Raw genomic sequence first — 72,089 nt, 5'->3', positions numbered from 1 at the left:
ATTTTAGACTTGAGATTTTTAAATTTTAACTAACAGTAATTAATGGGAGTTTTAGATGATGCCACAAATAAAATAGATTGGGGAGGTTTTAAAAAACCTCCATAAAAAAATCCCATAAATAAATAGGAATCTTGTAGTGGACCCTCACTCACCTGAAGTATTACTTGAACGATCCAATACACTTGTCGGTCTATCTATGCAAATATTGCGAAGTCAATAGATCTAGGGTTTCATATCTCATATAAACATTGATTTGAATTTTGGACAATTTTGGACTTGAAATTTTTAAATTTTAACTAACAGTAATTAATGGGAGTTTTAGATGATGCCACAAATAAAATACATTGGGGAGGTTTTAAAAAACCTCCATAAAAAAAATTCCATAAATAAATAAGAATCTTGTAATGAACCGTCACTCACCTAAAATATTACTTGAACGATCCAATACACTTGTCGATCTATCTATGCGAATATTGCGAAATCAATTTCGTACGCCAATAGTTAAATTCAAACAAATATTATCATACAATTGGTAACTGGAGGACTGTTTCATTACTGCCGCATAAGTCCAAAATTTTCATTTTCTCCCTAACATTTTTTGATGATTTTAGTTCTACTTTCTTTAGTTGAATTATTAGCGGTTAGTCTTATCTATACATTAACAATGTGGTCGCCGCCACCAAGGGTTTTAGAAATCACTTTTTGATAAATATTTTGCAAGTATAATTAGAAAAAAGACATATTTATCTAATTATACGCTAAATTGATTTTTTATTTAAAAAAAATTACTTGTGAATATTTTGAAATTGTTTATAAAAAATGAAAAAAAAATTCAAGAGATCAAGTTTTGTTTTAACATTTTGTATGTATATTCTAAAGAGTTATATAAATATTTTTACAAAAATTCAAAACAAATAAATAATAAATCGTATGTCAAATATATAATAAGGGTGAAAATATGTTAAATCAGGTAAAACTTTATTCTTAACGAATTAGATTTGTAATATAGTTAATATGTAACAATTTTGTTACATAATTAACAAAGATTTTATTAACTTCTGCTAACTCTTACTTATAATTCTGTTTAATAGAAGTGTCTTTGTGGATGTGTTTAATAAAAGTATAGAGTATCAATATATTATCTGTCAACTTATTGCTAACAATAATAAATAATAAAGACACCTCCACTAAAAGATATATGTATAAAGAGACATATCTAAAAGACACATTCATAAAGACACTTCTATTAAATACAATTATAAACAAAAATTAACAGAAATTGATAGAATTTTTGTTAGTTACGTAGCAGGATTGACATTTAATAGGTTGGAGTCTACATTGCAACTTACTATAAGTTATTTTTCAAGTATTAAGATTGATTTATTATTGAGTGTGTACTTATTTAAAACCTGTTAAAAGGTCTTTGACACTTTTTTTAATATATATATATATATATATATATATTTTAAAAAAATACTATTTATATATTTATTAATATTTTAACACTAGGCAGTCTCAACGGATTATTAATCAAACAAATTTGTGAGTTTAACTTGACCCATTAATTTAATTAGGAGTTTAAAACAATTGGCCGCCGAGATTTATTTTGTGCCAAACCAGCCTACAAATATAAATAAAAAATTCTTTGTCAAGTTATAAAAAACATTTTTCTTATTTCATCACATTTTTATCGTTTTAATCCTTGAGAGGTATTTTCATCTCTATCTAACTCTCCTCGAAATATTTTGATAGTTTACTCGATACACACTCGTAATAATTCAGTAGTACATACTCATTAATATATATGCTTATTCCTTTTCTGGATGATCACAATAACCTCATCAAACTATCAAAATCTAACATTCAGGCAGAGTTTTTTTTTTTGGGGGGGGGGGGGGGGGATTCTAACATTCGATGTATCTGAGCCTTGAACGTCGAAAGTGTCAGAGTTATTAAGAATTTCGCACATCCAGTGGCAGGCATCATATGAGAAGATGAGCATGATGGTCCATGCTTCTTTCACAGCTAACCGAAATATTCAAATTAAAATATTATTTGTGAAGAAAAATAATGTTTATCTTCTAGTATAGTTTTTGAAAACCTTAAAAAAAAAAAAGAAAACAATTAAATGGTTCATTCAAGTCTGAGATATTGGTGCGCTCTAAAAGTAAAGAAATCATTTCCCTTAAAAATTTAAAAAAATAAAAAGAGATACATAAATTGTATGTTATATTTTTAATACATAAATTTTTTTTTTGAATTTACATAATTTTTTTTTATGGATTTTTTAATTTTATGTGTTTGATGTTATTTTCTCCTCTTTTAGTAAATAACAACTCAAGAATTTAAATCTAAAAATTTCAGTTATAAAAATTATGATATCATATCATGAATTTCTTTTAAAAATTTAAATTATAAAGGGCGGAAACGTAAAAAATTATGTCTTTAACTCTCATATTGATTAGTATGGCATTGAGATGTTGACCAAGCTGTGCTTCATGCCTCCATAGGTTAAAGGTCAACTAAGTAAACCAACTCTTTAATTTTGGTTCTTTCATAGGAAATAAACCATGCAAGTTACGTTCCCACCAGCGACAAATGGAAATGGGAAACTTAGTGTAATTAATTTCTTGGCATTAAGGTGGAAGTTTCTGGTGTTATGGGAATAATAAGTTCTTAACGTAACCAACATGCATTGTACTGTTGGATATGACTTTCACGCGGAATTCCTTCGTACCAACAAGTCTTGTGTTTACAAAAAAATTGGTTGTTGCGTATTGCTGGGGCACTTGTGTCATTGTGTGTGTTAGTGAACACATATATCAAAATAAAAAGAATAAAAAAAATAATAATTAGAAAATGAAGAATGTGTCATATCAAATTAAATATAAAGCTGACAGAATTGAGATATATGTGGAACACAAAATGTACTCTGGAAAATCACCTTTATCGTATATATTAAGAAGCACACATATACGTATGTAAATAGATTAGATGTAAAGTTAATCTAATAACGGAAATATATTTAATTTATTTTACGTATTGAAATATGATGGAATTGATTACAAAAAAAAGGCTTTAAAGACCTCTAGCCAATTTTTTTTTTAAAAAAATAGTTTAGAAATCAAGAAAATGCTAAGACATATTAACATTACAACAAATATTATATTTAGTGCCAATAATATAATGATTATTATATATTTTATTTAATTTATATTTTTGTAATAATTTTATATTTGTCATTATTATTATATATTATAATGACAATTATATATTTTTTGTGGTCATTAAAAATTTTTTTACTAACAATTGCATAATTGCTGCTAAAATAGTTTAACAATAAAGTATAAGACGACTAAGTCTAATTGCCGATAAATATATTAACAGTTATTTTTGTTATTATTAAAAATAAAATAAATAAATAAAATTAATTTTTAACAAGTATGATCAATTTAATTGGAATTCAAACTAAATCGATTGCAGGTGTGTTTTATCACTTTTTTAACATTTAATACTCACTACAAGATTTATATATATTTGTGAAAATTTTTTAAGAGGAATTTTTAAAAACCTCCTCAATATATTTTATATGTGACATTTTGATAAACTCCCACAGACTAATAATAAAACTCCACTGTTACAATTACCACATAATTAAAATTTCTACAAAATTCAATAAAACACTCGAAGAGAGAGAACCGAAGAGTGAGAGCTCACCGAAACCTTAAGCTCGCGATAGACATCTCCACTGCCATCTCCATCGCCGCCATTGCCGCCATCACCGCTGCTAGAGTTCATCTCCTTTTTGCTTCTGCCATAATGCTACTGAGATCGAGCCAAGACGTCTCCTTCATCAACGCATCTCCAGATCTAATTGCAACGCACAATCCTTTGAGATCGAGAGAAAGTGCCTCTTCGGTCAACTCTCCTCCGCCAATGATGCTCGTGTTTTCCATCGGCATTCTATCCCTTCTGTACGCTCTTCTTTCCACTCATTCTCAGTTTCTGGTTCTTCTTCTCTCTTTTCTTTTTATTCATTTTTTTATTCGCAGATCCTGAATGCTTTGCTATGTGATATAACATTAGATGAGTTTTATTATCTCTTAATGGATAATATTGTCTCAAATTCTCAAGCACTCAAAGTGTTTGATGAATTATTTATTTTCTTAATCGAAATCCTGAGAAATTGCTTTGCTAATTTTTGAATTTTGATTCCGTGACTCTCTTTTATTTGATACTAATGTATATATTTGAAATCTTTTTCTTCTTCTAAATAATTTTGCTATGTTACTTACGTTGCTTACTCAATTTTTTTTCATATAGATTCCTTAGGGCAAGAAAATTTGATATCGAGAAGACAAAAACTACAACATTTTGGGTCTATGGCCACGATTTTTTTGGTCACGATAAAAAATCGTGACCATAGACCCTCTACGGTCACGGTTTTTAGGGTGACAAAAAAAAGCTATGATCACGGTTTTTTAGAAGGGTGACCATAAAGTACCTATGGTCACGATTTTTTAAAAAAGGGTGGCCTAAAAGAGTCTATGGTCACGGTTTTAAGAGGTGACCTAAAGGGGTCTATGGTCACAATTTTTCAAAAAAGGGTGACCTAAAAGGGTCTATGGTCACAGTTTTGGGGGTGGCCTAAAAGGATCTATGGTCACGGTTTTGGGAGTGACCTAAAGGGGTCTATGGTCACGGTTTTTTACAGTGACAAAAAAGGGGATATGGTCACGGTTTTTCAAAAAAGGGTGACCTAAAGGGGTCTATGGTCACAATTTTGGTTTGGTGACAGAAAGGGGTCTATGGTCACGGTTTTAGGGGTGGCCTAAAAGGGTCTATGGTCACGATTTCGGTTTTGGGGGTGGCCTAAAAGAGTCTATGGTCACGGTTTCAGGGGTGACCTAAAAGGATCTATGGTCTTACAGTGACCAAAAAGGGGCTATGGTCACGATTTTTCAAAAAAAGGTGAGCTAAAAGGGTCTATAGTCACGGTTTTGGGGTGTGACCTAAAGGGGTCTTTGGTCACGGTTTTGGGGGTGGCCTAAAAGGGTCTATGGTCACAGTTTTGGGGGTGACCTAAAGGTGTCTATGATCACGTTTTTTTACAATGACCAAAAAGGGTCTATGGTCACGATTTTTCGGAAGGGTGACCTAAAAGGGTCTATGGTCACGGTTTTGAGGGTGACCTAAAGGGGTCTATGGTCACGGTTTTTCAAAAGGATGACCTAAAAGGGTCTATGGTCACGGTTTTGAAGGGACCTAAAGGGGTCTTTGGTCACAGTTTAATCATTTGAGTTTAAATTAATTAAGATTTTTATGTATTTTTTATAATTTTAAATATTTTATCTTTTAAAAATTTTGATAATTAAAAACTAATAATAATTTTATATGATTTATTTTAAATATCAAAATTTTAAATTTAATTTTATAAATAAAAAATTAAGTTGAATACTATTAATTTTAAATTAAAAAAAGATTTAAAACTTAATAACATAAAAAATAATTTAATAACTTAATAATGAAAGTGTTATATAATTAAATTTAAAAAATTTCTATTATGAATAAATTATGATTTATTTATTAAATTGAGTTCTTAGAGTTAGAGATTAATTTATTAGGAATGATTAAATGAATTTTTGTAAATACTTTAGATTTAAGTTAATTAATATTTATGTACAACTTTTATTTTAATTAGTTATTTTATATAAATTAAAATTAAAGTTATGATGAAAAAATAATGAAAGATCATATAATTTAATTTAGGTAATTGATATTTTGAATTTAACCGTATTTTATAAAATGTAATTAGTATGTTTACTTTATAATTTAAATTAGAAATAATTATTTGAACTCAAAAATATCTTGATAAATAAAATTTTATCTGTTCTAAAAATAATCCTTACAATATTATATTTAAATTCTAGATTGTTATTCTATCACAAATATTTTATAAAATTATTATATTACTCATATATATTTAACTCTAACTCTAAAATTCCTAAATAAAACCCTAATTCCCCAATCCCTAACTCAAAACACAATGCACACACACATTCAGAAAGGGAAGGAAACGAGAAACAGGGGGAAGAAGAAGGGAAGGAGAGGGAGAAGAGCATGCCGGCGTCGCGCCCAGCTCGTCGCCGTGGAGCTGTCGCCGCTCTCATCACGGGCCGTCGCTCATTGTCACTGCTGGGTTCTTCGTCAGCGCTACTGCAGACAAGAAGAAAAAGAGAGAAAGCCAGCGCGAGAGAAGAGGAGGAGGGGCGCTGTCTCACGCCGTCACTGTCACGCCTTGTTGTCGCAGCTATGGAGACCGCCACCGTTGTTGGAATCGCGAACTGAGGAGAAAGGGAGAGCGACGCTGAGAGAGATTGACGGAAGCCAAGGAGAGAAGAGGAGCCGATTTCCGTCACCACCACCGCACCCAGTCGCCACCGGTGGAGCTCGCCGTCCCTGGAGGTGAATCGGTGTCGCGTCCTTGCTGCCAGGGCCACCAGCGCTAATGCTTCTCCTCAAATTTCGCCTCTTTTCCTTTGGGGGTTTCTGCCGCAAATTCCATGCCCAACATCACCATACTTCTTGTATTCGTTGGGGAACTTCTTACTTCTTAGTTTCCTGATTTTTCAGGTATTCGTTTTTTACTTTCCTTTTAAAATATATAAATAACAATAATAAAAAAGAATCTCTTACACACCTGATCAACTAGATGCTGTGCAAGGTGAAAAAGAATAGAATCAATGAATGTGTGTATGTTAATAATGAGTAACGTATTTGATTTGTTCAGGGTTTAGAGAGGATTTCATAAAGGCGTTGAGTGGGGGTGCAGAACTCTCCATCAAAAGGAATGTTCATAGATTAAAAGTAAGCATTAATGTAATATACGAGTTTAATTGTTAGCATGTTGTGTTAAGTTGTTAGCTGCAACTTTTTTTTTGCTTCTTTTCTTCTTCTTGATTAAGTTGGTAATTACAATCAATAAATGGATGCAATTCAGAGGAAAAAAGTCCATGTTTAATTTGCCTAAGTTTGCATGGATCATTTTCTAATTTTTATAGTTTTAATCAGTTGTACACACATGTAGAAGTTTAATTTGCATGTATCCACATGTTGCATTTAGGTAGGAGAAAGCTTGGAGGAAGCTGTGAGAAGAGAAACTCGGGAGGAGACTGGTATTGAAGTGGGAGAAGCTCTCAGTCATGGCCTAGTAAAATATATTTCACATACCTTATATCATTTTGTTCATCTGTTATACTTTGTCCTAATTATAATAGCATATGGTTTTGTTCTAGTTGTCAATTTATCTCCTGAGCAATCACAATTGGTGTTGAGGTCATTGATGTTGCTGCTGTTATGCTATAGCTAGTTGCAAGAGTTTTACTGCTGCGGGATTACGTTAAAATTGTCGCTGCTGCTGTGAATTCAAAAAAAGCGGGCTTATCGTGGTTAATTCGTGCGAGTTCAGCTAATCGAGGTAGGGGGTTTAATTTAAACGGTTTTAATTTAAGAATGCCCACAAAGTTTATTGGATAACTACAAATAGGTATAATAGTTGTGAGTAATTGATTGATTATGTGAATGTTGAATTATGGCTGAAGTTGTGATTGGAATGGTTGAGATTGTGATTTGGAATTGTTGATTTAGAGCTATTGAATGATTATGTGGATTGTGAATTGTTTGACAAATAATTGTTGTGAATGCTGAGTTTGATGGATTATTGGTGCACGAAATTGTGATCTCCAGGCTCGAACAAATCCTGGTAATGGCTCCAAAGCTTGGTGCTCTGATCTTAATTCATGATTGTCACAACTTCGATACAACTAACCAGCAAGTGCACTGGGTCGTCCAAGTAATACCTTACGTGAGTAAGGGTCGAATCCCACGGAGATTGTTGGTATGAAGCAAGCTATGGTCACCTTGTAAATCTCAGTCAGGCAGATATAAAGTGATAATGGTGTTTTCGAATATTATATAGTAAAATAGGGATAGAGATACTTATGTAATTCATTGGTAGGAATTTCAGATAAGCGAATGGAGATGCTTTTCGTTCCTCTGAACCTCTGCTTTCCTGCTATCTTCATCCAATCAGTCTTACTCCTTTCCATGGCTGGCTTTATGTGATACATCACCACTGTCAATGGCTACTTTCGGTCATCTCTCGGGAAAATGATCCAATGCCCTGTCACGGCACGGCTAATCGTCTGGAGGCATCACCCTTGTCAATGGCTTCATCTTATCCTCTCAGTGAATAATATGCTCACGCACCCTGTCACGGCACGGCTATTCATCTGTCGGTTCTCGATCATGCTGGAATAGGATTTACTATCCTTTTGCGTCTGTCACTAACACCCTGCAATCGCGAGTTAGGAGCTCGTCACAGTCATTCAATCATTGAATCCTACTCGGAATACCACAGACAAGGTTTAGACTTTCCGGATTCTCTTGAATGCCGCCATCATTCTAGCTTACGCCACGAAGATTCTGGTTAGGAGATCTAAGAGATACTCATTCTAGCTTATTTCATGTAGAACAGAAGTGTTTGTCAGGCACGCGTTCATAAGGGAGAAGGATGATGAGCGTCACACATAATCATCACCTTAATCACATTCTTGGGTGCGAATGGATATCTTAGAAGCGAAATAAGAAGAATTGAATAGAAAACAGTAGTACTTTGCATTAATCTTTGAGGAACAGCAGAGCTCCACACCTTAATCTATGGAGTGTAGAAACTCTACCATGAAAATACATAAGTGAAAGTCCAGGCATGGCCGAGATGGCCAGCCCCCTAAACGAGATCAATAGTCTCCTAAGATGAACAATGGAATAAAACTGAGACCAAAGATGCCTAATACAATAGTAAAAGGTCCTATTTATAATAAACTAGTCACTAGGGTTTACATGAGTAAGTAATTGATGCATAAATCCACTTTCGGGGCCCACTTGGTGTGTGTTTGGGCTGAGCTTAAGTGTAGCACGTGCAGAGGCCATTTGTGGAGTTGAACGCCACTTTCTGTGCCAGTTTGGGCGTTCAACTCTGGTTTTGGATCCTTTTCTGGCGCTGGACGCCAGATTTGGGCAGAAGGCTGGCGTTGAACGCCAGTTTACGTCGTCTATTCTTGGCCAAAGTATGGACTATTATATATTGTTGGAAAGCCCTAGATGTCTACTTTTCAACGCAATTGGAAGAGCGCCATTTCGAGTTCTGTAGCTCCAGAAAATCCATTTTGAGTTCAGGGAGGTCAGAATCCAACAGCATCAGCAGTCCTTCTTCAACCTCTGAATCTGATTTCTGCTCAAGTCCCTCAATTTCAGCCAGAAAATACCTGAAATCACGAAAAACACACAAACTCATAGTATAGTCCAGAAATGTGAATTTAACATAAAATCTATTAAAAACATCCCTAAAAGTAACTAGATTCTACTAAAAATATACTAAAAACAATGCCAAAAAGCGTATAAATTATCCGCTCATCACAAAACCAAACTTAAATTGTTGCTTGTCCCCAAGCAACTGAAAATCAAAATAGGATAAAAAGAATAGAATATACTATAAATTCCAAACTATCATAGCTCCAATCAAATGAGCGGGACTTATAGCTTTTTGCCTCTTGAATAGTTTTGGCATCTCACTTTATCCATTGAGGTTCAGAATGATTGGCATCTATAGGAACTCAGAGTTCAGATAGTGTTATTGATTCTCCTAGTTCAGTATGATGATTCTTGAACACAGCTATTTCATGAGTCTTGGCCGTGGCCCTAAGCACTTTGTTTTCCAGTATTACCACCGGATACATAAATGCCACAGACACATAATTGGGTGAACCTTTTCAGATTGTGACTCAGCTTTGCTAAAGTCCCCAATTAGAGGTGTCCAGGGTTCTTAAGCACACTCTTTTTTTTTCTTTGGACCTTGACTTTAACCGCTCAGTCTCAAGTTTTCACTTGACACCTACACGCCACAAGCACATGGTTAGGGACAGGTTGGTTTAGCCGCTTAGACCAGGATTTTATTCCTTTAGGCCCTTCTATCCACTGATGCTCAAAGCCTTGGGATCCTTTTTATTGCCCTTGCCTTTTGGTTTTAAGGGTTATTGGCTTTTTGCTCTTGCCTCTTGGTTTTAAGAGCTTTGGCTTTTTCTGCTTGCTTTTTCTTTCTATATTTTTTTTTTCGCCTAATTTTTTTTTCTGCAAGCTTTGTTCTTTGCTGCTTTTTCTTGATTCAAGAATCATTTTTATGATTTTTCAGATTATCAAATAACATGTCTCCTAGCATCATTCTTTCAAGAGCCAACATATTTAACATTCTTAAACAACAACTTCAAAAGACATATGCACTGTTCAAGCATACATTCAGAAAACAAGAAGCATTGTCACCACATCAATATAATTAAACTAAGTTCAAGGATAAATTCGAAACTCATGTACTTCTTGTTCTTTTGAATTAAAACATTTTTCATTTAAGAGAGGTGATGGATTCATAGGACATTCATAACTTTAAGACAGAGTTACTAACTACTAATGATCATGTAATGAAGACACAAACACAGATAAGCACATAACATAGAAAATGAAAAACAGAGAAAGTAAGAACAAGGAATGAGTCCACCTTAATGATGTCCTTGAGCTCTTCTATGTCTCTTCCTTGTCTTTGCTGCTCCTCCTTCATTGCTTTTAGATCTTCTCTGATTTCATGAAGGATGATGGAGTGCTCTTGATGTTCCACCCTTAGTTGCTTCCAATAATTGTGTGGAAGAAAATGTATCCCCTGAGGTATCTCAGGGATCTCTTGATTTGCAGTCAAATGTTCTACCACTGAGCTATAGACCCTTGATGGAAGCTTTTGTCTTCCCTTTCCTCTTTCTAGAGGTTTCTCTGGCCTTAGGTGCCATCAATGGTTATGGAAAAAAAACAAAAAAGCTATGCTTTTACCACACCAAACTTAGAATGTTGCTCGCCCTCGAGCAAAAGAAGAAAGAATAGAAGAATAAGAAGAAGATATGGAGGAGTTGGATGGGAGTGTGTATTCGGCCATATAGGTGGGATTGGGTGGGAGAGAGATGTTGTATTTTGAAGGTAGTGGGTGTATGGATGTGAGTGGTAAAGGGTTAATAGGGAAGAGTGTTTGTTGGGAATAGAGGATGATTGAGAAGAGAGAAGAGAGTGAGTGGAGGTAGGTGGGGATCCTGTGGGGTCCACAGATCCTGAGATGATCCTGTGAGGTCCACAGATCTTGAGGTGTCAAGGCATTTACATCCCTGCACCAATTTAGGCATGTAAAATGCCCTTGCACACAACTCTGGGCGCTCAGCGCCAGGTTGGTGCCCATTTTGGGCGTTCAACGCCCCTTTGCTACCATTTCTGGCGTTGAACGCCAGAATCATGCTTGTTCTGGGCGTTCAGCGCCAGGATGCTGCCCATTCTGGGCGTTCAGCGCCAGAACCATGCTCTGTTCTGGCGTTTGAACGCCAGACAGATGCTCCTCCAGGGTGTGATTTTTCTTCTGCTGTTTTTGATTCCGTTTTCAATTTTTATATTTATTTTGTGACTCCACATGATCATGAACCTACAAAGACATATAACAAAGAAAAATATAGTTAGATAAATAAGAATTGGGTTGCCTCCCAACAAGCGCTTCTTTAATGTCAATAGCTTGACAGTGGGCTCTCATGGAGCCTCACAGATGTTCAGAGCATTGTTGAGACTCTCTAACACCAAACTTAGAGTTTGGATATGGGAGTTCAACACCAAACTTAGAGTTTGGTTGTGGCCTCCCAATACCAAACTTAGAGTTTGACTGTGGGGGCTCTGGTTGAGTCTGCTTTGAGAGAAGCTTTTTCTGCTTCCTCTCCATGGTTGTAGAGGGAGATCCTTGAGTTTTAAACATAAGGGAGTCCTCATTCCATTGGAGGACTATTTCACCTCTGTCAACATCAATCACAGCTCTTGCTGTGGCCAGGAAAGGTCTTCCTAGGATGATGGATTCATCCTCTTCCTTTCCAGTATCCAGGACTATGAAATCAGCAGGGATGTAAAGGCCTTCAACCTTTACTAACACGTCCTCTACTTGTCCATAAGCCTGTTTTCTTGAGCTGTCTGTCATCTCTAATGAGATTTTAGCAGCTTGCACCCCATAGATTCCCAGTTTCTCTATTACAGAGAGGGGCATGAGGTTTATTCCTGAACCAAGGTCACACAGAGCCTTAAAGATCATGGTGCCTATGGTACAGGGTATTATGAACTTTCCAGGATCCTGTCTCTTCTGAGGCAATGTCAGTTGATCCAGATCACTTAGTTCATTGATGAACAAGGGAGGTTCAACTTCCCAAGTGTCAATGCCAAATAGTTTGGCATTCAACTTCATGATTGCACTAAGAAACTTGGCAGTTTGCTCTTCAGTAACATCCTCATTCTCTTCAGAAGAGGAATACTCATCAGAGCTCATGAAGGGCATAAGGAGGTTCAATGGAATCTCTATGGTCTCCAGATGAGCCTCAGAGTCCTTTGGTTCCTCAGAGGGAAGCTCCTTATTGATCACTGGACGTCCCAGGAGGCCTTCCTCCTTGGGATTCACGTCCTCCACTCCTTCTTTGGGTTCGGCCATGGTGCTTATGTCAATGGCCTTGCACTCTCCTTTTGGATTCTCTTCTGTATTGCTTGGGAGAGTACTAGGAGGGATTTCAGTGATCCTTTTACTCAGCTGGCCCACTTGTGCTTCCAGATTTCTAATGGAATACCTTGTTTCATTCATGAAACTTACAGTGGCCTTAGATAGATCAGAGACTAGATTTGCTAAATTAGAAGCATTTTGTTCAGAGTTCTCTGTCTGTTGCTGAGTTGATGATGGAAAAGGCTTGCTATTGCTAAACCTGTTTCTTCCACCATTATTAAAGCCTTGCTGGGGCTTTTGATCCTTCCATGAGAAATTTGGATGATTTCTCCATGTTGAGTTATAGGTGTTTCCATAAGGTTCACCTAAGTAATTTACCTCTGCTATTGCAGGGTTCTCAGGATCATAAGCTTCTTCTTCATGAGAAGCCTCTTGAGTACTGTTGGATGCAGCTTGCATTCCATGCAGACTCTGAGAAATCATATTGACTTGCTGAGTCAATATTTTATTCTGAGCCAATATGGCATTCAGAGTATAAACTTCAAGAACTCCCTTCTTCATAGGCGTCCCATTACTCACAGGATTTCTTTCAGAAGTGTACATGAACTGGTTATTAGCAACCATGTCAATGAGTTCTTGAGCTTCTGCAGGCATTTTCTTTAGGTGAATGGATCCACCTGCAGAGGTATCCAATGACATCTTTGATAACTCAGATAAACCATCATAGAATATATCCAGGATGGTCCATTCTGAAAGCATGTCAGAAGGACACTTTTTGGTCAACTGTTTGTATCTTTCCCAAGCTTCATAGAGGGATTCACCTTCTTTCTGTCTGAAGGTTTGAACATCAGCTCTAAGCTTGCTCAGCTTTTGAGGAGGAAAGTACTTGGCTAAGAAAGCCGTGACCAGCTTATCCCAAGAGTTCAGGCTGTCTTTAGGTTGAGAATCCAACCATAATCTAGCTCTGTCTCTTACAGCAAAAGGGAAAAGCATGAGCCTGTAGACTTCAGGATCTACTCCATTAGTCTTAACAGTATCACATATCTGCAAGAATTCAGTTAAGAACTGAAAAGGATCTTCAGATGGAAGTCCATGAAACTTGCAGTTCTGCTGCATCAGAGAAACTAATTGAGGTTTCAACTCAAAGTTGTTTGCTCCAATGGCAGGAATGGAGATGCTTCTTCCATGTAAATTGGAATTAGGTGCAGTAAAGTCACCAAGCATTCTCCTTGCATTGTTGTTGGGTTCGGCTGCCATTTCCTTTACTTGTTCAAAATTTTCAATCAAGTTGTCTCTGGATTGTTGTAATTTAGCTTCTCTTAGTTTCCTTTTCAGAGTCCTTTCAGGTTGTGGATCAGCTTCAACAAGAATGCCTTTTTCTCTGTCCCTGCTCATAAGAAAGAGAAGAGAACAAGAAAAGAAGAGGGATCCTCTATATCACAGTAAAGAGGTTCCTTATTGTTAGTAGAAGAAAAGAAGAAGAAATTCGAACACAGATAGAAGAGGGGGTTCGAATTTGGTGATGATGTGAGGAAGAGATGTTAGTTAATGAATGAATAAATAGAATAAGATAAGAGAGAAGGAGGGAATTTTCGAAAATAATTTTTGAAAAAGATTTAGTGATTTTCGAAAATAGTTTTTGAAAAAGGTTAGTATTTTTTTCGAAATTTTTTTTTTAAAATCAAAAATAAAAATAATTAGTTAATAAAAAAGAAATTTTTGAAAAGGAGGGAAGATATTTTCGAAAATTAGAGAGAGAGAAAGTTAGTTAGGTGGTTTTGAAAAAGTTAAGAAACAAACAAAAAGTTAGTTAGTTAGTTGAAACAACTTTTGAAAAGATAGGAAGTTAGGAAGTTAGAGAAGATATTTTGAAATCAAATTTAAAAAAAAAAAGATAAGATAAGAAGATATTTTTGAAAAGATATGATAGGAATTAGTTTTGAAAAAGATTTGATTTTTAAAATCACAATTAATGACTTGATTCACAAGAAATCACAAGATATGATTCTAGAACTTAAAGTTTGAATCTTTCTTAACAAGTAAGTAACAAACTTGAAATTTTTGAATCAAAACATTAATTGTTTATGTTATTTTCGAAAATTTAATACAAAAATAAGAAAAATATTTTTGGAGTTTTCGAAAATAACTAAGAATTTTGAAAAATATTTGATTTTTGAAAAAGATTTTGAAAAAGATAAGATTTTCAAATTGAAATTTTGATTTGACTCATGAGAAACAATTTGATTTTTAAAATTTTTTGAAAAAGTCAACTCAATTTTCGAATTTGATGAGAGGAAAAGGGAAAGATATTTTTTTGATTTTTGAATTTTTATGATGAGAGACAAAAACACTAAAAAGATGCAATGCATGAAATTTTTAGATCAAAACATGTGATGCATGCAAGAATGCTATGAATGTCAAGATGAACACCAAGAACACTATGAATGTCAAGATGAACATCATAGACACAATTTTGAAAAATTTTTAATGCAAAGAAAACATGCAAGACACCAAACTTAGAATTCTTTAATGCTTAGACACTAAGAATTCAAAAATGCATATGATAAACATGAAAAGACACAAAACAAAAAATCATCAAGATCAAACAAGAAGACTTACCAAGAACAACTTGAAGATCATGAAGAACTCTATGAATGCATGAATTTTCGAAAAATGCAAGATGCATATGCAATTGACACCAAACTTATAATGTGACTCAAGACTCAAACAAGAAACAGAAAATTTTTTTATTTTTTGATTTTTATGATTTTCTAATTTTTTTGGATTTTTTTTGAAAATTATATGAAAAAGAAAAATAAGGATTCCAAAATTTTTAATATGAATTCCAGGAATCTTGCCATGTTAGTCTTAAAGCTCCAATCAAAGGGTCAGGCATGGCTTAATAGCCAGCCAAGTTTTAATAAAAATATGAGTGTAATTCAGACATGACAAGCCTGACATACCCTATCCAGAAGGATTGGGCATGACTCCACTGAGGTGATTAGCCAATCCCAAAGCAGTTTGGGTATGGCTTTACAGCCAGATAGGCTTCAACATACTTCATGAAACACTAGAATTCATTCTTAAAAATTTTGAAGCCATAGAATAATTTATTTTTGAAAACATTATTTTTAGTAAAAAATTTTTTTTTTTGAATACTTTTTTTTTCAAAAACAAAGGAGAAAATTTTTGAAAGAGTTTTTCGAAAAATTTTTGAAAAGAAAAAAAAGAAAATTACCTAATCTGAGCAACAAGATGAACCGTTAGTTGTCCAAACTCAAACAATCCCCGGCAACGGCGCCAAAAACTTGGTGCACGAAATTGTGATCTCCAGGCTCGAACAAATCCTGGTAATGGCTCCAAAGCTTGGTGCTCTGATCTTAATTCATGATTGTCACAACTTCGATACAACTAACCAGCAAGTGCACTGGGTCGTCCAAGTAATACCTTACGTGAGTAAGGGTCGAATCCCATGGAGATTGTTGGTATGAAGCAAGCTATGGTCACCTTGTAAATCTCAAACAGGCAGATATAAAGTGATAATGGTGTTTTCGAATATTATATAGTAAAATAGGGATAGAGATACTTATGTAATTCATTGGTAGGAATTTCAGATAAGCGAATGGAGATGCTTTTCGTTCCTCTGAACCTCTGCTTTCCTGCTATCTTCATCCAATCAGTCTTACTTCTTTCCATGGCTGGCTTTATGTGATACATCACCACTGTCAATGGCTACTTTCGGTCATCTCTCGGGAAAATGATCCAATGCCCTGTCACGGCACGGCTAATCGTCTGGAGGCATCACCCTTGTCAATGGCTTCATCTTATCCTCTCAGTGAATAATATGCTCACGCACCCTGTCACGGCACGGCTATTCATCTGTCGATTCTCGATCATGCTGGAATAGGATTTACTATCCTTTTGCGTCTATCACTAACGCCCTGCAATCGCGAGTTAGGACCTCGTCACAGTCATTCAATCATTGAATCCTACTCGGAATACCACAGACAAGGTTTAGACTTTCCGGATTCTCTTGAATGCCGCCATCATTCTAGCTTACGCCACGAAGATTCTGGTTAGGAGATCTAAGAGATACTCATTCTAGCTTATTTCATGTAGAACAGAAGTGTTTGTCAGGCACGCGTTCATAAGGGAGAAGGATGATGGGCGTCACACATAATCATCACCTTCATCACATTCTTGGGTGCGAATGGATATCTTAGAAGCGAAATAAGAAGAATTGAATAGAAAACAGTAGTACTTTGCATTAATCTTTGAGGAACAGCAGAGCTCCACACCTTAATCTATCGAGTGTAGAAACTCTACCGTGAAAATACATAAGTGAAAGTCCAGGCATGGCCGAGATGGCCAGCCCCCTAAACGAGATCAATAGTCTCCTAAGATGAACAATGGAATAAAACTGAGACCAAAGATGGCTAATACAATAGTAAAAGGTCCTATTTATAATAAACTAGTCACTAGGGTTTACATGAGTAAGTAATTGATGCATAAATCCACTTCTGGGGCCCACTTGGTGTGTGTTTGGGCTGAGCTTAAGTGTAGCACGTGCAGAGGCCATTTGTGGAGTTGAACGCCACTTTCTGTGCCAGTTTGGGCGTTCAACTCTGGTTTTGGATCCTTTTCTGGCGCTGGACGCCAGATTTGGGCAGAAGGCTGGCGTTGAACGCCAGTTTACGTCATCTATTCTTGGCCAAAGTATGGACTATTATATATTGCTAGAAAGTCCTAGATGTCTACTTTCCAACGCAATTGGAAGCGCGCCATTTCGAGCTCTGTAGCTCCAGAAAATCCATTTTGAGTGCAGGGAGGTCAGAATCCAACAGCATCAGCAGTCCTTCTTCAACCTCTGAATCTGATTTCTGCTCAAGTCCCTCAATTTCAGCCAGAAAATACCTGAAATCACAGAAAAACACACAAACTCATAGTAAAGTCCAGAAATGTGAATTTAACATAAAATCTATTAAAAACATCCCTAAAAGTAACTAGATTCTACTAAAAATATACTAAAAACAATGCCAAAAAGCGTATAAATTATCTGCTCATCAATTATATTGGTTGATTACTGTTGAGCTGGTTACTAAGTATATTGTAATGGTGGTGGAATTGATTGGTGATTGTTTTGAGATTTGATTTTGAGAGGTATTAAAGGAGTTGAATGCTGAAACACTAAACTACTTGTTGAAAATCTGAGTTTTGAAATGAAACGGCAACTTTGAAAGTGAACCAGCAACTTAATAGAGATTGGAATGATATGACTAAAAGATAAGTAAACTACAACAAGTATACTTATTAATATTTAATTTTGATGGTTTCGTATTAACTGGAGAATTATTTATGATTTTTCAAAGTTGAATTATAAAATCTGATTTTCTGCATTACTTTTAAACGAAGTCAGAAACTTTGAAAAGTTATAACTAATTTCGTGATGATCAGAATTGTATGGGACCAAGTCTGAATTAAACTTGGGAATATGTAGAGCTGGACTGGAAAATTTGATATCTTTTTGTTATATACAAAATTTATGGAAAATTTTTAAAGTTGAGTGGTCAAATCTATCCTGCAGCAGAAGAGTTCAAACAGGACAGCAACTTGTTTGTCTTGCTGCGACTTCTCCGAGCGGAGTTTTGGAGCGAAACCAATTTTGTTTTAAAAATTAACTTGGTTTATTGCTCTAAAATTTCAGAATTTTAGGAGTTAAGGATTGGAAGTTGTGAATTTTTGAAAATTAGTGATCAAAGCTAGAAAGAATCAGTTTTCGGCAAGTTATGCATCAACTTCCAATGCTTATAACTCTTAGAATTGAGTAGCAATTGGGTTGCAACCAAGACACACTTGTTGCAAGACAAGTTAGGAGCCTCCAAACCAAATTTTAGTTTAATTGAGGTTTTGTAGTAAAAGTTGTACAAGTTCAAAGATACTAAGCTCGTTGGTGTAGTTCCTCTGGCTTTTCTTGCTTTGGGTCAATTGCTTGTGTCTTCATAGTTAACTAAAATTCTACTAGCTAGCAAATTAGACTTCATTTTTCTAGTCCTTGATCATAAATTTAAATTATCAGTAGGTGTTGGGAAAAAATATAAATAAAAAATTATCTCTGCTGTTGAACAAGGTAGCTAGCTTTGATTTCAAAAATTAGGAAAGATAATAAAGATGATGAAGCTTAGTAGAAGAGGCGATAATAAAAATAAGAAAATAGCATTTGAATGCTTGTATTAAAATAGCTTAGTAGAAGAGGTAAGAGTTAGAAAGACTATGTTCGAATGCTTGTATTACTTAGAATGCTTATGCTTATGTAATAATATCTACTAACATAAGTTGGTTTATGATGTAAGTGCTAAATATTCTGTTTCCTTTTTTAGCCTAATTGTGTTGTTGTAAGGCATTATGATGCTTGCTCACATTGCTTTTTAGTTAAATGGTATCCATCAATTAAGATTTCCAAGGTCTGATATATGCATGATGTTACCTATTAATTAACGAAAAATTAAATGTTGATGCGATTTGTTTAATGTTTCTTTCTTATCCAAATTTTGTTTGTTTGTTTTGTTACATATATTGTAACGACCCAATTTTTAGTACGCCTAGGACATACCAGAAACTGAGTGCTACCAATTTGTCATCCTATATATTATCTATTATTTATTATATGAGCCTGATTCATTGTTAAAAGCGTAGTTAGTTAGCGAGGTACTTTTTTTTTTTTTGAAAACATTTGGATTAATAGACGGAATCATTCATAATCAACTCACAGCTGATAACAGATAAAACAGTTATAAGCAACCACACATAAATACATCACAAGTAGCTAGCAACATTCAGTTATCCAGCCTTTATTAGAGTATAGACCTTTAGTTAGAACACCCCTAGGTATAGCTAGATAATAACTATATACATATACATACATACAACATCCCAGGTCCTGACTTGTTCAAGAGGTCCCTAAGCTGGCACCTAGGCTAGCCTAGACTCTATACTCACCTAGTCCCTCTAAACTACTAAAGCGAGGGAAAGTACGTTCTAAGTCTTCACAACTCAAGTCAGGTGGAACGTCATCAAAAGATAGAACATCATCTGCTACTCCTCTGCACGATTAGACTTTTCCACAGGATGTCTCTCTGGTACTTCATGAAGTATCCACAAAATAAGAATCTCGTACACAGGATTTAGGTTAAAGTGCGCATACGAAGGGGTGAAGACGTTGGCTGGTCTCACAGTATTTACATATAATCAGAGAACGATATTCACCCTAGACTCAGAAGACTATCTAGAGCAGAATCCTCTTCTTGCGAACGGTCATCAGCGAACTATGGTAAGGTACTCTTACTTCCATCTGAAGGGGGAAGGGAGAGAGAAGGGGTAAGAACTGGGGAGTTCTTAGTAGGGTCGAGGTTATTAGTTACGTTCATTAATTCTATGTTGTTTAGCAGACTATTAGTAGAATACAAGGAAGCAGTAATTAGAAAACACAGATAAGTAGAGAAGATAGAGAAAACAGATAGCAGAACACAAACAGAAGAATACAAGAAAATATCACAAGCGCAGAGAATAGAATACAAACAAGGAATGCATACATTCATACCACAAACATAACAAAGGAAATGCGCAACCAAGTATGATGCATGTCTAGCCCTAGTGCAGGTAATGAGCTCATTTGTCGGTTACTAACCCGCTCCCGACGTTATCCAGCAACCTCTGTCTGGATAAGTCTTTCCTATTGGCTATACCCCTGTGTACAGAAAATAACCCCTCTGCCACCATAGGGTCCATTGCATACAGGAAATAACACATCTACCACTGCAGGGATGTATGCCGACACACCTTCTGTATACAGGAAATAACCCCTCTGCCACTACAGAAATGGAACAGGTGGTCACGGTACTTCTGTAGCAGGAAATAACCCCTCTGCCTTATAGAAATAAAATATGGATCTGTACCGTAGGAAAGCGTTTTCAGTGATCACACCATTATCTATCTGACTGCCTCACTGTAGCAGATGATCATACAAGTATATCTGGAGTTGCCTTAACGCAACAAATGAATAAATACATCTCTTGGGTTGCCTCAAGCAACAAATAAATATCTCTTGGGTTGCCTCAAGCAACAAATCATCACATAATCATTCTCATTATCATCATTCATCATCATTCTCATTATTCATCATCATTTTCACATTTTTATGCAATACCTCTTTCTTTCTCTGTTCAATCATACTATACAAACTTTACATCTTTCACTTTTACAATATCTTGGCTCAAACCATTTCTCTTTATCATATTACTTTTTTTTCTTTGTATCTCTTTACTCTATTCTGGTTTCTCTTTTCTCTGTATCCCTTTATTCTGCTCTGGTTACTCTATTCTCTGTGTTTCTTTACTCTGCTCTGATTTCTCTGTTTAACGTATGTATTTAAAGCTTATGTAAATTTCGGTATGAATAGTTAGTCTGTCCCAAGTATAGGTTCATTAAGTCTATACTGAAACAATTTAACTTTTCATATAATACCTAACCCTATTCACAATTCCAGGACTAACTATGTTGCCCTAGTTCGTTCACTAGTCTCTGTCTGTTTTTCTGTCATTAAAACTTTACAGACTTTTTCTTCGATTTTTATCTTTTCTTTAACTTTTTATCTTTTATTTATCTTTGCCTCACTAATATATTTTTACCACTCCCTAAGTATTTTATGAAGGTAATTATGAGATTCTGCACTTAAAGTTGTCTTTCTAAAGCTTTTACAGAAAACTGCCTTTTTCGCATTATTTTATTATTTTTATTAAAATATTATTTTTAATTAAATATTATTATTTATTATTTTATCATTAAATTTTCGAAAATTAACTTACTTTTACTTTTAACCTTTAAAATTCACTTTTTACCACCCGTAACTTTTAATATTTCTACTTTTACCACCCTAACTTTCAGAAATTACCAAATAACCCCCCAAACACCAAATTAATTACTTCCTTTCCCTTTTATGAATCAAAAAGGTGTTCTTCATTATTCTTCATCACACTCAAAGTGTTCTTCATGTTCTTCATAAATTCTTCAGATTCCTTCTCTATTTTTACCCGTTTTTTAGTCTTTTCAGCAACCGATTTTTACTATAATTCATAATAAATTAGCAGCCACTAAAACCTCATCTTTTCTACATGATTTCAATACAAATTGAACCTCAATTTAAACTTAGGGTTTCATTTTTCCAGCTGCCCCAAAAACATGAACTTTAAAGCTTGAATTTCATCAAATTTCATCAAAATTTCACCAAATTTTAACCAAGAATCAATCATATAAGCAACCAATTTTTAGCACAGCCAATTTATACAACATTCACACAACTCAAACACAAATAATCAAGATTAATTTCGTGACACCCTACCTTGATTTGCTGCTCCAAATCCGGTTACTCTTTGAAATGTTCTTAAAGCACTTTTTCCTCCTAAAACACATCAAGAACAACTTTAAATCCACAAACTCTCAACTGACCAAATGTAAGGCCCACATCAGTTGGAGAGGGGAACGAAGCATGCCTTATAAGGGTGTGGATACCTCTCCCTAGCATGACGCGTTTTGACGAGTGAGTGTGGGGGTCTTCGGCTAGCATCCCTATCGTCAAAGGCAAAACCGTGAGGCCTTGTGTGCCAAAGCGGACAATATCGTGCTAGCGGGTGGTCTGGGCTGTTACAGATGGTATCAGAGCCAGAATCCGGATCAATGTGCCAGCGAGGGCGCTGGACTCCCTTAGGGGGGTGGATAGTAAGGCCCACATCGGTTGGAGAGGGGAACGAAGCATGCCTTATAAGGGTGTGGATACCTCTCCCTAGCATGACGCATTTTGACGAGTGAGTGTGGGGAGCTTCGGCTAGCATCCCTATCGTCAAAGGCAAAACCGTGAGGCCTTGTGTGCCAAAGCGGACAATATCGTGCTAGCGGGTGGTTTGGGCTGTTACAGAGATTATAAGGCCCACATCGGTTGGAGAGGGGAACGAAGCATGCCTTATAAGGGTGTGGATACCTCTCCCTAGCATGACGCATTTTGACGAGTGAGTGTGGGGGCTTCGGCTATCATCCCTATCGTCAAAGGCAAAACCGTGAGGCCTTGTGTGCCAAAGCGGACAATATCGTGCTAGTGGGTGGTCTGGGCTGTTACAGATGGTATCAGAGCCAGAACCCGGATCGATGTGCCAGCGAGGGCGCTGGGCTCCCTTAGGGGGTGGATTGTAAGGCCCACATCGTTTGGAGAGGGGAACGAAGCATGCCTTATAAGGGTGTGGATACCTCTCCCTAGCATGACGCGTTTTGACGAGTGAGTGTGGGGGGCTTCGGCTAGCATCCCTATCGTCAAAGGCAAAACCGTGAGGCCTTGTGTGCCAAAGCAGACAATATCGTGCTATTGGGTGGTTTGGGCTGTTACAGAGATTGTAAGGCCCACATCGGTTGGAGAGGGGAACGAAGCATGCCTTATAAGGGTGTGGATACCTCTCCCTAGCATGACGCATTTTGACGAGTGAGTGTGGGGGGCTTCGGCTATCATCCCTATCGTCAAAGGTAAAACCGTGAGGTCTTGTGTGCCAAAGCGGACAATATCGTGCTAGTGGGTGGTCTGGGCTGTTACAGATGGTATCAGAGCCAGAACCCGGATCGATGTGCCAGCGAGGGCGCTTGGCTCCCTTAGGGGGTGGATTGTAAGGCCCACATCAGTTGGAGAGGGGAACGAAGCATGCCTTATAAGGGTGTGGATACCTCTCCGTAGCATGACGCGTTTTGACGAGTGAGTGTGGGGGGCTTCGGCTATCATCCCTATCGTCAAAGGCAAAACCGTGAGGCCTTGTGTGCCAAAGCAGACAATATCGTGCTAGCGGGTGGTCTGGGCTGTTACACCAAATCTCCCTCAGCACGTTAGGAAGAGATATCTCACCTTAGACTTGCTGGAAATTCATGTTTCTTGGCCCTCAAGTCAAGTTAAGCATGATTCCTAAGGATGAACATCAAGAAAACACATGTTTTGCATGGTTTTCGTTGAAAACCGAATTGAAATGGGAAAGGAATAGCCATCTCACCTTATTTCCATCCTTGATAAGTTACATGGTTATGTAGAGGAAGAAGAGAAGATCATTTTGGTGAAATCGGAGTTTTGATTTGAGTTTTGGTTCAGAAGAAATCAAGCTTTGAAGATTAAGTGTTCATGAAAGTTTCTCTCTTTTCTCTCTTGTTATTTTCGGCCAAAATGATGAAATTAGATAGCCTTGGAGGTCTTGGGGGTGTAAGGTGAGTTGTGATTGGTTGGCTTGGAGGTGGGTTAAAATAATATTAAAATATCTCAGGTGTATAACTACTAAAACTAGATGTATCGGAACACTCGTAAAAACATCTCTAAAAATTATTTTCTGAGATACTAGCATAAATGACACTAGTAACATATTTATTATGAGAATAGTACATGTATAATGAGGCCTTAGCATTGCTAAATTCATCAGAGAGTGTTGGTGCTAAGCTGCACCAGTAAACCGTAAACCTGGTTAAACCGATTTTCTGTTTTTAACTAAAAATAACCAGGTAACCTTATAATATTATTCAAGAAGCTTCTAATACTAATATAATGATAATATCATCCTATTATCTCTCTTCTCTCATAAATTGAGTCCGGTTCGTCAAACTGAGACTATTTACAAAAAACCAAATCAAAACTTCTAACTGATACGGTTCAAAAACCAGGTTCTTCGTGACCGTATTATTGAGTTTGTCTCGGAAAAGGTTCTAACTTAAAGATGACATAATGACAATGAGGATTGAGATACTTGATGATATATCAAAGGTTTTCCCCTTACTGATCTTCCGGAGAAATCCGTACTTTCAGAAAAGATTTCGTGTTCTCGAAAACCGGGGTTGTTACATATATTGTAGGCATCAAAGCTTTTTCTAAGAAATGGGTTTTGATCTGAAAGTTGAAATGTCCAAGAAAACTCCAATTTTTGTTGTTATAGTTTAATTAGTTTTAATTTAGGTCTTTTGTGAAATTGTAGCAGTGTAGCACTAATTAGTTTTAATTTAGGTCTTTTGTTATTAGTTTAATTAGTTTTAACTTGTGCTCTATATTCATTACTCAACTGTACTGCATCATCAAAAATATTTTTGCTTTATTCTAACATGTTTATTTTTTTTGCTAGCAGGAGCATGAGGAAATGATGTGAAGAAAATATGTTCTATACAAATATAAGATGGGATGAGTCTTATAATGATTTTGGTTATTTAAATGTATTATTTTGTTCTGTTCTTACTTTTTGATAAGAGACTTTATCCAATATTACATATAATGGATAAATTACACCTTATTTTGATTAGTGTTGTAATGGATATCTAGTTTTTAATGAAACTTTTATGATTTAGATTTATTGAATTTCTCATTTTTAGATTTATTTTGTGATTATCATCATTTTGGGATGTGATTATGCTTTAAAAAAAATTAAATATCATAAAACAAAATAGGCTATAGTCATCATTTAAAAATAAGGTAACCATAGATAAGCTATGGTAACGGTAAAAACTGTGACCATAGATAAGCTATGGCCACGGTGAAAACAGTGACCATAGATAAGGCTATGGTCACGGTGAAAAACTGTGACCGTAGATAGGCTATGGTCACGGTTTTAAGGAGGGGTGACCATAGATAAGCTATGGCCACGGTGAAAACCGTGACCATAGATAAGGCTATGGTCACGGTTTTAAGATAGGGTGACCATAGAAGTTATGGTCATGGCAAAAAACTGTGACCATAGATAGGGCTATGGTCACGGTTTTAAAGAGGGGTGACCATAGAGGCTATGGTCACGGTGAAAACCGTGGCCATAGATAGGGCTATGGTCATGATTTTACGTGGGGTGACCATAGAGGCTATGGTCACGGCAAAAACCGTGACCATAGATAACGCTATGGTCACGGTTTTAAGGTGGGCTGACCATAGATAAGGCTATGGTCATGGTTTAAAGGAGGGGTGACCATAGAGGCTATGGTCACGGTGAAAACCGTGACCATAGATAAGGCTATGGTCACAGTTTTAAGGAGGGGTGACTGATGAGCGGATAATTTATACGCTTTTTAACATTGTTTTTAGTATGTTTTTAGTAGGATCTAGTTAATTTTAGGGATGTTTTCATTAGTTTTTATGTTAAATTCACATTTCTGGACTTTACTATGAGTTTGTGTGTTTTTCTGTAATTTCAGGTATTTTCTGGCTGAAATTGAGGGACTTGAGCAGAAATCAGATTCAGAGGTTGAAGAAGAACTGCTGATGCTGTTGGATTCTGACCTCCCTGCACTCAATGTGAATTTTCTGGAGCTACAAAACTCGAAATGGCGCGCTTCCAATTGCGTTGGAAAGTAGACATCCAGGGCTTTCCAGAAATATATAATAGTCCATACTTTGGCCAAGAATAGATGACGTAAACTGGCATTCAACGCCAGCTTTCTACCCAATTCTGGCGTCCAGCGCCAGAAAAGGAGCTAAAACCAGAGTTGAACGCCCAAACTGGCACAAATACTGACGTTCAACTCCAAGAAGGACCTCTACACGTGCAACACTTAAGCCCAGCCCAAACACACACCAAGTGGGCCCTGGAAGTGGATTTATGCATCAATTACTTACTCATGTAAACCCTAGTGACTAGTTTATTATAAATAGGACCTCTTACTATTGTATTTGGTATCTTTGGTCTCAGTTTTAATCCATTGTTCATCTTAGGAGACTATTGATCATGCTTTAGGGGGCTGGCCATCTCGGCCATGCCTGGACCTTCACTTATGTATTTTCATACAGTAGAGTTTCTACACTCCATAGATTAAGGTGTGGAGCTCTGCTGTTCCTCAAAGATTAATGCAAAGTACTACTGTTTTCTATTCAATTCATCTTATTTCGCTTCTAAGATATCCATTCACACCCAAGAACGTGATGAAGGTGATGATTATGTGTGACGCTCATCATCCTTCTCCCTTATGAACGCGTGCCTGACAAACACTTCTGTTCTACATGAAATAAGCTAGAATGAATATCTCTTAGATCTCCTAACCAGAATCTTCGCGGCGTAAGCTAGAATGATGGCGGCATTCAAGAGAATCCGGAAGGTCTAAACCTTGTCTGTGGTATTCCGAGTAGGATTCAATGAATGAATGACTATGACGAGCTCCAAACTCGCGATTGCAGGGCATTAGTGACAGACGCAAAAGGATAGTAAATCCTATTCCAGCATGATCGAGAACCGACAGATGAATAGCCGTGCCGTGACAGGGTGCGTGAGCATATTATTCATTGAGAGGATAAGATGAAGCCATTGACAAGGGTGATGCTTCCAGACGATTAGCCGTGCCGTGACAGGGCATTGGATCATTTTCCTGAGAGATGACCGAAAGTAGCCATTGACAGTGGTGATGTATCACATAAAGCCAGCCATGGAAAGGAGTAAGATTGATTGGATGAAGATAGCAGGAAAGCAGAGGTTTAGAGGAATGAGAAGCATCTCTATTTGCTTATCTGAAATTCTCACCAGTGATTTACATAAGTATTTCTATCCCTATTTTATTAGTTATTATTCGAAAACATCATTATCAATTTATATCTGCCTAATTGAGATTTGCAAGGTGACCATAGCTTGCTTCATACCAACAATCTCCGTGGGATTCGACCCTTACTCACGTAAGGTATTACTTGGACGACCCAGTGCACTTGCTGGTTAGTTGTATCGAAGTTGTGAACCATGGTATTGGCACCATGTTCTTGGCGCCATTGCCAGGGAAAGAAAGAGCCATGAATTTTACATCATTAAAGTGTAATCACGATTACGCGTACCAAGTTGCTCACGTTGCTAGGGATTGTTCGAGCCTAGACATCACAATTTCGTGCACCAAGTTTTTGGCACCGTTGCCGGGGATTGTTCGAGTTTTGACAACTGACGGTTCATCTTGTTGCTCAGATTAGGTAACTTTCTTTTTGTTTTCTTTTCAAAAAATTTTTCAAAAATCTTTCAAAAAATTTTCTTTTGTTTTCGAAAAAAAAATGTTTTCAAAAATAAATTATTCTATGGCTTCAGAATTTTTAAGAATGAATTCTAGTGTTTCATGAAGCATGTTGAAGCCTGGCTGGCTGTAAAGCCATGTCTCAATTCTTATACTCAAGAGAAGAGCTTCTTTATCTTTCTTAGCCAATTGGCTTTTGAATGTAAGGAATGTCAGGCGTGCCATGTCTGAGTTACATACTAAAGCTTGGCTGGCTATTAAGCCATGCCTGACCCTTTGATTGGAGCTTTAGAGCATAAGATTCCTGGAATTCATATTAAAAATTTTGGAATCCTTATTTTTTATTTTTCACAATAATTTTCGAAAAAAAAAATTAAAAGAACATACAAAAAAAAAATCATAAAATCATAAAAATAAAAAATATGTTTGTGTTCTTGTTTGAGTCTTGAGTCATGTTATAAGTTGGGTGTCAATTGCATATGCATCTTGCATTTTTTCGAAAATATCATGCATTCATAGTGTTCTTCATATCTTCAAGTTGTTCTTGGTAAGTCTTCTTGTTTGATCTTGATGATTTTTTTTGTTTTGTGTCTTTTCATGTTTATCATATGCATTCTTGAATTCTTAGTGCGTAAGCATTAAAGAATTCTAGGTTTGGTGTCTTGCATGTTTTCTTTGCATTAAAAACTTTTCAAAATTATGTCTATGATGTTCATCTTGACATTCATAGTATTCTTGGTGTTCATCTTGACATTCATAGCATTCTTGCACGCATTCATTGTTTTGATCTAAAAATTTCATGCATTGCATCTTTTTAGTATTTTTCTCTTGCATCATAAAAATTCAAAAATAAAAAAAAATATCTTTCCCTTTTTCTCTCATCAAATTCGAAAATTTGAATTGACTTTTTCAAAAATTTTTTAAAATCTAATTGTTTCTCATGAGTCAAATCAAATTTTCAATTTGAAAATCTTATCTTTTTCAAAATCTTTTTTTCAAAAATCAAATCTTTTTCAAAATTTTTGGTTATTTTCGAAAATTCCAAAAATATTTTTCAAAAATCTTTTTCTTATTTTTATCACAAATTTTCGAAATTAAAAATAACAATTAATGTTTTGATTCAAAAATTTAAAGTTTGTTACTTGCTTGTTAAGAAAGATTCAAACTTTAAGTTCTAGAATCATATCTTATGATTTCTTATGAATCAAGTCATTAATTAAGATTTTAAAAATCAAATCTTTTTCAAAACTAATTTCAATCATATCTTTTCAAAAATATCTTCTTATCTTATCTTTTTCAAAAATATCTTTTCAAAATATATTTTCTAACTTCCTAACTTCTTATCTTTTCAAAATTTGTTTCAACTAACTAACTAACTTTTTGTTTGTTTCTTAACTTTTTCAAAACTACCCAACTAACTCTCTCTTTCTAATTTTTGAAAATATCTTCCCTCTTTTTCAAAAATTTCTTTTTAATTAACTAATTATTCTTATTTTTATTTTTAATTTTAAAAATTTTTCGAAAAAGTACCAACAATTTTCAAAAACCATTTTCGAAAATCACTAACTCTTTTTCAAAATAATTTTCGAAAATTATCCCTCTCTCTCATCTTATTTTATTTATTTATTCATCTACTAACATCTCTTCCTCACATCATCACCAAATTCGAACCCCCTCTTCTATCTGTGTTCGAATTTCTTCTTCTTGTCTTCCACTAACAATAAGGAACATCTTTACTGTGACATAGAGGATTCCTCTTCTTTTCTTTTTCTCTCCTCTTTCTTATGAGCAGGGACAGAGAAAAAGGCATTCTTGTTGAAGCTGATCCAGAACCTGAAAGGACTCTGAAGAGAAAATTAAGAGAAGCTAAATTACAACAATCCAGAGACAACTTGATTGAAAATTTCGAACAAGTAAAGGGGATGGCAGCCGAACCCAACAACAATGCAAGGAGAATGCTTGGTGACTTTACTGCACCTAATTCTAATCTACATGGAAGAAGCATCTCCATTCCTGCCATTGGAGCAAACAACTTTGAGCTGAAACCTCAATTAGTTTCTCTGATGCAGCAGAACTGCAAGTTTCATGGACTTCCATCTGAAGATCCTTTTCAGTTCTTAACTGAATTCTTGCAGATATGTGATACTGTTAAGACTAATGGAGTAGATCCTGAAGTCTACAGGCTCATGCTTTTCCCTTTTGCTGTAAGAGACAGAGCTAGATTATGGTTGGAATCTCAACCCAAAGATAGCCTGAACTCTTGGGATAAGCTGGTCACGGCTTTCTTAGCCAAGTACTTTCCTCCTCAAAAGCTGAGCAAGCTTAGAGCTGATGTTCAAACCTTCAGACAGAAAGAAGGTGAATCCCTCTATGAAGCTTGGGAAAGATACAAACAGTTGACCAAAAAGTGTCCTTCTGACATGCTTTCAGAATGGACCATCTTGGATATATTCTATGATGGTTTATCTGAGCTATCAAAGATGTCACTGGACACTTCTGCAGGTGGATCCATTCACCTAAAGAAAATGCCTGCAAAAGCTCAAGAACTCATTGACATGGTTGCTAATAACCATTTCATGTACACTTCTGAAAGGAATCCTGTGAGTAATGGGACGCCTATGAAGAAGGGAGTTCTTGAAGTTGATACTCTGAATGCCATACTGGCTCAGAATAAAATATTGACTCAGCAAGTCAATATGATTTCTCAGAGTCTGAATGGAATGCAAGCTGCATCCAACAGTACTCAAGAGGCATCTTCTGAAGAAGAAGCTTATGATCCTGAGAACCCTGCAATAGCAGAGGTGAATTACTTAGGTGAACCTTATGGAAACACCTATAACTCATCATGGAGAAATCATCCAAATTTCTCATGGAAGGATCAAAAGCCTCAACAAGGCTTTAATAATGGTGGAAGAAACAGGTTTAACAATAATAAACCTTTTCCATCATCCACTCAGCAACAGACAGAGAACTCTGAACAAAATACTTCTAATTTGGCAAACTTAGTCTCTGATCTGTCTAAGGCCACTGTAAGTTTCATGAATGAAACAAGATCTTCCATTAGAAATCTGGAAGCACAAGTGGGCCAGCTGAGTAAAAGGATCACTGAAATCCCTCCTAGTACTCTCCCAAGCAATACAGAAGAGAATCCAAAAGGAGAGTGCAAGGCCATTGACATAAGCACCATGGCCGAACCTGTGAGGAGAGGAGAGGACGTGAATCCCAAGGAGGAAGACCTCCTGGGACGTCCAGTGATCAATAAGGAGCTTCCCTCTGAGGAACCAAAGGACTCTGAGGCTCATCTAGAGACCATAGAGATTCCATTGAACCTCCTTATGCCCTTCATGAGCTCTGATGAGTATTCCTCTTCTGAAGAGAATGAGGATGTTACTGAAGAGCAAACTGCCAAGTTTCTTGGTGCAATCATGAAGCTGAATGCCAAATTATTTGGCATTGATACTTGGGAAGTTGAACCTCCCTTGATCATCAATGAACTAAGTGATCTGGATCAACTGACATTGCCTCAGAAGAGACAGGATCCTGAAAAGTTCATAATACCCTGTACCATAGGCACCATGATCTTTAAGGCCCTGTGTGTCCTTGGTTCAGGAATAAACCTCATGCCCCTCTCTGTAATAGAGAAACTGGGAATCTATGGGGTGCAAGCTGCTAAAATCTCATTAGAGATGGCAGACAATTCAAGAAAACAGGCATATGGACAAGTAGAGGACGTATTAGTAAAGGTTGAGGGCCTTTACATCCCTGCTGATTTCATAGTCCTGGATACTGGAAAGGAAGAGGATGAATCCATCATCCTAGGAAGACCTTTCCTGGCCACAGCAAGAGCTGTGATTGATGTTGACAGAGGTGAAATAGTCCTTCAATGGAATGAGGACTCCCTTGTGTTCAAAACTCAAGGATCTCCCTCTGCAACCATGGAGAGGAAGCAGAAAAAGATTATCTCAAAGCAGAGTCAACCAGAGCCCCCACAGTCAAACTCTAAGTTTGGTGTTGGGAGGCCACAACCAAACTCTAAGTTTGGTGTTGAACTCCCATATCCAAACTCTAAGTTTGGTGTTGAAGAGTCTCAACAAAGCTCTGCACATCTGTGAGGCTCTTTGAGAGCCCACTGTCAAGCTATTGACATTAAAGAAGCGCTTGTTGGGAGGCAACCCAATTTTTATTTATCTAACTATATTTTTCTTAGTTATATGTCTTTATAGGTTCATGATCATGAGGAGTCACAAAATAAATATAAAAATTGAAAACAGAATCAAAAACAGCAGAAGAAAAATCACACCCTGGAGGAAGCATCTGCCTGGCGTTCAATGCCAGAACAGAGCATGGTTCTGGCGCTGAACGCCCAAAATGGGCAGCATCCTGGCGCTGAACGCCCAGAACAAGCATGGTTCTGGCGTTCAACGCCAGAAATGGCAACAAATGGGCGTTGAACGCCCAAAATGGGCACCAACCTGGCGCTGAACGCCCAGAGTTGTGTGCAAGGGCATTTTACATGCCTAAATTGGTGCAGGGATGTAAATGCCTTGACACCTCAGGATCTGTGGACCCCACAGGATCATCTCAGGATCTGTGGATCCACAGGATCATCTCAGGATCTGTGGACCCCACAGGATCCCCACCTACCTCATCATCTCTCTTTCCATTCATGATCATCCCTTCTGTTTTCCATCTACCACTCACATCTATACACCCACTACCTTCAAAATTCAACATCTCTCTCCCACCCATATGGCCGAATACACACCTCCATCCATCTCCTCCATATCTTCTTCTTCTTCTTCTATTCTTTCTTCTTTTGCTCGAGGGCGAGCAACATTCTAAGTTTGGTGTGGTAAAAGCATAAGCTTTTTTGTTTTTTCCATAACCATTGATGGCACCTAAGGCCAGAGAAACCTCTAGAAAGAGGAAAGGGAAGACAAAAGCTTCCATCAAGGGTCTATAGCTCAGTGGTAGAACATTTGACTACAAATCAAGAGACCCCTGAGATGCCTCAGGGGATACAATTTCTTCCACACAATTATTGGAAGCAACTAAGGGTGGAACATCATGAGCACTCCATCATCTTTCATGAAATCAGAGAAGATCTAAAAGCAATGAAAGAGGAGCAACAAAGACAAGGAAGAGACATAGAAGAGCTCAAGGACATCATTGGTTCTTCAAAAAGGAAACGCCACCATCACTAAGGTGGATTCATTCCTTGTTCTTGCTTTCTCTGTTTTTCGTTTTCTATGTTATGTGCTTATCTATGTTTGTGTCTTCATTACATGATCATTAGTAGTTAGTAACTGCGTCTTAAAGTTATGAATGTCCTATGAATCCATCACCTCTCTTAAATGAAAAATGTTTTAATTCAAAAGAACAAGAAGTACATGAGTTTCGAATTTATCCTTGAACTTAGCTTAATTATATTGATGTGGTGACAATGCTTCTTGTTTTCTGAATGTATGCTTAAACAGTGCATATGTCTTTTGAAGTTGTTGTTTAAGAATGTTAAATATGTTGGCTCTTGAAAGAATGATGACTAGGAGACATGTTATTTGATAATCTGAAAAATCATAAAAATGATTCTTGAAGCAAGAAAAAGCAGCAAAGAACAAAGCTTGCAGAAAAAAAAAAAAGAAAAATTAGGCGAAAAAAAATAGAAAGAAAAAGCAAGCAGAAAAAGCCAAAAGCTCTTAAAACCAAGAGGCAAGAGCAAAAAGCCAATAACCCTTAAAACCAAAAGGCAAGGGCAATAAAAAGGATCCCAAGGCTTTGAGTATCAGTGGATAGGAGGACCTAAAAGGAATAAAATCCTGGTCTAAGCGGCTAAACCAAGCTGTCCCTAACCATGTGCTTGTGGCGTGTAGGTGTCAAGTGAAAACTTGAGACTGAGCGGTTAAAGTCAAGGTCCAAAGCAAAAAAAGAGTGTGCTTAAGAACCCTGGACACCTCTAATTGGGGACTTTAGCAAAGCTGAGTCACAATCTGAAAAGGTTCACCCAATTATGTGTCTGTGGCATTTATGTATCCGGTGGTAATACTGGAAAACAAAGTGCTTAGGGCCACGGCCAAGACTCATAAAACAGCTGTGTTCAAGAATCATCATACTGAACTAGGAGAATCAATAACACTATCTGAACTTTGAGTTCCTATAGATGCCAATCATTCTGAACCTCAAAGGATAAAGTGAGATGCCAAAACTATTCAAGAGGCAAAAAGCTATAAGTCCCGCTCATATGATTGAAGCTATGTTTCATTGATAGTTTGGAATTTATAGTATATTCTCTTCTTTTTATCCTATTTGATTTTCAGTTGCTTGGGGACAAGCAACAATTTAAGTTTGGTGTTGTGATGATCGGATAATTTATACGCTTTTTGACATTGTTTTTAATATGTTTTTAGTAGGATCTAGTTACTTTTAGGGATGTTTTCATTAGTTTTTATGTTAAATTCACATTTCTGGACTTTACTATGAGTTTGTATGTTTTTCTGTGATTTCAGGTATTTTCTGGCTGAAATTGAGGGACTTGAGCAGAAATCAGATCCAGAGGTTGAAGAAGGACTGCTGATGCTGTTGGATTCTGACCTCCCTGCACTCAAAGTGGATTTTTTGGAGTTACAAAACTCGAAATGGCGCTCTTCAAATTGCGTTGGAAAGTAGACATCCAGGGCTTTCCAGCAATATATAATAGTCTATACTTTGGCTAAGAATAGTCGACGTAAACTGGCGTTCAACGCCAGCTTTCTACCCAATTCTGGCGTCCAGCGCCAGAAAAGGAGCTAAAACCAGAGTTGAACGCCCAAACTGGCACAAATACTGGCGTTCAACTCCAAGAAGGACCTCTACACGTGCAACACTTAAGCCCAGCCCAAACACACACCAAGTGGGCCCCGGAAGTGGATTTATGCATCAATTACTTACTCATGTAAACCCTAGTGACTAGTTTATTATAAATAGGACCTCTTACTATTGTATTTGGTATCTTTGGTCTCAGTTTTAATCCATTGTTCATCTTAGGAGACTATTGATCATGCTTTAGGGGGCTGGCCATCTCGGCCATGCCTGGACCTTCACTTATGTATTTTTATACGGTAGAGTTTCTACACTCCATAGATTAAGGTGTGGAGCTCTGCTGTTCCTCAAAGATTAATGCAAAGTACTACTGTTTTCTATTCAATTCATCTTATTTCGCTTCTAAGATATCCATTCACACCCAAGAACGTGATGAAGGTGATGATTATGTGTGACGCTCATCATCCTTCTCCCTTATGAACGCGTGCCTAACAAACACTTCTGTTCTACATGAAATAAGCTAGAATGAATATCTCTTAGATCTCCTAACCAGAATCTTCGTGGCGTAAGCTAGAATGATGGCGGCATTCAAGAGAATCCGGAAGGTCTAAACCTTGTCTGTGGTATTCCGAGTAGGATTCAATAAATGAATGACTGTGACGAGCTCCAAACTCGCGATTGCAGGACGTTTGTGACAGACGCAAAAGGATAGTAAATCCTATTCCAGCATGATCGAGAACCAACAGATGAATAGCCGTGCCGTGACAGGGTGCGTGAGCATATTATTCACTGAGAGGATAAGATGAAGCCATTGACAAGCGTGATGCCTCCAGACGATTAGCCGTGTCGTGACAGGGCATTGGATCGTTTTCCTGAGAGATGACCGAAAGTAGCCATTGACAGTGGTGATGTATCACATAAAGCCAGCCATGGAAAGGAGTAAGATTGATTGGATAAAGATAGCAGGAAAGCAGAGGTTTAGAGGAATGAGAAGCATCTCTATTCGCTTATCTGAAATTCTCACCAGTGATTTACATAAGTATTTCTATCCCTATTTTATTAGTTATTATTCGAAAACATCATTATCAATTTATATCTGCCTAATTGAGATTTGCAAGGTGACCATAGCTTGCTTCATACCAACAATCTCCGTGGGATTCGACCCTTACTCATGTAAGGTATTACTTGGACGACCCAGTGCACTTGCTGGTTAGTTGTATCGAAGTTGTGAACCATGGTATTGGCACCATGTTCTTGGCGCCATTGCCAGGGAAAGAAAGAGCCATGAATTTTACATCATTAAAGTGTAATCACGATTACGCGTACCAAGTTGCTCACGTTGCCAGGGATTGTTCGAGCCTGGACATCACAATTTCGTGCACCAGTGACCATAGAGGCTATGGTCACGGTGAAAAAACGTGGCCTAAAGTGTCAGAATTTGAAAATTAAAACCGTGACCATGGGTAAAAAAACCGTGACCATAGACCTATGGCCATGAGAGAATAGGCCACGATAAAAAACCGTGACCATAGGTCCAAAACCGTGACCATAGATCTATGGTCACGGTTTTTTACCGTGACCATAGGCCTTTTTTTTTTGTAGTAAGCTAATGTGTGCTAACTTAACTACCCTAACCAACTTCTCTAACATGCTGAAAAAGCTGTTAAGCTTTTCAGTTATGGAGTTGGATTTCGAATCCAGAATAATCTATAATCAAAGCAAGCCTTTAATTGTTTATTTATTTAATTTGAATCTTTTGTTTTTGTTTGTTTCAGGTTGCAGCGTCTTTGAAGACAGATGTGGATGGATAGATTCTTAACTATCCCAATCTTTCATCCAAGTTGTTGTGTCTCCTTCACAATATTACTTTGCATGTATGGAAATTTTCATTTTTGGTTTGGTTCTTGTATTAGTTTTGAGCCGAAGATCAATATGGAAGGTCTGGAATTCTCTCATTTTGATTGTGTGTTCATTTTTGGGGATTTTTTTGGCAGGCTGACCTAGAAACCGATGAAGTTTATGCTCAGATAACACTTCAACTTGTGCCTTCTGCAAGTATCATTTTGGAATGTCTCAGATGCTTTATAATTCTATAACACTATGATATGCCAAACATCAATTTGTATGATACGAAGTTTTCTATTAATTTGGAGTCTGATTATAGAGAGAAAAGGCATGAACCAATGGGAATTGAGTTTTTTAACCGAGGGAGATAATTTCTTGGAAAATGGTGAAAAATGCAGTTTGGCTTTGAACTGGGAGAGTTTCACACATTTAATGTGGACTATGTGTCAAACATGGTAGATATGTGTTGGAAACCAAAGGAGAAAGACCTTAAAAACTTGAAACATAAATATACATGTTTCAAATTTTATTTTATTTTTTTGAAAACCTCACTAATTTTTGACATGATCCATGCAGTATGATAAGGAAGCTTTATTAAGATTAGATCTTGCTCTCAAGTCAAACAAGGCACAACCTGAGTTTTTCTGCAAACAGCTGACAGCTAGTGATACAAGCGCACATGGAGGTTTCTCTGTGCCTCGCCGAGTAGCAGAGAAAATATTCCCTCCTCTTCTAAGCGTAATTACTATTTCAGGTAGTTGAATAAAATTTTCAGGCTTTGATCTTTTACATGTTTTCATGTAGGATTATTCTATTCAACCTCCTGTACAAGAACTTGTGGCTAGGGATTTGCATGATAATGTTTTGACTTTTTGTCATATATATCGAGGTATGCATAATGTGCAGTCCTGTATATAATCTGAAACAGCAAAATTATTGAAAACTTGCTGAAGATATTTTTATTTATTCATTATGGTCCTCACCTTAACCAGGGCAACCAAAGCACCACTTGCTTACAACTGGATGGAGTCTATTTGTCAGTGGAAAGAGGCTCTTTGCTGGAGACTCTGTTTTATTTATACAGTGAGGGTAATAAATTGATCATTTTTGTGCTGTTTGGTGCTTGAGTGAAAGTTTTCAAAACTGTCTTGAAATATATTGAAAATCAATGTTTCAAAGCTTCAACTCACTTCAGCAAATGACTTGCATTTTGACTATCTTTCCTGCTCTTTAAAATGTTCCAACAGAGATGAAAAATAGCAGCTTCTTTTTGGCATCAGGAGAGCTAACAGGCAACCAGCCAACATATCATCCTCGGTATTGTCAAGTGATAGTATGCATATTGGGATTCTTGCGGCAGCTGCTCATGCTGCTGCAAATAATAGTCCCTTTACTATCTTTTACAATCCTAGCTAGGTGAGTATCTTTACTTTTCTTTATGCTAATTTATCAGTTCGTGTATGTTTGTTCAATTACAGAGGCATGGATCAACTAATTGTTTAATGAACTCCTGTTCTCAATTATAAAGTCTTGAACTCAAAATCTTTCTTTCGTTTGTTGGGCTAGTCCTTCTGAGTTTGTTATTCCTTTAGCCAAGTACTACAAGGTAGTGTTTCTATTCTCCTTTTCAGAGTTTGTGAGATGGAAAAATTCACAATGGCGTATTTGCAGGTATAATTTCTATTCTCCTTTTCTAATTCAACATTGTAAATTTTTTCAATCTATCAATTGATGGACCTACACAAGTTGTAAACAGTGTTTACCGACTCACATATGATTGGTCAGGTTGGTTGGGATGAGTCAACTACTGGGGATTGGGTTTTTTAACTGAGGACCTAATTCTTTAGAAAATGGTGTTAGAATTTAATTGGGCACTCAAAGATAGTAACTGTGTTAGAATTCTTTGATATAAAATATGTTCATTATAAGGTGTAATTAATAGTGTAAGTAAGGAGTGGAAAAATTAAATAATTTTATAGAAATAGAAAAAGTGAAATAAAGAGGGAAAGAATGAGGAAGAAAGTGAGTCACATGGGGTCGAGTAGCGTTGAAGACTTGAATGAAAATTTGTACAAAATTTTTTTAAGCTTTTTATTTATTATGTGCTTGACATTTTTATGTTTAATTATTCTATATTCATTTGGATATGATAACTATGCATGTTATCTGAAAATTTGCACAAAATAATGCAAATAATTCCTATTTATTTTGTTCTTCATACTTTTAAAAACTAATTGAATGAAGAATTTTCTGCTGGATCTTTATTTCAAGGTGAACTTGAGTTGCCATTTCTAGCACTTCTCTTGGTCATCCTTTCCCCTTATGAGGTCATGAGAATTAGGTAAGCAAATCCATCCTTTTGGGTTTTGATTTATCAAGCCATGGCCTCTTCTTCATAAAACGATTCAATGTTACTGTCTTTGTTAGAGACACAAAAGAAGGTGCTATCATTTCATTATTGATTGCAGTGTATTTGGCTTACCAGCATTTCTCAAGAACAAGTTTACAGAAATCACTTGATCAAGGTTCAATTGTTATCACCATAGCTGTTGTTTGTATCATTATTGCATCTTTGTTGCTTCTGATCTGAGTTGCTTTAGAATGATGTATACTCATAATATGTTGTACATAATAATTCCTGGTAGTGGTGATCATTCTGTAATATATCATATCTGGATTCTGTAATTTTTCCACTGATTATTGCTGATTCAAATAAAGAGGTTAGCTTTGTTTTGTGATAGAAATTGGCATTTAGAGAATGATTTTATATATAGAGTTATGTCTTATATTGAGGAATTGTGTTATAAAAGATTTAGTTTTTAAATTTTGATATTAAAAAATAAATTTTTAATTTGAGAATATGTAAATTAGATGAGATTAATGAATGATTTAAAATTAAAAATAAATAAATAATTACAGAATTTGTGGAGGTTTAAAAATCTCACAAAATAGTTAATTTTTGTTAAATTAAAAAATTAATTTGTGGGAGTTTTAAATTGCCACAAAAGTGATTTAAAACCGTCACAAAAGTCCAATATAAAACTCCTACTAAACACACACAAAACCCCCACTGAATAAATTGTGGAGGTTTTTAAAAATTCCACAAAAAACCTCGTGGCACCTCAAATTTTGGGGGTTTTAGAAACCTCTACAAACCATTTGGTAGGGGTTATAAACCTCCACAAATAAGAAAAAAACTATCACAAATAAACAAAAACCTTCTAGTGACTTAACCAATCGATTGGTGGAATAAATTTCTTAAATGAGAAATCGGAATTTATGAAAGCCAATTGATTAGGAAAACTAAAATCAGAATTTTGATTTTGTAATCATATACAATCTATTGTAAGCTTATACCAATCAATTAGATCACTGCAAGAAATGCACTGTAAATCGTCAGATATATTGTCAAATTTTGTCACGGCCTTTACTGGCAGTTTTACCATCAAATTTTGCGATGGTTCACATGGTAGTCATTGAACTATTAAATTTACCTTCGAATTGAACAATCCATTCGAAAATCTGATGGTAGTAGATAGAGCAAACTCAAATTAATATGTCGCGCTTTTACCGTCGGGTTTTGCATTGAAAAAAATTGACGGTAATTAAATTTTCAAAATGTGTCATTTTTGTAAATGAAACCAACATTACTGTCGAATTTTTCTGACGAAAAAATGGCAGTCGTTGAACTATTAAATTTACCTTCGAATTGAATAATCAGTTTGAAAATCCGATAGATGGTAATAAATTCAAATTAACATGTCGCACTTTTTATCTTCATATTTGTGTAAGAGAAATCTGACAGTAATTCAATTTTCAAAACGCATCATTAGTAAATGAAACCAACATTACCGTCGAATTTTTTCGACAAAAATTCCGACGGTAAAGTTGGCCTAAATTTGCACCCCTACCTCATTTTTGCATTATCATTCTTTCTGCTATCTTCTCTATCTCTCTTTTCTCTCATCACTGTCCTCGCCATTGTTGCCGCCACCACCAACATTGCCCCCTTCTTTGCCGTCATGGGTGTTGCACAAGAAAACATCGTGTTCAAGCTCTTTTTGCCGCTGCTTACACCACCGCGAAGGCTCGCCGCTGTCACCACGCCATGCTTTCGTCGTTGTCCCCTCACCTTCCATTCTCAGGGTAAGCTTCTGCCACCATGTTTATTATTTTTTTTTCAAAACCCTAACATCCCATCATCCTTCACCTCTTCCCTATGAAAATGGCTTTGTAGCATTTGCAACCCGCGGTCACCGTCTCTTCCACCACCAAGTTAGTTTAATTTGTTAATTTAATTTGTTATTTGTTAGTTTAATTTATGCATTTGGTTAACATGTTAGTGTAGGTTAGATTAATTTTGTTAGATTAGGTTAAATTTTGATATAGGATATTAATATATTAATTTATTTAGATTAGGTTAATTTTGTATAGGGTTTGTGGTTTAAATTAGTGTTTAGTTAGGGTTTATTTAGGTTTATAGTAATTTAAAGTAATTAGTATTTAGTTTAATTTGTTATTTGTTAGTTTAATTTGTACATTAGGTTAATATGTTAGTGTAATATAGATAATTAAATTAGTATAGTATAATTAGAGTTTAATTATTTTTATCAAGGTTTGGTATAGGATTTTAATATATTAATTTTGTTAGATTAGGTTAATTTTTTATAAGGTTTATGGTTTAAATTAGTTTAGAGTAATTAGGGTTTAATTAGGGTTGATTCATGGTTTATTCGTAATATAGTTTAGAGTGATTAGTGTTTAGTTAGGGTTTATTTAAGGTTTAGAGTAATTAGAGTTTAGTTAGAGTTTTTTACAATGTAACTAAATTTGTTCATTAACTTTTAACTTTTACTAACTTTATTTCTATTTTAGGATTTTCTTTCTTGTTTATTAGCTTTATTGTAGATTGTTCGTGTTGCTTATATACGTGGTTTGTTCGTGCAGTACCAAGGTTGCTTTTCTCTTTCTAAACATGTTAAATTATTTAAGTTTTATACCAGACTTACTTTTTCTAGGATAGAGTTTTAGGACTGAAGTAGGAGAAGGTTGCCTACTGGCGCCTTCTTGAAATCCCTGGTTCTTGGAAAAATGCAGAGTAATAAGGGGATGCACACTAGAATGGCTAGGATTTCATGTTTACTTGAATGTTTATTTGTTTTAATATATGTTTGTAATTGTTTAAATTGTGAAAACTGAGAAAAATTTTTGGTAGAGATCTTTGAATTAAGGGGAAGCTTGTGGAAATTTTGTTAAAATTGCTTAAAGACATGTTTGGTTTATAAAAGTTAAAAATTACATTTGGTAGAGGTCGCCAATTATAGTCGAAACTCTGCCAAAATTTCTAAAAATTTTAATAATTAAGTTGTGTTTTTGGTTGATTTCTAGATTTCCAAATCATCGTTTGTAGATGTACGATAGGGATAACGGCCAACCGGGGGTGAGGAGGGATAAAACATGAATTCTTTGAGGGGTTTGATCAGTTTTGTTGTGTATGTGTTCAAAATATAATCTTATAGGTCTTAAGGAGTATCTAGGTGTTCATGTTATAACTTTCACTTTTATTGTAATGGGTTCAAATATGGGTATTGGGTGTGGACTAAACACTAAGAGGTTTATAAGCAAGGAATCAATCGGTTTGCACCTATTATCAATAGGGCTGAGAGTCGGTAAAAGAGGGTAACTTGAATAGAGAAACAAATATGGAAGACGTGAATTAGGAGGGTAACCAGGAAAGATACAATGAGATGGTCTTTAATGAAGTTGGGGTTCAAACTAGGAAAGTATCGAGGAAAAACTTAATCCGGATGTAGCTAGATTTTATTATCTGTTAGACTCTGCCGCACAACCACTGTTTGAAGGTTGTGTTTACTCTAAGTTGTTTGTCTATGTCCGAATGATGACTATTAAGTTCAAGTCAAATCACTCCCAAGAATACGTGGGCCAGTCCAATTTAGATTGATGTATCCTTTGAAAGATTAATAAGCTCATTCAAGTGAACTGTGAAAAACAGAGCTCGTGTCGAGAGATCCATATGTGAGTCATTTCCATCCAAATAGACTTTCGCATTTTGTTCCTTCTATTTTGACCTACATGTTAAAACCCGGAGAACTAAAATTGGTAAGAATGATGATAGGGGAAAATCCCTGTCGAGTGGACTAAAATATCCAATCTTTGTTAAGAAAGAAAATGCACTGGGCACGAAAAGTGAACAATGGTTAGACCAAAAAATACAATGCATGTGGCAGCAGATGCCTACTATGAGCAAATGCACGTGCGGGGCAACAGTGCTGGAGACGGCTCCTCCTCATCTGCACTTGCACCAGCACAACACCAATACCCACAATACCACCGCATCAGGACTGGTAACGAGACTATCAGGAAGATGACCATGATGACAATTATGATGACCTGTAGGCTTTAGAATTTTCTTTTGTATAGTTTGACATTACCATCCTTTATTTTATTGATGAGATTACTATATTCTATTTTTAGCGATTGTTATTTCAGATTATATTATAGATTTTTTTATCTTAATGAAAGATATTTAGTTTTCATTAAGTTTTAATTTGAATGTTAGTTATCATAATATTATTTACTTTTTATCAGGTTATAATTATGATAATTATAGTTAAAAATATTAAATGAAAAAATTTTATAAAAATAATACTACTATTGAATTTATATCATTTAGTTTTTTAATTATTTTATTAAATAATATTACTGTGGAAACTTTCGACGAAAATTAGGGCGCCAAAAAATGTAAATGGCGCCAAAGCTAATCACAAAAAAATGATTATTCTGGAAGTGATTACAATTGTAAAATTTTGACAGTAATTAATGTTAGGTTCCTAAAATTCGACAATATTTATATTGTCAGATTTGTTCCGACGATAATATTATTACCGTTGATTTTTTTTTAAGAATTTTGCCAGTAAATCCGGCAATTTTAAACGTTTTTGTAGTGAATGATGAAACTAATCAATTGGGAGCTTAATAAAACCGATTAGAGGAGAAAAAAAATTCAAATATTTCACACACTCCATGCCCACACTATCTCCATCATTTTAATTGCTATCTTTTGAGGGGTCTCGTGTTTGTTACTCCAGCTCCGAGTTTAAGAGAGTATCCATATTGAGGTTGTAGGATTCGCTAGATTATATGTAGTCCTAATTACGGTAGCATAATGCGTTTGTTGGTTTCCTAGATTATATCTATTCCTAATTACAATAGCAATTCCCAATAATGATTAAAGGTTTTCAATAACCTAGAAAAGGGGGGTTAAATTTAGGGTTGCTTTTAATACTTTTAAACTTGAACACCAAAATAGATTCTGCAACTTTATTATTGCTGCATCTGTGATATTGATTATGCAGGAGACAAATTGTTTTGTCTCAGAACAAATGAAATAAAAGATAGCAGAGAAGAGAAGAGAACACAGTCATGTATCCTAGTTCAACCACCTTGAGCAATGTGGCCTACATCCAGTCTCCACCACAACCATGGTAGAATTTTCACTATCTTTTTCAAAGGATACAAACACCAATTTCCTGGGATTCTTCTTAATCCTATCCGGGATGACCCAAGCTTCTAATCAAGCTTGTTTCGGCAAGGTTCAATCTCTAGACTTTCAACACTAAGTACTCACCCCAACTTAGCAAGGAAAACTTCTCAGGCTCATGATTACAAAATAGAAATACATCAAAAGAATTTTGACATAATAATGGCTTTTTCATATACCTCACACATTATCTTTTACCATGAGAAATCAAAGAAATATAAACTAAAAAAAGCAAGATATTCAATGTAACCTCATGAATGAGAAGAAATATGATAGCTTGAAAGCTATGAGAAAACCAGATTCAAGTCTCTCTCTATTTTATTTTCATCCTGGTAGAATGCTCCCTTTAGTGTAGTTGCATTGCTTCCAATATAACGAGCTAACTTCTAGCACGTCATGACCAATGCTAGCCACTAGGCGCTACTTCACAACTTTCCTTAAGGACACCAAACCTTATATTAAATATATATGTATGAGCCTATAACGCTAGTCGAGACCGCGTTTGATAGATATAACAGAATAGGTAATATTTAAACAGATAATATCAACATGAAACATAGAAAATACAGAAAACATAATAATATCCTACATATATCTGAAGATTAGTACATCATAGTTCATACTAGGTTACGTCGTTGCTTATTCATGTAAATATTTACAGACTCCATTATTTATACTAATATGCCTCGACTAATAAGAGACACCCTAGTATGGGACCCCTTTAGCTTACGTATATAGATATTTACAAAAGTAACTAGCCCGCAAAAACTCTATACAGAGCAAGAACAAAGACCACTACTACTATTGCTACTATTACTGATGTTGCTCATGGATATCTTGATAGCTGAGAAAACACTATGCTGAAGTAAGGAGAGAGTTATCGATCATACCCGTGATGTTGCTGCTAGCCTGTCCTAATGCAGAGAACTCAAAGAAGATCACGTTGGTTCCCATCTGCAGAACATGGAAAAGTAAGTGGGTGAGAACCTAAGGTTCCCATCAGGGTACTAAGCAGGAAACTAGGGTTTCCACAACCTAAGTCTAAGAGTTTGCACAGTTATGCTAGTAAGTCATGCAAATAAGTACAAGCACAAGTATGTAGCAGAATAGTAAACAAGCACAGAATACAAGAAATATAGATAAATCATAATCACAGAGAAATGTAGCAATCAAGTATGATGCATGCCTGGTCCTATGCAGGCCATGAGCTCACGCGTCGGTTGACTATCCGCAACCCGACGTTACCCGAGACTAAGCCTGAATATGGTTTTTCTAACTATGTATGTTCTACATATGTGCCTAATAGACAAAGCCACATGCATTCTGGCAACTGGCAGTCGTCGCAGAGCTTGACGACATAGTATGCTAACAGTTAAAGAAACAAGTTTCAACATAAAGTGTCTGGGAGTCCCCACATCTTACTACAAGAAAATAAGCTTTCTGCCACGCTTTTAAAGCATGCCAAAAAGTGAAAAAAAAGCGTGCTGATAGCTTTTTGCCATACTTTTGGAGCTATTAGCACGCTTTTGAAAGGGTCACATCCGCAAGCGTGCGGGTTGCTCTATTGCCACGCTTTTGTGGATCTATTGGCACGGTTTTCTTGGGCACGCTTTCATCTCTTCCCACGCTTAAAAAGCATTGCCATAGGTATTAACCTATAGTCACTAGCCAAAAAGTGTACATATCGCCACGCTTTTGGAAGTGTGCCCAGTGAGGTAGTTTTGGCTACACTTCAAAAGTGTGCCGATAGAGGAATATATAGCTACACTTTTTTAAGCGTGACTGTTGATTATTACAAGAAGATATGGCTATACTTAAAAAGTATGCCAATAGCCGAAAATATAACTATAAGTTGGATCAAAATACTTATGACTATACTTGCTTATAAATCTTCCTAATTAAACATTGCAAAATTGATATATAATTTTATATCATAGTTTGAATGACTAATTTAAGCAATGAAATTTTTTTTATATAATTTTAAATTAACCAATCCAACATACATAAACTTTCATTATATTGGTCAACAAAAAAGTAAAATTTATTATTTGAAAAATACAAGATACACATTATCAAAGTTGCAGTAAAAGAAAAAGTCAAAATTTGTAATTTGAAGAACAAGAAAAATATTCTTATGTAAAGACCAAAGCAGCTTTGGCTCATTTACACCTTTCACAAGTTCTGATATGAGTGACTCCATACCTTCCTCATCAATGACCAAAATCACTGTTTTAGCTGCCTCCTTATAAAGCTTGAACCTCCTAGAATATAAAATAAATAAAATCAGATTATGCATTGAAAGAACAACTTCTGCTCCACTAGTAAAAGAAATTCTCTTTACAAGTCATTATCAATTAATGGCATGTGCCAGAGTTACTTAAGAGTTAGCATTATAACATAAAGCTTAGTCTCAAATATCATTTCTTAGTATTTTTCGGCAATTTATTTCTGTTGAAACTTTGTCAGAGAAATACTGACAGAACGTGTGGTTAGAAGAATGTTTTTACATTCTTAGGAATTTTACACAAAAAATCTTATATCAAAATGATCTTACAATATAAGATTCCCAAGAATATGAAAACTTTTCCTGAACCACGCACCTCTTGACAGTTGACAGTAATGAAGGGAGTCAACATATATAGAGTCAAGTTCAGTACAAATGTGCTGCTAAGGTGGCTAATAAGGTTTAAACTTCCAGTTAGCCATTCGCCAGAAGGAACATATAGTTGAGCACCACCCTTATCAGTGAATGACTTGAGATAGAATATAGCATTTTGGAATGCAACTGTGTTCAAAGTTTTCCCATCTCCAACTGCCCCAAATTCCAAGATTGAAACACTATGAGGCCTAGCATTATTCCATGCTTTCTGCTCACATGGCCCAAGACTATATTCTTCTCCATTTCTTTTCAGTGCAGTGCTCAATCCTACAAGCAAAAGCACAGCAACCTAAAAAGAAAAGAGCCATAAAAAAAGGAGAGTAGAGTTTTAATGTGCACTCTTAACTTCACTAGAATGCTGGAACTAGAAGGGGCAATATGTCCCCTAAAACAGAGAAAACACTACCAAATTGACAAATTCACAAATAGTATTGAATCATTGCACAACTTTTGAAAAGAGAGAGTATCTTCAACAGTAAAATAAAATATTCCATTTCATCTTCCGCTTGAAACAAGAATGCAGTTGTTATTATTAAACATGCCACCCCCTTTCATAATTCTCAAAAGCCAGGTAACCAGAAAATTGCTTCTGAAATGTTATAATAGCTTATTCCACAAAGATATAATTATTGCAAGGAGGGAAAAAGAAAAAACAAAAGGTTATTACTGATGTGAACCAACATGAATGTAAGCTAGGAAAGTCTAGAATAGTGAATCATCCAGTATGGCAACTACCATTAGAAGAACAGTGTAAAACAGTAAAGCAATTGATGTTAACTACAAAGATTTCATCTATCTAGGCTTGGTTTCAGAGACAAGAAAAGGATATATCAACTAACCTACCTTAGCATGGTCACCAATCTCATAAATTTTTGTCTCCCCTCAGATTTCACTTAGAAGAAAACAATGATCTTTACAGCGAGATATTGCCGTGATTTCTAATTATGAGAGTAATAACAGTAAGACAAAAGCTTAAAAGTTAGAACATAGTCACTGTTCAACCATAAACACATACATACACGGCAGACAGATAGATAGATAGATGATTCAAAAATCAAAACAATAAAAAGTAAAATAGATAGATGCAACGTACTTACTAGACCTTTCATATGTGTGTTCCTCCGCTGTTCTTGAGAAGCAGTTGCAAGAAACCTCTACAAGCAGTTAAGGATTAGTTGCATGAAGAAGAAGAAGAAGAAGAAGAAGAAGAAGAAGAAGAGTGGTAGCGGTATATCGTATATAATGGAGCGAGTTAAGTACTCAAAACAAGAAAACAAACGAGGGTGGTAAGAGAAAGCGACAGCTGAAAAGGAAATGCCAGCACTGATTCTCTCTCACACTTATTCATTTAATCAAATTTCTATGCATCCAATAAGAAAACTCTAATCACAATAATAATAATACCAACTAAATTAAATTATAATTGCTACTATTCAAATTATCTACTAACTTCATTTGCCATGAAAAATAGAAAGATTTAAGGACCTGCTCCTTGCCGACGATTGCCGTTAGGGAGGAAGGCTTAGAGGGAAGGGGCAAGGGGTTTTAATAAGTTATTATACAATTGTGAGTTGATTTGATTTTATTAATTGGGGGAAGTAATTAAGCAATTAACTACGTAATGTCTACTTAAGTCAGATGTGAGGTGTGAGCAACTGGCTGGTCGGACAAGTTTTTCTTGTCTTCACCTAATCATTGCTCTTATATAGTAGTATTGTATTTCATAAATAATAATAATAATAATAATAATAATAATAATAATAATAATAATAATAATAATAATAATAATAATAATAATGATTGTATATCAGTATATGCAAATTAGTTTTTGACAATTAAAGAACTCAGCATCTTCCTTTGAATTCAACCTTGATCTCTTAATCAAGACATGTAATTAAAAAGGATTGCACTCAATGCCATGTTTATAACTAAAGGCTAAGATGGGAGCACATGTTATTGCAAGTTACTCACTTTGTTTGGATCTCCGCTTGGTGTTTTCTGTGAAAGTATTGAATGTCAGTGTCACAACTCAAAAAGAAATCATAATGGTGGCTGACGGGGTAGAAAATTGCCAATTAAGAATTTATAATAAGAACAGCGTTGCAAGTACAGTTCTTAACTGGCAAAAATTTCGCTTATCAATTTAAAAAGGTTTGTCACAATTTAAGAATAAAATACTGGGAGTAGAATTCTCAGGTCGTCTCCCAACGAGTTGACAAAAGAGTGCAATTTATTGGTCAGGAATTTTCTGAGAAATTTTAGAGTTGGAGAACGGAAAAATAAAATAATTATTAATGAAAGCAATAAAAATTAACAAGAGGTTTTATATATTTGAAATAAAAAGCCTTGTCTATGAGAAGATTAATTGGATGTTCTATCCTTGTTGAATTTTTCCAAGTGTAACGGTAAGAGGTCATTGTTTCTACTTAGTTATCTCTTACCGAATAAAGGAATGTCAAGTAACTGAACCAACTCCAATTCACAAGTCCTAATCCTCTCCTATGTAAGGATTAGCGTTAGTGACTAGAGAGTCAGCCAACAACTTTCAATTACCAATTAACACTTGAGTATTCCAACTCAAGGGTCTCCTATTAATCAACTCCCAAGTCAAGTTGGGAGTTTATTCCATTGACATGAATGCCATTTTCATAAACATATAAAGGGATGAAAAGAAGACATGGTAATTCAAACAAAGTAATAACATAAAATTAATTAAAGGTAAAAATAATTCATTGCATTAATAAATTCCAAAATCGAAGATATCCATATGTAACTCTAAACAAAGTGAATGAAAAGTAAAAGAGCAAGGAAATAAGAAAGCAAACTGTAATGGCAAAGACTTCAAACATAGGTAGTAACTCTTCTCAGTATCCAAATAAAAAGCATAAAACTAGAAATCTATGAATGTCAAGAACCCTAGAGGAGGTAGTAGTTTTCTCTCTAAGATTCCAAACAAAAACTAAAATTGTGTAAAAGTGAATGTGTGTTAAGTCTCTGCTTGTCCTCTGGCTCTAGTCTGTGTTTCTAGGCCGAAAACTGGGTCCAAAACCAGCCCAAAATTGCCCTAACCGTCTTCTGCAATTTCTGCACGCGGCGCACGTCACGTGTACGCGTATGTCACGCGTACGCGTCGATGGTGTTCTGTGCATGTCATGCGTTCGCGTCATTCATGCGTACGTGTCGCTGTGCAACTTTGCTTGTCACGCGTACGCGTCAGGTATGCGTACGCGTCGCTGTGAAAGGCTCCAAATCTCGCGCACGCGTGAGCCATGCATACATGTCGATCTTTGCTGGTCATCTCCTTTGTTTCTTGTGTTCCTTCCATTTTTGCAAGCTTCCTCTCCATCCTCTAAGCCATGCCTTCCCTTATATAGCCTGAAAACACTTAACACACAGATCACGGCATCGAATAGTATAAAGGGAAATTAAAAATACTCAATTTAAAGGCTTAGGAAGCAAGTTTTCAATCATAGAACAAAATTGGGGAGGATTTGTAAAACCATGCAAATTGTATGAGTAAGTGTACAAAGAATTGATAAAAACCACTCAATTTAGCACAAGATAAACCATAAAATAGTGGTTTATTAGTGGCCTTCGTGTTGGGTGCATTTGTTTCAGCATTCTTGCAAGTCTTGCTCGATAGGTTGGCTTCTCACTAAATTCTGAAACTATTTCATCAGATAACTTCAGAAGCAAATGAAGCACAAGCAGCAGCCGAGAAGCTGAGGTTCCAGTTGCTATCAGTGAAGACAAGTACATAGTGAAAAAAAAGTTTTATTTAAATTAAATAGGGTAATTAATTCATAATATATGGGGAAATTCATAAATTCAATATTTATAAAAAGATTAATGACAATACGATAATCAACAATAATCAATCTAATAGACCATCAAATATAATAAAAAATATTTATATGGATTGCATATGAAATTACCACAAACACACCATGAACAATAATCAATCTAACACACATAATAGCAGCATAATAGCAATAAGAAATAACAAATAGTAAACTGATGAATCCACATTTCTTGGTATTTATTTGCTCTACTTGGGTGGATTTCATCAACCTTTCTTGCACTTATCCGTTGAAATAGCATAGTTTCATAATTTCTCCCTAAATTATGCTTGAAAGTGAAAACATACTTTTTAAGCTTTATAATTGCTAAATTTTATTCACTTTAAGTCCATTTGATGCCTTGATGTGTTTGTTGAGTAATTTCAGGCTTACAAGGCAAATATGGATTGAAGAAGTGGAAGGAAAGCATACAAAATGGGAGAATTCAAGAAATGAAGGATTTGGGAAGCTGCCAGTCCTGACCTCTCTGTACTAAATTGGTCATAACTTGAGCTGTAAAGGTCCAAATGAGGCGGTTCCAGCAGCATTGGAAAGCTAACGTCCGGGGCTTCAAAATGATATACAATTTGCTATAGTGGACAAAAGTCTAAGTGTGCGTACGCACAGGTACTTGTGCGTATGCACAAGTCAAGATTCAGCATGTGTGCGGACGCACACATCTGTGCGTCCACACAGGTCCCTGCACGTGACCTCATTAATTGCAACTCGCTGGCAGCGATTTCTGGGCCCCAAAACCCAATCCAACTCATTTCTGAAGCTATTTCAACCCCAATTCAAGTGGAAACAGGGGGGCAATTAGGGTTAGCTTTTATGATGTTTTCTCTTAGTTTCTAGAGAGAGAAGCTCTCCCCTCTCTCTAGAATTAGGTTAGGTTTAGTTAATTTCTCCTTGATTTCTGTCTTTAATTATTGTTTTTATGTAGTTTCATTTATGTTTCTATGCTTTCTTGTCTTTATCTTCTTCATCTCTTTTATGGCATTTTTTATGTTATGAACACTTTTGTTATTTTAATTCTAATTAATGTAAATTTATGTTTCCATGTCATTTATTGCTTTCTTTAATTGTTATTGTCATTTTCTTGCTTTTGGTATTTTGGATTTTATTTTTTTACAATTTAATATTATTATATTTTCATGCACACCAAGTGTTTGATAAAATGCTTGGCTTAGTTTCTACTTAGTTTTTCCACAATCTTGGCTTGAAATTGTTGACTTTCGTGATCCTTGAGCCATTGATGTCCATTCTTGTTTGATATATTAGAGTAGTTAGTTTATTTGGTCTCCCTTGACTCTATGTGACCCCTTAGTGTTGACATAGGACTTAGGGATTGGAATTAACTATGCCTATTTCACTTATCTTCGATGTAAGATTGACTAAATAGGATTAACTCTTCATAATCATCATGTGTTTATGGTCAATGGCTAGGATAGGTAACCTTAGCCCTCAATTACTTGCCAAGATGTTTTCTTGCATTTGAAGTTTCTTTCCTTGCATTTAATTTCTTTGACTTTATTGCTTTTATGTTTAATTTCTTGCATGATTAGTTTCCACACTCTTGGTTGAGAAATTGGATGTTTAGGAGGAATTGAGTTGTGGATGTCCATTCCACATTGTGTGAGAATAGTTAATTGGTTTGGTTTCCATTGACGCTAGTCTTTCATTAAGTAATTACTGAGTTGACTAGGACTTATGGATTGGGATCAATTACACTCTTTTGACTAATTCTCAAGGAGGATTGACTAATTTGGATTGATTTAACAGAATTGCCATGTTTGTGGTCCATAACTAGAATAGGAATCCTAAATTTCCCAATTATCGCTAAGAGCCCTCTTTAGTATTTAATTGCATTTCCATTGCTTTAATTGCTTTTCTTTCAATTCCTTGCATGCTTGTTTCAATTCCTTGCTATTTACATTACTTGCTCTCTTGCTTTCATTCCTAATTCCCCATGCTCTCTCTCATAGTCAATAATTGTACACTTAATTGCAACTCCTAGGGAAGACGACCCGGGAGCTAAATACTCTCACTTTATATTTTGTATTGGATTTAATATTTGATAGTGAGAATTCATTGTTGGTTTAGACTATGCTACTAAAGAATTGATGATTGTCTTTGATCGATTCCGAACCTTAACAAGAATTTTTATCTTTATCATGAACACAAACTCAAACTCAAAATAGTTAACATCAAATTCCATTTAAGCACACATAATAGCGGCATTGCATTGAAATGCTCCTCAAAACAGTTAACATCAAATCTGCACTGCATTGCTCACACACATTTAATCAAATACATGGTGGTCAGTAACAGTGGCAGTGATAGAGTCTAAATAAAGAAATGAAAGAAACCTCAATTGTTGAGCACCGAGTGAGGGATAGGCAGTGATAGACAGTGCCGATTAAGGGAGGACACGCCCACGGAGCAGCACCGATGGGACAGCACCGATGGAAGGTTGCGAGAGAGGGTGTGAGGTTGCGAATCTGAGGAGGAGGCTTGCGTTGAGGGTGCGAGGGTTGCGACAGAGAAGGTGCGATAGAGAGGGTGCGACAGAGGGCTTGGAGAGAGGGTTGGGTGCAAGGGTTCTCAGTAGTGATGAAGGTTCTCAACAGTGATGAAGACGAATGGCTCGGAGAGAGGGCTGGGTGCGAGGATTCTCATAGCAGTGATGAATATGAAGGGTTGGGAGAGAGCGCAGCGGGGTGGCGAGGGACCTCATTGGCAGTGAAGGGTCCGCAGCTCAGCAGCTAGTTGGAGAGGGCTAGGTAGGGTGTGCTCGACGGCTGGGTGACGATTAAGGGTTATCACTTAGAGGGTGTAGGGTTAATGTGTTTAACATGGGAAAAAATTAAAGGCTTTGGAAAAAAATTTGGAGAGAATGATGAATCCATATTTTACGATATATTTTGGTTTGATTTCAGTGGATTCCATCACATAAACCCACATTTATTCACCTAAATAGCATCCTTTTGAGATTTCTTCCTAAATTGTGCTTGAAAGTGAAAACATGCTCTTTTGTCCTTAATTTAGTCAATTTTATTCACTTTAATCCCATTTGGTGCCTTGATGTATTTGTTAAGTGATTTTCAGGTTTCCAAAGCAAGTATGGGTTGAAGAAGTGAGGAAAAGAGCATGCAAAAGGGAAGAATTCAAGAAATGAAGGATTTGGAAAGCTGCTAACCCTGACCTCTCTTTACTAAATTGGTCATAACTTGAGCTACAGAGGTCTAAATGAGGCAGTTCCAGTTGCATTGGAAAGCTAACGTCTGGGGCTTCAAAATGATATGCAATTTTCTAAAGTGGACATAAGTCTAAGTGTGCGCATCACAGGTACTTGTGCGTATGCACAAGTTAGGATTCAGCATGTGTGCGGACGCACACATCTGTGCGTCCGCACAGGTCCCTACACGTAACCTCATTAATTGCAACTCACTGGAAGCTATTTTTGGGCCCCCAAAATCCAATCTAACTCATTTTTTGAAGCTATTTAAGGCCAAATTGAAGAAGGATGAATGGGGGCAATTAGGTTTAGTTTTTATTATGTTTTCTCTTAATTTCTAGAGACAGAAGCTCCCCCCTCTCTCTAGAATTAGGGTTTTATTAGTTAATTTCCTTTTAATTTCAGCTTTTTAATTCTTATTCTAGTGTAGTTTCATTTATGTTTCCATGTTCTTCTATCTTGTTCTTCTTCATTTCTGTTGTTATTTCCTTTATTTTGTCATTTTTATGCTTATGGATACTCTTTGTTACTTTAATTTTAATTAATGCAAATTTATGTTTCCATGTCATTTATTACTTTCTCTAGTTGTTATTGTCACTTTCTTGGTTTGGTAGTTTTAGAATTTATTTTATTGTAATTTAATATTATTTTATTCTCATGCACACCAAGTGTTTGATAAAATGCTTGGCTTAGTTTTCACTTAGTTTTCATCCACTCTTGGCTTGAAATTGTTGACTTTGGTGATCCTTGAGTCATTGATGTCCATTCTTGTTTGATATATTAGAGTAGTTAGTTGATTTGGTTTCCCTTGACTCTATGTGACCCCTTAGTGTTGACATAGGACTTAGGGATTTAAATTAACTATGCCTATTTGACTTATCTTCAATGTAAGGTTGACTAAGTAGGATTAACTCTTCATAATCATCATGCGTTTGCGGTCAATGTCTATGATAGGTAGCCTTCGCTCTCAATTACTTGCCAAGATGTTTTCTTGCATTTGAAGTTTCCTTTCCTTGCATTTAATTGCTTTGACTTTTATTGCTTTGATGTTTAATTTCTTGCATTCTTAGTTTTGACACTCTTGGTTGAGAAATTAGATGTTTGGGTGGAATTGAGTTGTGGATGTCTATTCCGCATTGTGTGAGAATAGTTAATTGGTTTGGTTTCCATTGACGCTTGTCTTTCACTGAGTAATTAGTGAGTTGACTAGGACTTATGGATTGAGATCAATTATGCTTTTGACTAATTCTCAAGGAGGATTGATTAATTTGGATTGATTCCATACAATTGCCATTTTTATGGTCCATAACTAGGATAGGAATCCTAAACTCCCCAATTCATACTAAGAGTTGCCATTTACATTCCTTGTATGTTTATTGCTTTCTTGCTATTTACATTACTTGCTCTCTTGCTTTCATTTCCCAATACACCATGCTCTCTCTCATAGCCAATAACATTACATTTCATTGCAACTCCTAGGGAAGACGACCCGGGAGCTAAATACTCTTGGTTTATAATTTGTTTTGATTTGAATTTAACATTTGATTTGGGAATTAATTATTGGTCTAGACTATACTTTCAACGATGGAATTCTATTTTGTGAAAATCTAGATCAACGATAAATTCCTCTTATCAAATTTGGCGCCGTTACCGGGGGAGTTGCAATGGTGTAAAGTTGTTGGCTATTGTAAATATGTTAATATGTAAATAGCTTGCTTTTTGGTTGTCTTTGTTGATGGTTAGGATTGGGATCCCAGAGGACATTGGACATTCTAGCATTGGTGGGGAAGTCAAGCACAAGCCACCATAGCAATGGCTCTCCCAATTGTCTAACTTAAAGACATTAAATAAAAGTGTTTGGTAACATCATTCTAACTCTTCTCTTTTTACGTATATTTTGGCTTTATTGCATGTTTGCTTGTTTTGGTTAGCTTAGAATTAGTTTAATTTTGAGATTTGTAAGTTAGTTTTGGTTTGGATCATGAATTTATGGGTTCTTGCATGTTTTGGTATTGAGTTTTGATTGAACTAAGGCTTGGTACCTTAGAATTTTGAAGAAAAATTTTTGCAAAACAGGGCATTTGTGCGTACGCACGTACCTGTGCGTGCGCACAAAACTTCTATTTTCTGCGACCTTTGCATGCGCACCGACCTATGTGCACGCATACTTATCATTTTTCCTTCTGTTTGCAGCGCTAGCACGCCTTGTGTGCGCGCTCAGCTGCTTTCCGCGACCTGTGTGTACGCACCTAATCGTGCATACGCACACATACCCTTTTTCGTGCTTCTTGTGCAGCCGCACAGATGTGTACGTCCGCACGCCAACCTGCAACCACTCTGGTGGGAGCGTTGGTACAGCGTGTGCGTGTGAACCCCTGCCCCTTACGCTCTTGTGCACGTGCACGGACCTGTGTGTGCACGCACACATGATCCTTCCAAAAAAAAAAAAGACTTCTTCTGCGCGTGTGCACACCCTTGTGCGCACGCACACTTCTTACTCCCTCTTTTGCCAGGAGCGCTCGTATAGCGGGTGCGCTCGCACACCTTCCCCTTTCCTCATAGTGTGCGCACACACACACCCTTGTGCGTGCGCACTCCCCTGTTTTCTCACTATGCCTCTTTTCTTCTCTTCTTCTCTTCTCTCCTCTCTTCTTCTTCTCTTTCACCCTATTTTCTACTTGTTCTTGTTCATTTTGTTTGCATTCCGTTTTTATTTTGGTAATTATATTAGCTTTAGTTTATTTGTTTGACAAATAAATAAATTGCAAGTGTTTGCTTGTCATTTGATTGGGTTGCTTCTTGCTTGAATTTGGTTTCAAGTTTGATAAATATGTGCACTGAGTATTAAAAGCCTTGTTTAAATGCCTAGATGAATTGTGAGTTTGATTCATATGTTGTAACTACCATATGCATTTAACTTTATCTTTGTTTGGCATCTTGAATTGTGCACTTTCACTTTGGTAAATTGACTTGAAATTACTTGTTCATCTTGATTCTCATATCATATGGATTACATGTCTAGTACTTGTTTCTTTTTAATGCTTTGCATTTGTTTGAGTGACCTAACTTGATTGCTATCAAGTGTATCACTTTTTGTAACAAGTACCTATACCATGTGACTTTTTCCTTGTTTTTCATGATGAATAAGTAGTTTTCTTTTCATTAATGGATTGGTTGTTGTTTATTGTGATATTTTGTATCACTCTTGAGCTTTCACTTGCACAACTTCAATATCCAATAATTCCTACATTCAATTCACTCTTGTTGTAGTTGCCTAAGTTGCATGTGCTTGAATGACACTCATCTCTTAGTTGCATCTTAGGCCATTTAGTTGAGGAACTCATGCTTACTTTTTCATTGTGTGAATGCCACGTTAGCCGGCCGTCATGTGTATTCCATGTCACTATGCAAAATTCCTCAATTAGATGCTTATTTACTCTCTCCTTTACCCTTTTGTGCTACTTGCTCTATGAGTCCTAACTATACTTTGCTCTTCTTTTTGAGGATGAGACATAAAGGCAAGGAGCCGGGAGAGGAGGAGGACACTGAGGAGGGAGATGCCGAGCATACATGGACTTGGCAATCTCCACACAACCCAAGCCTCCGCATCCGCTAACCGAAGGTGGAGCTCTTGAGAGACATTCTCCCCGGATTTTGTTTGTGCACGGAGGACCGTGCAACGCCTAAGTGTGGGGGAGGATTCGCCATTTTGGGGTGTAAACTTTCTTTTTCCAAACACCTTGCACTTTATTTTTACTTCTTTTAGTAGGTTTCTTGTATATATTTGGAGTGATTTTGATTATTGCATTGTATTTCCTTCTAGTATATATGTCTTAGACTATTCATAGTTTATATCTATTGTGTTTTGCATCTTTTTCTTAGTATATATTTTATAGATAGAAATTGTGATTGGATGTCATGAATAGTATATCACCTAGTTCAATTTTGTCCTAATTGTTCATGTTAATTTTTGCTTGTTGAAAATTAGGAATAGAACTAGGAAAGACTTTGAAATTGCATTCATCACAACATACATACATACATACATACATATAGTAAATAAGTTTTGGTAAAACAACAAAGAATTTTCAAGAAACCCTTTTTTAGGGCATTCCATTGATTAGATTTGAAACTTGTTTTTGAACTTGCTTGAAGTATCTTTTTATGGAACATAGAAAAGAGCTTGAACAAATACCAAGTGAGATTTGAGCTTTAATTGGGTGGTTGCACATTTTCAACCACAATTTTTTGTTCTTGTATGATAAACGCCTTTTATGATTGTGATCTTAGATTTTCTTTAGTATATATGTCCTATATTTGTTGTTTTGGATTGCATTTAGTATGATTGAGGCCATCTTTGTATAGCTCACTAACCCATATGGCCAACCCTTGCATCTATCTTTGTAAACCACTTTTTGAGCCTTTAATTCCCCTTTGTTCTCATTATAAGCACATCATTCACCCTAAGTGAAAAACCATTATGTCCATTGATTGTATCTTTGATTAGCTTGGGTTTGAGTGTGTGTGTTAATCAAGTGTGGGGGAAATTTGTGGGAAACATTGGTAGTTAGTTAGCTTTGGGTGTTCATTGAAAATATGGCAAAATGGGTAACTACTCATGCATCTATTGGTTGAAACATATGCATCTCTTTTTGTTGATAATAAAAAAAAGAAAAAGAGAAAAAGAAAAGAAAGAGAAATGATAATAAGAATATAAATAAGAGATGCATATGTAGTTGAATTGGAAGAAGTATGCATGAGTGATTGTGAGAAAGAGAATAAATGGGTAGTTAGGTTGTTTTGTTATGTATATGGGATGATATAGGATTAGGTGGGATACTTGAGCTAATCAAAGATCCAATCTATTAGCCCACTAAACCATATTAATCCTACCCTTACCTAAGCCCCATTACAACCCACAAAAGTCCTCATGATATTTGCATTCATTCATCAAGTATTAGTTGATTGTTAGATGACTTGCAAATCTTTGAGAAACATGATTAAAGGAGGATTGAGTGATTAAACCCTACACACTGAGCGATTAGAGTGTAAACACATCCAGTGAGGGTTTCAATTGCTCAATTCTATGTTTCCATTGCTTATTTTGTATCTTTTTGCAAGTTGTTGAACTTAATTTTGAAAATTTCAAATCAATCTTTGGACATTGATCATATTGCTATATTTTTCTTGTCTTGGCCCTAAGTTCCTACTTTGGATTGATTGAGATTCTTTTGTTTGTTTTTTCCAAACTCAATAGGAATCATAGTGTAGATATATATAGATAGCATTTAGTTTAGTTACATGCATGTTGGTAGTTGCATTAATAATTACCCCTTCATTCATCTCCTTTGGTTGGTTTAGCATGATAACATGCTTGGTTTAAGTGTGAGGAAATTGATGAATCCATATTTTACGATATATTTTGGATTTGAGTGGAATCCATCACATAAACCCACATTTATTCACCTAAATAGCATGCTTTTGAGATTTCTTCCTAAATTGTACTTGAAAGTGAAAACATGCTCTTTTGTGCTTAATTTAGTTAATTTTATTCACTTTAATCCCATTTGGTGCCTTGATGTATTTGTTAAGTGATTTTCAGGTTTCCAAGGCATTGAAGAAATGAGGAAAAGAGCATGCAAAAGGGAAGAATTCAAGAAATGAAGGATTTGGAAAGCTGCCAGCTCTGACCTCTCTTTACTAAATTGGTCATAACTTAAGCTACAGAGGTCCAAATGAGGCGGTTCTAGCGGCATTGGAAAGATAACATCCGGGGGCTTCAAAATAATATGCAATTTGCTATAGTGGACATAAGTCTAAGTGTGCGTACGCACAAGTATGCACAAGTCAGGATTCAGCATGTGTGCGGACGCACACATATGTGCGTCCGCACAGGTCCCTGCACGTGACCTCATTAATTGCAACTCGCTGACAGCGATTTTTGGGCCCCCCAAAACCCAATCCAACTCATTTTTTGAAGCTATTTGAGGCCAAATTGAAGAAGGATGAAAGAGGGGGAGCAATTAAGTTTAGTTTTTATTATATTTTTTTTAGTTTCTAGAGAGAGAAACTCCCCCCTCTCTCTAGAATTAGGGTTCTATTAGTTAAATTTCTTTTAATTTCAGCTTTTAATTCTTATTCTAGTGTAGTTTTATTTATGTTTCCATGTTCTTCTATTTTGTTCTTCTTCATTTCTCTTGTTATTTCCTTTATTTTGTAATTTTTATACTTATGGATACTCTTTGTTACTTTAATTTTAATTAATACAAATTTATGTTTCCATGTCATTTATTGCTTTCTCTAGTTGTTATTATCACTTTCTTGCTTTGGTAGTTTTAGAATTTATTTTATTGCAATATAATATTATTTTATTCTCATGCACACCAAGTGTTTGATAAAATGCTTGGCTTAGTTTTCACTTAGTTTTTCTCCACTCTTGGCTTGAAATTGTTGACTTTGGTGATCCTTGAGTCATTGATGTCCATTCTTATTTGATATATTAGAGTAGTTAGTTGATTTGGTTTCCCTTGACTCTATGTGACCCCTTAGTGTTGACATAGGACTTAGGGATTGAAATTAACTATGCCTATTTGACTTATCTTCGATGTAAGGTTGACTAAGTAGGATAAACTCTTCATAATCATCATGTATTTGTGGTCAATATCTATGATAGGTAGCCTTCGCTCTCAATTACTTGCCAAGATGTTTTTTTGCATTTGAAGTTTCATTTCCTTGCATTTAATTGATTTGAATTTTATTGCTTTGATGTTTAATTTCTTGCATGTTTAGTTTTCACACTCTTGGTTGAGAAATTGGATGTTTTGGTGGAATTGAGTTGTGGATGTCTATTCCGCATTGTGTGAGAATAGTTAATTGGTTTGGTTTCTATTGATGCTTGTCTTTCACTGAGTAATTAGTGAGTTGACTAGGACTTATGGATTGAGATCAATTATGCTTTTGACTAATTCTTAAGGAGGATTGATTAATTTGGATTGATTCCACACAATTACCATTTTTATGGTCCATAACTAGGATAGGAATCCTAAACTCCCCAATTCTTACTAAGAGTTGCCATTTACATTCCTTGCATGTTTATTGCTTTCTTGCTATTTACATTACTTGCTCTCTTGCTTTCATTTCCCAATCCCCCATGCTCTCTCTCATAGCCAATAACATTACATTTCATTGCAACTCCTAGGCAAGACGACCCGGGAGCTAAATACTCTCGGTTTATAATTTGTTTTGATTTGAATTTAACATTTGATTTGGAAATTAATTGTTGGCCTAGCCTATAATTTCAACAACGGAATTCTATTTTGTGAAAATTTAGATCAACGATAAATTCCTCTTATCAGGGAACTCTATCGGTACACTTTTTTGGGGTAACCAATTAATTTGAGGATATCGCCATGCTTTTAAAATGTGACCATATAAAGACAAACTAGCCACACTTTAAAAGCGTGCCTATTTTTCTCTATGGCCACGCTTTTGAAGCGTGGCAAAAAAAAGTGTTGCTAAATCAGTAATCAATTGCCACCCTCACTAAAGCGTGACTGTTTTCCTCTATGGCCACCCTTTTGAAGCGTGACAAAAAAATATGGCCAAATCACTGATCAATCACCACCCTCATAAAAGCGTGGCTATTGACCATTTTTGGCCACGCTAATAAATCCTAGCAAGAAAAAAGTGTATCGATAAGCCTTTTTTCTTGTAGTGTCTTATTGTTCTGGTTTTGTCGGAGCAGAAACTTCTTCTTCCTAGATAATCTCTTAGCATGATTTTGGTTCCATCAGAGTATACACTCTTCATCCCCAGATAATCTCTTAGCACCTTGGGGTTTACAATGTTCTTTTTTCGTGGCACTTTTTAAATAAACTTTATCTCTAAGGGACTTCTCTGTCCTTCTCTTTTATAAAAACTTGTGTCCGGTCTCTTCTCTTTAAATTTCTTAGCCTTTGTGACATTTAATATTTTGCCCCTGGTACTTTTATAGATTTCCAATTTTTCCCTATTAAACCTAACTTCTCTTTTTACCATTTTCTTTAGGCTTTTAGTGACGTTTTCACCACTAATGTTATTACTTTATCATTTTACCCTCATATTATTCCTAACATATTTTTTTACCCTTTATTAAGTTAATTAACTATTTTTACATTTACTTTATACCCAAAATTACCATTTTGCCCCTAATTGCTCTAGTTTTTTCGTTTAACCTAATTTAGCATCAAAATTTTACTAAATTGATTTTAATATTTTTTTGTGACCAAATTATCCCTAATATTTTTATTAAATACCAATTTTACTCCGAAGAACCTAAAATAATATTTTATTTTTATTAATTTATTTACTTGCTTTAGTTACTGCTTTTTACCATTTTACTTCTAACTTTTACTACAGCTTTTATTTAGGCTCAAAATTTTATTTTAATTATAATTTTGATCCAACTAACTTATATATTTACTATTTTACCCCTGATAATGCTAAGTTTAGAATTTCTTTTATTTTTATTTAAATTACATGTTTAACCCTCTTTTTGCTTGAAAATTACCATAACATCCTTTTTACTTTTACACACTTGTTCTATACGATTAAAATCAGTTTTCTATCTTCTATCTAATCCTCTAACATGTCAATTTCTAGTTCTTTTAGTGGCTGAATTTTTAGGGATGTAGTTTTTTATTTTTACCCACTTTTAGTGATGTTTAAGGTTAGAAACTTAAACCTCAAGTGCTCCATGTAAGACTCCAGATTTTTAAATATTAAATAATAAATTATTTATAATTTATTTTATTTATTCGAGAATATATTTTCAAGAATTTTTATATTAATGGAGTACTTTCTTATTATTGATTTAACGCTTTAGTAATTGAAAAATAATGAGGATTTTATATACTTTAATTTGAATAATTAGATTTTGAACTTTATTTTATAATTTAAAATAAACTAATTTGATTATCTCTAATTATTGAATTAGAGTATTTATTTAAAAATAATTTGTAAGTTGATAATTAAATATTATTTTTATAAATATTAATGTTGGATTAAAATTGGTTTTCAATTACTCTATTGCCACTAATTTTATTAAAATTGTTAAACTACCGAAAACTCTAATTCAACACTAAGACACACAAACCCTAGCTCACTACTGTCACCACCCTACCCCTTCCTAACAGACACACACACACGGTTGGGAACCAAAAAAACAAAAAGAAAAGGGGGAAATGAGAAAGGGAGCTGCGAAGAGGGGAATGGGAGAGAAGCGAAGGGAAGAAGAAGGAGAAGAGAAAGAGAGGGAGAATGAGGAGAGTACGGTGCTGACGGGCATTACTGCCGCCTCACTGTCGTGTTACACCCATAGGCCCATCGAGCAGGGGCCAAGGAATTGAAAGAGAGACCATCGCGCTTGCCATGAGCTCGCCATCGGAGGAGTCATCGTCGCACCCAGCCACCATCATTGCCATTCAAGCAGCTACTGCTGCCGATACACGCGACATCCTAGGAGCTCCTCTCAGCATCGTCGATGCTGATCTGGGTAGAGGAGAAGAGGAAGAATGACGAAGAGGAGAGTTTGTAGGGAAGGAGGGAAAGCAGCATCGTTGTGGTTGCTGCCGTGTCACTACCAGAGCTCCTCGCCACCGTTCTGGTCGTCGAAATTACCATCGAAGCTGCAGCCGCTTTGTTCTTGGTTCCTTTCATTGTGCGGTGAGTTATTTTGCTCCAAAAGCTCTTTTTATCGCTATTTTGATATATGTTATTGAGGTTTTTACGGCGTTATTACTATAAGATTGAGTTTCAGTTATTACATGTTGCGATTGAGTTCCTGTGGTTGCTGTGAAAGTGGTTTGGAGATGAGGTGTGGCTACTACCATTGCAGGCTGAGAGAAAAAGAGTTTTGTCGCATAGTTGAGACCTGATCGAGGTAGAAGTTCTTTTCTTAAACTCATTTTATTTTCAAGAATTGTTATAAGTCGATATTGATGAAAAATATATTTTTGGTTATTATGTGAGTCTTATGGTTTGAATGAATTATTTTGAAAGAATGTGATTGGTTTACTTGATTGAATTCTTGTTTGATTGAGTTGGTGTTGTGATAGTTAATAAAAACTTGATTTGGAAGTCCAATTGGTGTATTTATATTGAGAAAGAAGTTGCGTTGGAAATCTGGTTTATATATATATATATATATTGAGAAATTGTTTGGTTTGAAACTGTTTGAGAAGGATTAGAATTTTGAATTATTGATTAATGCTGTTGAAGTTGGTTTAAAGTGGGATTGATGAGATTGGTTGATTGAATTCTGGATTTTGTTGATTTTTTTGAGTTGAGTGTTGTTGTGGTGATAATAGTTTATTAGAAGTGATTTGAATGATTGATAGATGTTTGGGTTGGTTTCGTTGGGACCCTTGAAGGGTGGCAAAGTTCGAATTTTAGAGGAGATGTTGCCGAAATTTTTATAAAAAATGGATATTTGGTTTGAAGTGTTATTTAGAAAATTTTGGATTCAAGGATTATATTATTCGATTTTGATTTATTAGGAAAAGAAATGAATTATGTTTTAGAGTTTTATTCATTAACAAAAGTATTATGTTTTGAGTTTTATTGAGAAAAATATTATGTTCCGAGTTCGATTTATTAAGGAAAGGATTATGTTTTGAGTTTTATTTATTAAGAAAAGTATTATATTTTGAGTTTGATTTATTACCAAAAGGATTTTTTTAGTTTGATTTATTGAGAAAAGAATTATGATTTGAGTTCGATTTATTAAGAAAAGGATTTTGTTTTGAGTTTGATTCATTAAGAAAAGGATTATGTTCTGAGCTCGATTTTATATCAAAAGAACTATGTCTTGAGTTTGATTAAAGAATTCTATTTTTAGAAGTTTTGGTGAATTTACAGTATTTGAATTTGATTGGTGGAGAAAGATGATTTTGGGTCTTTGGAAAATTGTTGAACTTGAGAATGAAGTCGAAAAGAAGGTTTAAGTAATTTTTTCAAATTTGAGAGATGCTTTTGGGGATTTCAAACAGAATTGAAGCATAGATTTTCGTAGTTGATTTGAGACTTTTGATTTAGTGAAAAGGAGTTTTATGAAAAAGAAATGGATTTGAATTATTTTTAAAAAGAGATTTTGATATTTGAGCTTTTGGAGTGGACGCATGGATTATTATTTTGTCCCGCTTGCTCCCAGTTGGTATTTCAGTTTGTTGGTTGGAAGTGAAGATGGTGGTGTTGTCCCACTCACATAAAGGCGAGTTGAGATTGATGATTCTCTCTCTTGCTGATATAGACAAGTTGACGTTGAGGATTTCCTTTCTTGTTGTGGTGGATAAGCTCGAGGTTGAGGATTTTCTCTCTTGTCATACCGGCAAGTTGGGTAGAAGGTTGAGGATTCCTTTCGGTTCAATTCTGTATTATTAATTCGATTTTTTCTTATGATCAAGATTATGTTTGATGAAATGAGATTTGGATTGACGTTGTGAAGATGGTGGTTTGATCCCGCTCATGGATAGACAAGTTGAGGTTGAGGATTCCCTCTATTGTTACATCAGTGAATTGAATGGAGAAGGTTGAGGATTCCCTTCGATTCAAATTCTGGTTGTGGTATGAACTAGTTAGGTTGAGGATTTCCTATCATTACATCACAGTTTCTCTCTGATTAGGAGGTTGAGGATTTCCTCTTGGAAGATTGAGGATTTCCTTCGTGTAGACAGATGATATCTGGGTTAGCTACCGGGTGTGTTGGTTTTAGCTATATAACTGACAGATTAGCTCATTGGCCATAGGGTAGGCATGCATCATTTGTATTTGTGTGCATTATTTAGGTGTGACTCTTGTATTTGGCTTGCCTAATTGAATAATTGTACCTATATGCTAATTGAACTAATTGTCTTAACTGTCTTCTCTATTTGTGTATTCCTTTTATTGTGTTGTATGTGTTTGAACAACTGAGAGATCCCTTATGCTGGTGATGGTGACGCTGAGGGTTGTTCCTGATGTGGTACTGGCTGGGATAGTCCTCTGATTGTATTTGCCTTGTACCGTTTGATGTCGGTAATTGATTCTATTTTGAGACTGAGTTTTGATGGTGATTTGATTTGAGTAGGGCCGGAGGCCGTATTATGACTTGATTTGGGCCAGAGGCCAAGTTGATTTGATTTGGGCCGGAGGCCATAACGAGATTTGATCATATGTTGAGCCGGAGGCTGAAATTTATTATGTTATGAGATATTAATTGAGTTTTAAAATTCTTTTAACTAAACAAGTGAACTTTGAATTTTTGGTTAATTAATTAATTAATGTTTTGAATAAATTCATAAGACGAGCCATAATCTCTATAGTTGAAATCAGTTCTTCTCTTATACGTATTCTCTTATGAAAATTCTTAAAAACCCTCTACTGAGAACCAGTGAGCACAATATTCTCACCCCCTATAGATTTTCCTTTTTAGGATGGATGAAGAGTTTAAGGAGTTCCTTCTACGCATCTGATTATTGTATATCATTTTATATATTATAGTTTTTCCTTGCCTTTATTAATATATCTTTGTAAGAGGGATAGGAGTGGTAATGATATACAAATTTGTAATATTTGTAAGTTACTTGTATATAATGTCTGGTATGTTTATATGTAAGTGTGTATATATATATGAGGATTGTGATTGAATTTGGTTATATATGCATGTTTGATTAAGAAAAAGTATCTTCCGGTTTTTCAAAGAAAATAGCGATACAGTTTTGAGTTAAAGGCTCATATTCTATTATTAAGTATATAGAAGCCATCGTAATATTCTCGTTAGCAGAGTGGCACAGCCGGAAGCGTGACATTCTGGTAATAAGGGTATTAAACTCCAAATAATTTTTCAGTGATTCCATACAATTTTCAAAGGTGAATAAGCTTCATATATCACTCAAATAACCAGTCAAAAATAGAGAAGCACCAATAAACCTCTCAAACACTAGACCTCTTAAACACCAGAAAATACTCACATAAAGGCAAAGACACAGTTGGTGGTGGTGTAGTATTTTCCTTGGCCAAAAAGTGGTGAAATTAACCACTTTGAGCTCAAATTTCTCTAGCTCCTCAGGAGTGCTCCATATAGGCTTTAAGAGGGGTTTTCTATACATTAAAGAGAGCAAAAATTCATCATGGCCACTGCTGAAAAACTAAAAAGAATGGAGAAGAAATAAGAGCTCACATTGTTGAATTTTTGGTAAAAACGTAAGAATTAATGAAAACGGGCAAGGAATTGTATTTGTATGGCTTGAATTCTTGAAGAACACATGAAGAATAATGAAAGAATTGCTGGAATAGATGCTGAAGTGCAGAGAAGAGATGCAGAATTTTTCTATCTCTCTCTCTGTCTCTCCAAAAATACGATAAAAAAGTGTAAAAATGTGTAAAGTGTTTTGTGAATTTGGTGGCTAATGCTTCCTTAAATAAAATTTCAGATTCTTGCTTAATTAATTATGGTAAAAAAGGATGGAATATCATAGAAGAATGGGCTGGATTTTGAGAGATAAGGGGCATGATTTTGAGAGAGAATAATCAACGTCATAATCATATGTTTATCTACAGTTAATAGCGATGAGTTACTCATGGTTAAAAACACAATAGAGAAGGGTGAGAGACTAAGATTATCTTGGCCTAGAAGCTGAAAGGGAGGAGCCAGTTACTTGGGTGTCAAGTAAGAGGATTCAGGGTATCTAGGAGTCATTTGTGGAGTATTAGTTAGAAATTCGATTCGAAGTAACTTTTACCGTGTGATAAAATAATTAAGGGCTAAGATTTATTCTTAAAGAAATAAATCATTCATGGATGGCTAATATTAATCTTGGGATACAATTAACTAAGGTAGAAATTCTTTTTACTACTGATTTTGAGTTTTTCGATTACAAACTTATTTTCAACACACGCAAAACCGTCACTAAAAGTGAATTCTGGCTCAAAACATCTCAAGTGAGAAAAATAAACCAATGGCAAGAAAGTTTTTACTTTCTACTAGTCAAATCTGAATTAAACAAATTAATTACCCTCATGAAGTCAAGTTTGACCTACTAATTACCGTTTTCTAATTTATTTTCATTTTTTCTTTTTTGCCATTGGGCCTGCTGGGGGTGGAATTTGAAGTCCACAACTGAACCAACAAGTGGACCGGGTCGTACCAAGTAATACCTCAGGAGAGTGAGGGTCGATCCCACAAGGATTGATGGACTGAGCAACAATAGTCAAATGATTCATTAGTCAAGCAGGCAGAAAGTGATGTTTTGGGGTTCAAAAGCATTAAACAGTAATTCAGAAAGTAGAGAATACAAATAGTGAGATTTGTGTGAAATATATGTGAGAAGGTAGTTAAGGTATCGAAGATGTTTATTCTTTCAGATTAAGTTTTCTTACATACTAATTTAATCATACAAGATTCATTTCATGGCAAACTATGAGTAACTAAACCCTAATGTCTTATTGCTTTAGTCTCCTCTAACCTAGTTAATCGTCAATGTCTTGGTCACTTAATTTCGATTAGAGAGTTAAGTTTAATTTTAGTTTATAGCCACAAAAAACCTAATTAGCTAGATAAAAAAGGATTATATGTCACCTATCTCGTTAAGTCCAAGTAATTAGCACTATAGGAGGAATTTACTTTCAACCTATTGTTCAAGTGAGATAACTCTTCCAAGAGTCACAAGAATGCATACAGAATAAGGGTTTTTCTTCTGAGCTACCCAGACTCATAAGATGAAGAACGAAAGTAATCCTTGAAACTGAATCAATACATTAATTAAAATAGAAAAATAATAGTCTTAATCCATAGATAAATAGAGCTCCTAATCTTAACCGAGGAGGTTTAGTGGCTCATGGCTCAGAGAGAAAACTAAGGTTCAGAAAGTGTGAAAGTGCGGAAGTGAGAAAATTCTCCCAAATGGTGAATCTTTTCCCTTTTATATCTAACCTAATTTGATTTCAAGCTAAAATAAAATAATAAATTCTAAACCTAAAAGATTTTGTTTGTAATTGAAAATAACTAAAATATAATAAAATAGAATAGTTAAAACCTAAATCCAACTAAAGATGCTCCTTAGATGAGGTTGTGATCTGGATCCTTGGCGCTAAACGTCAGGCTTGGAGTTTAGCGCCCCCATGGGCAGAAGCTCCTTTTGCGTTCTGAGTTGCTAGCACTAAATTCCAGCTAGGCGTTTAGCGCCCAGGTGGACAGCTAAATTGATCCAAACTCTGCCAAATTGATCAAAACTTCACCTGAAATAATTAAAATACCAAAACAACTCAAAGTAGTATCCAAAGAGGTTTAAAACACTAGAATTAAAACTCAACAATTTCTAACTTAAAATAAACTGAAAATAAGAGAAAGATGCTGACGCATCACGATACCAAACTTGAACTGTTGCTTATCCTCAAGCAACTAAAAACAATATAAGACTGATAAGAGAAATTGCCCAAGTCTTGAGTGTTCATTTAAGATTGTATCAAATTACTGAGTGGGGTTAATGACATTGCGATTATGAATAGGTTTGGCGTCTCACCCTTTGAAGCTTAGAAATATTGATATCCTTGAAAACTAGAGCTCGGATGATATTATGGATCTCTTCCTACTTAAACTCTGATTGATCCTTGAGCACATCTTTTTCTTTTCTTTTCTTTGGTGCTTTGCACTTTGAGCCTAGCCGTGACTCTTAGTGTTTTGTCCTCAAGCTTAACTTGGCACAAAAACACCACAAGCACTTAATTGGGGAACTCTTTGAGTTCTATTTTTTTCTTTTAATCTCTCCCAGTCAGTGGGGCTCAGAGCCTTTGGCATACTCTGCAATTGCACTTGGTCTTGACTCTTAGTTCTCTGTCTCAAGGGTTACTTGACACATTCACACCACAAGCATATGGCTAGAAAAATAACTCTTTGAGCTTTTAGTCTTATTTGACCTTCCTAGCCATTGATGCTCAGAGCCTTGGACCTTGCTTTTTATTTTTCTTTTCTTTTTTTTTCTTTTTTTGTTTTGTTTTAAGGATCAATTTCTCATTGAGTTTAGAGAACCCATAATACTTCTCTAAGTTCCTGTACCTTAGGAATCAACATTCTTAACTTTAATATCAAACAAGGACTGTTCAATTCATACATTCAGAATCTTAAATAGTGCCACCACATCAAAGTAATCAGAATAAATCATAACATATAACTCAAGTCTCACGCATTTTTCTACTTCTTTTCTTTTCTTTTTGATTTTTCAAGCTCAGTGACCAATACATGAGACAATTTTCAAAATAAACATAAAATATCAAAATAAATAACTAAGCTAGAAAGCAATAAAGTACCAATAATGATCATGCCGAGAGCTTTCAAACAAAAAACAGGAAATAAGAAAAAATAATGAGAAACAGAAAATAAAATACGCATAAGATAATGAAACTCAACCACCTCTGTCCTAGTGGTTGCTGTTCCCTCCAGGGAATCCTCTCAGGTGCCTCAGCTCATCCAAGTCACACCTTTGACTCTGCTGTTCCTCCACTAACTGATGAAAGAGGGCAGAGTGATCTTGATGCTCTAGCCTCAGCTGGTCGACAGAAGATGCCAGCTATCCAATGGATGCCGTCAACTGATCCCAGTAATCATGCGGGGGAAAGTAATATCCCTGAGGCATCTCAAGCTGCTCCTGTTGAGGAGGGAGAACTGGCTCCTGAGGCGGTGCTCGCCCAAGCTCCTTGGCATACTCCATACCCATCCTACTAAACGGTATGTCGACATCAATAGGGGTATCACCATCAATGTGGACTCGGGCGGCCTCACACAGGTGGAGGATAAGGTGGGAGAAGGCCAATCTAGTAGAGGTGGAGGCCTTCTCGGCTATTTTGTATTACTCTTGAGGGATCACCCGATGCACCTCCACCTCATTACTGAGCATGATGCAGTGAATCATCACTGCTCTGTCAATAGTAACCTTGGACCGGTTACTCATAAGGATAATGTAGTACTGAATAAACTCCAACCATTCCCAAACAACTAGCCTCAGATCGTCCTTGCCAGTTGGTATGGCTGTCCTCTAGCATCTCACCTCCACTGTGCTCTGGGGAGGCATATGTCAATGAGGATTTGGTCTAGTCTCAAGTTAGTGTTAACCCTCTGAGTGTAAGAGGAGGGTCATCTATGGATGGTGGTAGCTTGATGGAGGCAGAAATCAGCCAATTAAGAAATTATAGTAAGAACGACGTTGTAAGTACAACTCTTAACCAACTAAAATTCGCTTATCAATTTAGAAAGGTTGTCACAAAATTAGAATAAAAATACTGCGAGTATGAATCCCAGGTCGTCTCCCAACGAGTTGACAAAAGGGTGCTATCTTATTAATCAGGAGTTTTCCGAGAAATTTTGAGAGTTGAATGACAGAAAATGAATAATTGTAAATTAGCGCAATGAAAATTAAAAGAGATTTATATATTCAAAATAAAAAGCCTTGACTGGGGGAATGATTAGTTGGAAGTTCTATCCCTGTTGGAATTCTCTCAAGTGTAGTATCAAGAGGTTATTGTTTTCACTTAGTTAACCCTTACTAAATAAAGGAAAGCCAAGTGATTGAGCTAACTCTTATTCGCAAATCCTAATCCTCTCCCTTGGGAAGGACTAGCGTTAGTAAATAGAGAATTAGCCAACAACTTCCAATATAACTAATCACTTGAGCATTCCAACTCAAGAGTCTCCTTTTAATCAATCCCTAAGCCAAGTTGGGAGTCTACTCTGTCAACATGAATACCATCTTCGTAGTCTTATGAGAGAAGTAAAAAGGGAAGATAGTAATTGAAATCAATTGGAAGAAATTAAACAAATAATAAAATTTAAATAGAAAAGTACTTCTTACATTAATAAATTCTAAAATAAATCCAATTGTAACTCTGAACAAAGATTAAGGATATGGAAGAGTAAGGGAATAAGAAAACAAACTAGAATAGCAACTTCAATGGAGGTAATGACTCTTCTTAATATCCAAAGCAAAAGCATAAAACTATAAAACTATGAATGTGTAGAAAACCTAGAGGAAGAGTGACTTCTCTCTAAGATCCTAATCTAAAATCTAAAACTATGCTAATGAGAATGTGTGTTGAGTCTCTGCATGTTCCCTGGCTCTAGTCTGTGTTTCTGGGCCAGAAACTGGGTCCAAACTCGGCCCAAAATTGCCCCCATCGTTTTCTGTAATTTCTGCAGATCGCGCATGTCACGCGTACGCGTCAGTCACGCGTACGCGTCGCTAGTCATCTTCGCGTGTCACATGTACGCGCCAGGCATGTGCACACGTCATCTTGTAGAACTCTAATCCACGCGTACGCATCAGGTACGCGCACGCCTCTCTGTGAAAATCTCCAGATCACGCGCACGCGTGAGCCATGCGTGCACGTCGATGCTCGCTGGTTGTCTGGTATGCGAAATTGCTACTCGGGTTGTGAATTGTTGTTCGAAATTGATTCCCTGGCAATGGCACCAAAAACGGATGCACAGAACCATGGTCTAAACATATCTTCACAAC

The 72,089-nt window shown here is 35.8% G+C and overlaps 1 protein-coding gene and 2 non-coding genes across 11 annotated transcripts; 1 reads left to right on the top strand and 2 right to left on the bottom strand.

The window, feature by feature from the left end:
• The first annotated feature begins 13,363 nt into the window (after positions 1–13,363).
• Positions 13,364–13,471, top strand: LOC112745416 (small nucleolar RNA R71). The gene has a single exon (XR_003173346.1). It is a non-coding gene; the product is annotated as a small nucleolar RNA R71 (small nucleolar RNA).
• A 16,478-nt stretch (positions 13,472–29,949) lies between these two features.
• On the bottom strand, positions 29,950–30,057 carry LOC112745415 (small nucleolar RNA R71). Its single transcript, XR_003173345.1, has one exon. It is a non-coding gene; the product is annotated as a small nucleolar RNA R71 (small nucleolar RNA).
• Positions 30,058–44,396: 14,339 nt separating this feature from the next.
• Positions 44,397–48,073, bottom strand: LOC112742024 (probable polygalacturonase). Of its 9 annotated transcripts, XR_011870880.1 has the most exons (6): positions 47,977–48,038; positions 47,585–47,645; positions 47,335–47,429; positions 46,490–46,780; positions 46,035–46,093; positions 44,397–44,786 (listed from the first exon to the last, which is right to left on the bottom strand). XR_011870880.1 is itself a non-coding variant. In XM_072214086.1 (5 exons), the coding sequence occupies exons 2-4, from the start codon at positions 47,598–47,600 to the stop codon at positions 46,076–46,078; spliced, it is 378 nt and encodes a 125-aa protein (XP_072070187.1). In that variant the 5' UTR covers positions 47,601–47,645; positions 47,977–48,073; the 3' UTR covers positions 44,397–44,786; positions 46,035–46,075. The 9 variants fall into 9 exon arrangements, 4 of the variants coding, with proteins under 4 accessions (XP_072070187.1, XP_072070189.1, XP_025647023.1 ...); XR_003171776.2 differs by lacking the exon at positions 47,977–48,038 and having other exon boundaries at positions 47,585–47,707; XM_072214086.1 differs by lacking the exon at positions 47,335–47,429 and having other exon boundaries at positions 46,433–46,780; positions 47,589–47,645; positions 47,977–48,073.
• Between the last annotated feature and the right edge of the window lie 24,016 nt (positions 48,074–72,089).

The sequence above is a fragment of the Arachis hypogaea genome, chromosome 14, assembly GCF_003086295.3.
Source record: "Arachis hypogaea cultivar Tifrunner chromosome 14, arahy.Tifrunner.gnm2.J5K5, whole genome shotgun sequence".
Taxonomy (NCBI): Eukaryota; Viridiplantae; Streptophyta; class Magnoliopsida; order Fabales; family Fabaceae; genus Arachis; species Arachis hypogaea.
The sequence above is the reverse complement of the archived record's forward strand: the minus strand, read 5'-3'. Positions and strand labels throughout refer to the sequence as shown.